Source organism: Lytechinus pictus, chromosome 4 (genome assembly GCF_037042905.1).
Source record: "Lytechinus pictus isolate F3 Inbred chromosome 4, Lp3.0, whole genome shotgun sequence".
NCBI lineage: Eukaryota > Metazoa > Echinodermata > Echinoidea > Temnopleuroida > Toxopneustidae > Lytechinus > Lytechinus pictus.
Window position 1 is genome coordinate 11376501 of NC_087248.1, and position 61788 is coordinate 11438288.

The 61788-nt window shown below is 36.7% G+C and overlaps 1 protein-coding gene across 1 annotated transcript; it reads left to right on the plus strand.

Annotated features, from left to right (window-relative positions):
• Nucleotides 1-3945: 3945 nt before the first annotated feature.
• LOC129259020 (aminopeptidase Ey-like) lies at nt 3946-49203 on the plus strand. The gene is made up of 19 exons (XM_054897287.2): nt 3946-4628; nt 6314-6835; nt 9974-10262; nt 15804-15924; nt 16458-16612; nt 18544-18657; nt 19220-19354; nt 27336-27401; nt 28059-28124; nt 29068-29249; nt 31057-31151; nt 31718-31851; nt 32770-32973; nt 39964-40040; nt 40429-40539; nt 41125-41292; nt 42115-42252; nt 44696-44777; nt 45719-49203. Exons 1-19 carry the CDS (start codon nt 4453-4455, stop codon nt 45866-45868), a joined length of 2985 nt encoding a protein of 994 aa, XP_054753262.2. The 5' UTR covers nt 3946-4452; the 3' UTR covers nt 45869-49203.
• Nucleotides 49204-61788: the final 12585 nt, after the last annotated feature.

The following is a 61788-nucleotide window of genomic DNA, read 5'->3' on the forward strand; positions in this document are numbered from 1 at the left end:
CATGCCCAATCTATCAAGAGTTTGCTTTATCTTCGTTAACCAACTTTTCTGATATATACCTTGATTAGATAGTATCTGTACAATCTCGTAAATCATACCACACAATTTTGTTTTACTATGGTGAACTAATCCACACCAGAAGTTTATCATTCTATTCTCAATATATTTTTCTTATTTGAATCTTCCAAGTTCGCCTAAAACCATCCAGTTTGCCGTTGATTTAACTTTAAGAAGCTGCTTGCAAATTTTCATGTGAAACACTTCTAGATCTCTAATCACATCAAAACCCCATATTTCTGACCCATAGAGGAGTATCGGTATATAAAACAAGTTGATCAAATAACTCAATTTGGATATCCACTGGTAAATCAAGACTCTCTTATTCAACATGCTATACAGTACATTGCTCTTCTTGCTTGATTCAGTTAGTTTAGCTTGAGCTTTCTGAAATGAATTATTATAATTAAAGGTAATTCCAAGATACACATAGTCATCTACTATACTTCAAGAGCCTGGTTATTAAATGTAAAAGAACCCGTTTTTCTCACTTTGCCAAGGGAGAATATAACAATTTTCGTCTTGTCTATATTCATATTTAAGTATACCATCTTTTACAATAATCTGATACTGCATTGAGCGCACATTGAAGTTCTTGTTCAGATTTGGCAAGGACAATGGTATCATCTGCATAAAGTAATGTAAACTACTTAATGTACACATCAATTACATGATCTAGTAATAATGACTGAATCTTCTCAGGTAAAACATCAAGACCATCATATCGTTCACTGATAAATTCTTTGAAATCGTTTATGAACATATAGCAAACAGTAAAGGTGATAAATTTTCTCCTTGGCGCACTCCTATTATTACAGTCAAATAGGCTTGATTTTTTCACCATCTTTGAGATAACACACGATTAAGCTTGTGTGTACATATTCTTAACCACTTTGAAAAGTTTCCATTTATATCACTTAAAAGTAATTTGTTCCAAAGTGATGAACTATCAACAATATCAAATGCCTTACGATAATCGATGAACGCACAATGTACCCTTTCTCTGCCAAACAGGTATAATTCAAGTAACGAATGTCAAGTAAAAATGTGATCTAGCGTTGAATGATTATTCTTAAATCCAGCTTGTTCATTTCCAATCTTTTCACAGTCTTATAGATATAAATTCAGCCGATGATTTAAAACAGCTGTGAATAGTTTACCCAGACAACTCAATAAACATGATAAAGTGATACCTCTATAACTGTTTGGATCTTCAGGTTTCCCTTTTTTCTTGTAAATTGGCCGCGTTAAAACTAATACTTAGTCCAATCTGTTGGTACAATTCCACTTTCAAACACAGTATTAAATAATTCAAGCATAAAATGAAGCAGAGAATTAGTTGAGTTCTTCAAAAATTCATACGGTAACAAATCTTCGAATGCGCCTTACCGGGTTTTAATTTTTTTCAACGAGTGATTACCTCATCTCTATCAATTGGTCTGTTTAAAACTGCATTAGTTGTTGGCGATTCAATGTCTTTCTTTGTGATCTTGATTCAAGTTTCTGAAATGTTCACAAAATGCTTCAATCTCAATATTTCCAAGCGTTGCCTTTTGACGAACAAGATGAATGGATAAGTTTCCAATATTTACGAGGTTGTTTCTTTTTCAAACCTCTTAATTCTAGGTGCAGATTATAATACAATTCTGATTTTGCATTTTTTATCGCTTTCTTATACATGCGTTTCTTTTCTTCAAGTTTTTCAGTTAGGTTAACAACTTTGTTTTTATTTTAAAGTTTTTTTCATACCGAAGTATTATTTTCTTCAGTTCTTATTTTATAACAGTTATCAGTGAACCAATGTTTAGATCTCCTCTCTAATTTTCCGTTGATTTTTTTATAATTTGATTTGCAACCATTTTTCATCATACCACTCTTTTCTGCTGCGTCATAATACAAATTTTTTAAGACGATTAACAATTTCATCAATTGAATGTTGCGTAAAATCCAAATTTTCTTTATCTTTACCATCATGCAATAACATACCAACGCACTCATCATCTATGATTTTTGTAAAGTCTGTGGCTGATTCAGGATCCCATTTAATCGCTACCGTTTGTGTTGGCGGTGCATTATGTTTAGATAAGCTTTTCATTCGGTACGCATTTTCTTAAATAGACACGGTAAGAATAATGGCTTTGGCCCGTATTCTGAAGTCGGGTTTAACTTAAACTCAGGTTTAAAGTCGTGGTTTAAGTATGGATAGCCAATTGTTACATAAATCACTAACAGTAGAGATGTAATATTTCACCTCATTTGGCTCTCAAATCATTCCATATTGTGTAGGAAGTATAAATAGATTATTGTCTTCACCATCGATGAATCAGGAAAAAGCACAGTAAACATAAGAAACATACAACTTGATAAAAATTTTGACACTTTTGGCTTCCCATAATTTTAGCACAGAGTTAGTCCATGGTCTAAGTTAAACCTGACTTCAGAATACGGGCCATTATGTTTATCTGACAAAAGAATCAAACGTATCCACCATAAATAATTACGGAATAAGGAAGGTGATGAAATGCAGTAATCATGGTAATCGATGGTGCTTGCATTAGCACACGTGAAATCTCCATCCTTATCTATGCCTATTCTTCCATTAACAATAATCAAGCGGAAACTTTTACAGAGCTCCACAAGACGAGTTCAGTGATTGTTAATTGTTTTATCTTTGTTTTTTCTTTCTTGATCTATGTTTAACATTTCTAAATCACTAGTATGTAATATTTCATCACTATCGTCTATCAAATGATGGAAATTAGATTAATGAATTCCAGTTTCAATTACTTCACGCACATTACCTGTTCTTGCATTAAAATCTCATAACAAACAGATCGGTTAGTCATAGGTGTTGTTGAACATAACAAGATCAGATGATGTCATCAAACGTTGACTCTTGAAAATATTTTGAGTTTTCTGGTGGAATGTACACTGCTCCAAGTATAAAAGAATATCCAAATGCTCTTTTGTCTATTTTAGCCACAGTACTGTTTCTGATAAAGGATTTTTTTTTTACCACAGTCACAAAGTAGAAAAGACTCTTCCTGATTAGAATTCCTATTCCATGTGCTTTACGTGGTGTGTTATTTTGATATTCTTTACTAATTATATTTAAATCCGATAGGAACAAGTGATTCAGAAATATCATCTGCCCTAGTTTGGTACTGTCACGCACCATGGACCTAGTAGGTCCATGCACGCACGAAGGAATAAAATAATCAAGTTCACACCCTAAAGATAAAGTTGCAAACAGTTCTATCCTCTGCACCATTTTTTGTTCATGTTTGAACAATACTATATAGGGTATTTATGTTTGCAGTAATGAGGTCACATGGAAGTTCAGATTTTTCAATGCCTTACACATCGATTCCCTGAGAGAATGCACACTCCTGAGTAGAATAATGTAGATCGTCGTTTTTTTTTGTTTACAAGTAAATTCCTTTAAATCATTTCGAAAAAATAAGCAAAGAGCAAAAGCGAATAAGTTAAAGCAAATGGTGTGTAAAATATTATGAATATAATTATGCTGTTCTTACTGAGTCCAAACAATCGAATGCAAGTTCCTATTGTATAAATTTGATTCAATATTTTGTCCCACCATTGTGTTTTTTTAAACTAAGCTTTCCTTGAGTTCGTAGACTTTGCTTCTTCACAACAAAATTTTCTTGAAAGGATTCATGTTCCCGGAATAACTCAACTTCATCAGTGTGTCTGCATCATCATGCTTTAATATGTGTACAGGGGGTGAGCGGAGCAGCAAACTTACGGATAAGTCGAAAGGATGATGAGAAATGAGAATGGATTCGTAATAGGTCCATAATATCACTCAGGCACTTGGCAGACGACGGGTCTGACTATCATACGTCATACTGTGACGTTGATGCCGACACGCACATACGTATACACACACACACAGCGTTTGTGGTAAATGGGAAATGCGGACACACTTACTTATAAAACGCGGGAATTCAGGGAAGGAATCCGTAGAGTGGAAAAAGAGGGAAAGATGCGAACACTATCATCGTGCTTGAGCGAAGTGAATCTCATTACGAAAACGAAAGCGAGAAAATCTGCGATATTTCATATCTAATTCCCGCGAGGTATAAACGGTCAACTGTTAGCTGTTGTTATACACCGGTGGTATGGATGTAGGTGAATCTATAATAAACCGGCCGCACTGGATGGGCATCCATGCAGTGAGAATCCTCAGCTTCCATCATCAGCCTTTTATTAGATCAATTCGAAAGGGACCTTGATCAATTTAATCCTATTGTATTAACCAACTCTTGATCCATCGGCGTGCACGCCCCCTCACATGCTTACGCACACCTTCTTTAAATCATATAAACTTAGGCCTATATTCACCTGTGAGAGCGACCGACGATTGAACGAAAAATGCTTAAATTTGACTTCCTAGAAAACGAGCGTTTACCAGACGAGCAGATTCGTTCGGGGAAGCGATATTTGTCGAAGTCGAAGGCGATCGTGGTCGTGGTTCTCTTCGTTCTCGCCATCGTCATTGTGGGATTGCTGTGTGGATTGCTCGCGGAAAAGAAGGCATGTCATACGAGGTAGGCCAAACACTTGTGATTATATAGGTATATTTGTTTGAAAAAAATAATATAATCATGTTAACATTCAGAAAATAGTTTCACATTTTACACTTCACACTTTCATTGCCTTTCTTTCCCAAATTTTCCCTTTTCCATCTTTGTTTATTTATTTATTCATCTATTTATTTATCTATTCATTAACGTACTTACTTATTTTAGCGCGGAGTGTACAACTCTGAGTGCCCCCAGTCGCATCTGTACGAAAATGGTTTATCATTGTTAAAAGGATATTCATATTGATTTTTTCTAAGTCGACCCCAGGGATTTCCATGCAGCCCCTAGATCCGAGTTTTCCAGTAAGTAAAATAATAATAACTACTGCAAAAAAGTCATTAATTTCTAATCATACACCGCCATTCCCTCCATTTACGAGGCCTTTTCATTATTACCTTAAATCCCGATGTTGCTTCAAAATTACCATGATTGCCAACGTAATCAAGCGTCTGCAGAGGGGAGGAAGCGGTCGTCTAAAATCGATTTACACCAGTATGCATGGTAGTTCATAATTTCTTGCTTTGTTTGGTTTATTTCCGTCATAAAAATAAAAATGCAATCATGTAAAGAAACACACAGAGAAACATGCACAAGAATGGTCCTTGTGACTTTATGACTAGTGGCCCACTTTCCCTGTTATGACCAGCGAACCTTCGGGTATAGCATGGACCTATATAGGAACTTAGAAAACGCGGCCCTTTCCGCAGATGTTATGACTAAAGCGGTCCTTATGACTACCCAGCTTACCCCGTAACATAATGTTAGTTGGTAGACCTTCTTCATATCAAGACTTATGCTTATGTTGATCGGATATCCGATTAAAACAAAATATCTACGTATTTTTGTATTGTGTAAAAACCCCTTCTCTAGCATAAATTATGCAATGGACTGAAAATTCGGGGTATATTGTACCTTTCTAATATCAAATGACTAAAGTTGTAATGTATATGCTCAAATGGCTATTTTTCAAAAATAAATAAGAACACTTAAAAATAAAAAAGAACATTACCTATTTTTTTATACAGAAATGAAAACATTATCGGATGCTAAATTTGAATTTTAACGAGAGCTAGCTGAAAAAAAAATCCAATGAGCACTATTCTTTACCAAGGTTTCGGAGGACTTTAAAAACACCAGTCTCGAAAAAGATCTCTGAATTAATTGCGAAAACAAGTCAATAATATTATGAACATTGAGCACGTAATTCAGAGTTACAGAGGTTCGTATGCTTAAAATAAATTTAATTTCGGCTTTGGTAAATCGTTTATCCCACATACTCATTCGTCCCATTTAATTACCGTTAAAAAGGTACATCATTTGAAATGTGTAAGGGACTATATGGCAGGCCCCTGTCCACGGAGGATTATTCTATTGTTACTGGGGGTGCTGAGCAATTGTCACAGCACTCCAGTAACAATAGATAATTCTCCATGGCCAGGTCCATGCTGTTTGGATATTCTTTCAAGAAAACATTTAATGATATTAATAATAATAATAATTATATTAATAATGATAATAATAAAAACGGTAAATTTATCCAGGGTAGCCACTTCAGTTCCGAAAACTGTTCTCCCAGCGGGCCCTGCTATTATTATAATCATTGACATATTGTATTCTATTGACATATTTAACCTAACTTGGTATTATAGGTACACTGGAGTGACATACCCTACTCAGGAATCAACCACTCATAAATATGAAAGGACAACCTATCTCACGCCAACGGGTAGACCCCCACCTATCTCCACGAGCCAGGCACCGTTGGCGCCGTGGGAGGAACCGCGCCTCCCCGGCGACCTCAAACCGATTCACTACGAACTCGACATCCAAATCGACATCGACCACCGGCGGTGGTTTAATGGGACAGTGACGGTGTTGATGCGGTGTTTGAGGAACACCAACATCATTCTCATGCATTCGAAGCAGCTGGACCTGATCCCGGGTTCTGCATTGCTTGAAATGTTGTCGAGGAACGAAGGTAGAGTTCCTCCGAGATTATCAAACGAACCCTGGACATACCCAGGGAATCAGTACCTCGTGGTGGAGTTGGATGGTTGGTTGGTCCAAGGGGAGGAGTATCTCTTCAAGATTCGTTTCGGTGCTGAGCTGGTAGACCAGGGGCTTGTCGGACTCTTCAGGAGTTCCTACAAGACGGCAACGGGAGAAACCAGGTAATAAATAATCCTATATCATTCAGATCGAGTTGACTGATACACAGCAACTGAGGTAATACAAAAGCAAAAGTCTCCTTTCTCATTTACCTCCCAAATTAAGAAGTTTAGCCATTTTCAAAACATTGTGTCGGTTTTTTTTACCTCTGCAAATATTCAGGTAAAATATTTTGCAAGAACTTTCTCTTTAATACTCCATTGGTAACATAAGAATTTTATCTGCCCATACATGTACTTATCTTTTTCGAATTGACTTTTCGCAATAAAAGCAGAGGAAAGCACCGATCATGCGCTTACACACTTGTGTTGTCTTGCATGAATGGGATACCCAAAAATATATATATATATAAAATAAACAAATAATGTATATTGTATCTAGTATTAAGTAATATTTAAAATGTGATTTATGTAGCGCATTTTCCAGAAGATATAAAGGGCCGTTAGAGGCATAAAAAAGTAACATTCATAATTGTATAAGTTAGTGTATTTCAGGTGATTTTTGAACATGTCAAGTGAGATGATGTTTTTTCGATCTACATCTACCGGAGATCGGGTGTTCCGTAAAGCTGTTCGGAAGTTACGAATGACTTTCTATAGGTACGACTGTTAACATTACCAGGGGCGGATCCAGCCTTCGCCAATAGGGGGGGGGGGGCCCGGATTTTTTTCCAGCCATATTTTCCCCGATCGGCCGCTCGAAGATGATTTTTGGTTTCTTTGAAGGGGTAGTCCTATAATAGTCACTTCTTAGCTTTATTGTTATGAATAAACATAAATATATAATATCATAATCCTTATTTATATAATGCGAGCGCGAAGCGCGAGCTAAATTTTTAAAGAAATATTATGTATTTTTTCCTAAAATTTTGAACATTCTGGGCAATGTTTGCTATCCTGAAAAAGATGTGTATGTAAATGAATAATTACTACGAACGTGAAGCGCGAGCAGAAATGAATTGATGGAAAAGGTACCGGTTAAAGACTGCTTGCAGTTAGCCATGAAGACGTTACATATTTTTAAAATCAAATAATGCAAGCGCGAGCTGATTTTTTTTTTGACATTTTTACCTAAGGAATGAAAATTCTACGCACTTTTTGTAATTTAAACCGATAGGTATAAAACTAAACAATTGATGCGAGCGCGAAGCGCGAGCGGAAATTTCGTGATTTAGACCTACTGAAGTTTTGTAAATCATGAAAAGGATGATTAATTGGGGATCTTACTTACATTAATGCGAGTGCAGAGCGCGAGCAGAAATTATGAACTGATCGAAAAGGTACCTGTTAAGGACTGCTTGCACTTAGCCATGAAGACGTTACATATAATAGCAATGAAACAATGCGAGCGCGCTGAAATATTTTGGCATTTCTACATAAAGAATGTAAAATTGTAATTAATTTTTGTAATCGTGAACAGGATAGGTATAACTAAACAATTATTGATGCGAGCGCGAGCGGAAAAAAAAATCGAGATTTAGACCTAAAACGGAACACTGTATTCATGTTTTGTAAATCATGAAAAGAATGAGTAATAGGGGATCTTCCTACATTAATAATGCGAGCACAAAGCGCGAGCAGAAAATTTTTGATATTGTGATCTGAAACTGGATAATGATTTAAATATATTTAAATATAGAACAAGTTGAGTTTCTGAATAAACATACGCGCGCGTGTTTCATATTTAGACCTAGAATCTAGGCATTATAAATACATCTTTTATCACCAAAATCAAAGCGAGCGCGAAGCGCGAGCTTAAACTATTTGATATTCCGATCTGAAAAAAAGAGTCAATTGCAGCTCTATATATTAAGCACTTTGTAGAAAAATTGTGAGGTGGATATGGATCGCACTTAATAAAGAGCTGATAATTTTCATTAATATTACTTTGAGTTTTAACATAGGACCGGGACATCCTAAGGACATGCATTTGAAAATGATGACTATCTTTCTATTCCTCTTGCTAAGCGAGAGATGAAACAAAAGGGACAAACTAATTATTAAATTAATATCTTATTCATTAATGCCTATATGAGGATGCAAAATCTGATGATATTATGGCCTGAAAACTGGAAATTTCAAGCACTTTGTAATTATAAATAGGATACATCAGTTAATATATTTTAACCATTAATGCGAGCCCAAATCGCGAGCCAAAATTTTTGATAAACTGTCATGAAAAGGGGATTTTAAGTAGTTTTTTGTATAATCAATATTGAGACATACATAACACACCAATCAAAATGCGAGCGTGCAGCGCTAGCTAATATGTTTTGACAATCAGACCTGAAAAGGGTATTTTGAAAACTTCATGGAATACACGAAAATAACCAGTACCTGATAATCAAAATTTGCGAGCGCGCAGAAATGTTAATATTCAGACCATAAAACTGACATTTTTACAGAGCACTTTTTAAAAATAAATTAGTAAATCACACAAAATAATGAAAGTTCGATTTCCGAGGTGAAATATGTTTTGTGTATTGACTTCCAAACTTGATATTTAAACTCCATATTGAACAAGATATGAAAATCATCTAACAGGCAATGCGAGCGCGAAGCGCGAGCGAAAATTTTATAGAGCTATAGTGACATGAAAGATTCTTTTTATTTTCCAAGCCTTCCCCTCATCTTATTTTATTCACTCGTTTTCCTCCTCTTCTTTTTTCTCCTCTCTTTTCCCTCTTTTTTCTCCTTTTTTTTCTGTCTTTCCTCCCCCCTTTTTTTGCTCCGCCAATAGGGGGGGGGGGGGGGGGGGGCCGGGCCCCCCTGGATCCGCCTATGATTACAAAGAGCTTTATTAAAAACCCAGTGGAACTTACGCCATGATTGATAGGCCTTGGGGACTGTTGCATAAAATCTTTGGCATAAAGAGACACTGACAATTGAATAAACAAAATCTCTGGCCAAACAATTATGTCGTTGACAATAACAAATGGCAGAAAAAAAAATGCCAGAGTTTTTCTGTTATGCAGCAGGGTCCTGGTAAGTGTTTCATAAAGCCGTTCGTAAGTTAATTGTGAGCGACTTTAAAAACGAATGGTGAACTTAGGCGCTAAATCAACATCAATGGAAATTTCACACCTTCATGAAACACCCATCTGATAATATTCAAATGTATCTGATATCGTCCATTGCTAGATACCTTGCCACAACATTTTTCGCGCCCACCAACGCCCGCATGGCCTTCCCTTGCTTCGACGAACCGGCAATGAAGGCAACATACGACATCGCCATCGTTCACCAACCCGACTACGTGGCCATAAGCAACATGCCTGTGATGGAAGTGGAGAATGTGACGGTCGGAGATGGTGAGAGACCTTGGCTGATGTCCACTTTCCAGAGAACGAAACCGATGTCCAGCTACACCATTTGTTACGTCGTCTGCGACTTCGAAAAAGAAACTGGTGTGACAGCCGGCAACATAGAGGTTACCTCAAAATTTTAATCTTAATTAAAAATGTTCACTCCCTCTTCCATTCCATGGCAAATTACTTTCATTTTTTAATATTTGTTTTACCTCAACCAGCACTATATGTTGGTTATGGGGGGTTTGCGTGGGGAGGGAGGGGGGGGGGGGGTATGGGGGCGAGAAGCCAAAAGGTGAAGTAATGTGTTCTCAATTGAATTATAAGGGGTATCATAGATTGACACGACCCAGATCACTCTTATACTGTTCTTCCTTATTTGTTCCCTTCTCTCCCTCCTTTCCCCACTTTTCCCCTTGTTTTTTTTTTTTTTTTATTTCAAACTCAAAGGGGGCCACGCGATCACCCATTCTGCCCACCGCCGACGGCAACACATTCCATTTTTAATGTAACTTGATCGATGCTCTGTATCGAATCACAAGTAAGGCCTTTAATCTAATTATATCAAATAATGTGTACCTCTTTTAAAACCATATTCATGCCTAGAAAGTAAATTACGATCTTAAAGGAAGAGGTAGAAAAAAAATCATGAAATTTGCTTCATGAATGATTGTAAAATGCATATGCTAATCATCCTCTCCATTTTGCACGAAAATGCAACCGCTGTGTGATAAACGACTGTCGAGAAATAAAATATCATCTAGACAGCCAGGCCCTGGGGGATTCGAACCCTAGCCTCGACCTTAGGAATATCACAGCGTTTGGCCTGGAGAATATGATGTCTCCGATTAAACTCCTGGAGGTTGATATATATATATCTCTCTCTCTCTCTACATATATATATATTTTTTTTTTTTTTTGGGGGGGGGGAGGTCGAAGAGACGTCTTTTTGTCCTATTGCCCACAGAAATTGAAGACTCTCCGTTGGTACGATATCACCTTAAGCTTGTCAATGAAATTATTCCAAAATCTTGTGTTTGTGTTATATCGCCAATTTTGCATGTGTTGTTACGCATTCGTTTCAAGAAAATTACAAGGATGTATGCATGATGATGTGCTTATCCGAATTCCCATTCTGTCAATAGCGATTTGTTTGACATTTTCCTCTTATTGCCCGGGGAGTAAGTCAGAGGTACGAAGGCAATTATTTCACCACGTTTAGATAATAAAGAGAACTGGTACCATGAAGGGTCATACGCAGCGGAGAGGGGGGGGGGGGGGGTGGACCGCAATAATCAATAGCCTACCTATCTTTTACTGTAAATTTTGACAAAAGCCCTCCCAGCAAAAATGTGCACCTCATCCTTAATCCCATTAAAATGCCTTTGTAATCCGCTCGTGCGCCTCGCTCCCTTGATTATATATATATATATATATATATATATATATATATATATATTGGACTATTCATGCCATGAACTAAAATACGTGCGTACGTCGAGGCCATGTCATCGTTACGCCTTTCATCCAATATCCAATACGGCGTGGTTCTGCTTTACAACTAAATTTCACTCCCTTTAGAAATGTGTGTGTGCGCGCTTGGATGAGGGTTGGGTTTGGGGGTGTGTGTGTGTGTGTGCATGTAAAATGACACCACTCTGTAATCATCTGGAATAACTCTGCACCGTTTATCAAGAAATTCTTATAGAAATCTCACACTATATAATCCTTGGTCAGCTACGAATATATATCTCATTATGTTTCAGTAATAATATTCGCATGTGAACACACGAATATACCCACAGTCCCACACAGTCGAGGTGTCCGCATTGTGAGTTTATTTACACAAGCGAGAATTACATCTTTACATTCTACACTATTATTATCGACGTTTACGGTTTATGATTGATTTATTTGTCAGTACATGAAGTAATATAAATGAAGTTGATAAAAAGTCAAGAATGAAAAGAGCTAAGTGAAAAAAGGGGGAAAATGATATCACACAGTTAAAAAGGGCTAAATAGTTTGGATTCGAAGTAGTAATTGTTGCTTACATTCAACACATATGAAATTTGTGGAAAATGTATATGTTTTGACACTGAGGTATTTTTTTTATAGGAATGAAATTGTGTACCATAGTCTCCAAAGATCAATTTTTAGATGGTTGGAGGAAAAAAAGATAGCCGAAATTACAATCACAGATGGTGTGGCAGAATCCTTCTGACCTTTGAATGTCTGAACTCTCTGAGAAACTATATGATGGGCTTTATAATGAGAGCGATTGTGAAAAGAGCGAGGGAGGAAAAGTAAGAGAGCGAGAGAAAGAGAGAGAGATAGAGAGAGAGAGATAGAGAGAGGGGGGGAGCGAGATGTTGGAAATCGCTGGTAGATCATTCCGTACTTAAAAGGTCAAGTCCACCCCAGACAAAATGTTGATTTGAATAAATAGAGAAAAATCAAACGAGCACAACTCTGGGAATTTCATCAAAATCGGATGATGAATAAGAAAGTTATGACGTTTCAAAGTTTCGCTTATTTCTCACAAAACAGTTATTATGCACAACTCAGTGATATGCAAATGGAGAGTCAATGATGTCCCTCACTCACTATTTCTTTTGTTTTATATTGTTTGAATTATACAATATTTCATTTTTAGCGATGTCACAATAAGGACCAACTTGTCTGAAACATAGGGTGTTAAACAACTGTAATTCGTCATGTTCAGGGAGGAACAAAACTTTGTTTCCCAGGAAAATGAGGAGAAAATCAGAATATTTCATATTTCATATAAAAAATACAAAGAAATAGTGAGTGGGTGACGTCATCAGTAACCTCATTTGCATACCAACCAGGATGTGCATAACTGTTTTGTGAAATAAAGCAACATTTCAAAATATCATAACTTTCTTATTTTACATCCGATTTTGATGAAGTTTTTGATGTTAGGCTTGTTGGAATTTTCTCTTTTTATTCAAATCAACGTTATGTTGGTATATACTTGTCATTTAACAAAGGTACCTGGAGGGTGGCAAAGTGTCCCTGACCGAATTTAAAGTCTCTTTTTTTTGCTTGTCAGAATTATCTTTCAGAAATGGTTGAAGATTTTATCTTAGTTTGCATTTCATTTTATATATATATACACTGTTGGTCATAAAGGTGGAATAAAATATTTTTTGAATAAAAATCGACAGTTTTGTAGGTATTTGAAAGGCTACGCGTAGACAAAATGGTATTTGTGTGATTACATAATGTCTCCCCATTACACAGGTGACATTATAACATGAGAAATTTGTATTACGTAATAAATTATTTTGTTGTAGACTATAAAAGCCTATGCATATGATGTTCTGTCACTTTCCCTGATTTAGCACTGTGTATAAGAAGGTTGCATTTTTTTCGAGTTCCTTGTACCGTTTGAAATAAAAATCGGTAGAGACGTTCCCTGGACTATGCCTGGTCCAACGGCAACAGCAACACGCGAGAGAGTGGTAGCCCTGCGACAGGAGGGCTACAAGCAGACTGATATCGCAGAAGTCCTAGGGATATCACAGAGTGCAGTCTCTAAGATCCTGAAACGTCAACGTGAGGCGGGGAATGTGCGGCCACGGAAATCTCCAGGACGTCCCAGATTGACCACAAGAAGAGATGATCGCCAACTGTTGAAGTTCAGCCGCAGAAACCGGAAATTGCCCTAGAGCCGTCTTCGTCGCTTGTGGAGGAGATATCATGGGATCAACGTTTCCCGGTCAACCGTTGATCGCAGATTGCTTCAACATGGTTACCGAGCACGACGGTTGACCAAATGTCCACGCCTGTCTGTTCGCCACTGAGTAGCTCGTCTTCTTTGGGCTAGGGAGCACAAAAGGCTTCATCCAGGACATTGGCAACATGTGGTCTTCACGGACGAGAGCCGGTTCATCCTTGACCGAAAGGTTGGGAGATAACGAGTTCGTCGATTAGCCGGGGAAAACCTTCGCGATGAATGTATCCACGAGACGACTAAAGGCGGAGGTGGCTCAGTGATGATATGGGCCGGCATCCATTATGGAGGGAAAACACCACTGGTGGTTCCGGATGGAAACGTCAACGCCGCCGCCTACAGGGATATCTTGGAGTTCCACTGTCTTCCATATGCAAGACGAGTGTATGGGCACAATTTCTGACTGCAGGATGACAACGCTAGACCGCACAGGGCCGCTGCAGTAACGGAATTCCAGGAGGCAGAGGGCGTCGTACAGTTGCCATGGCCAGCTTGTTCGCCGGATATGAACCCCATAGAGAATGCATGGGATGCCCAGGTCGAGCCATCAACGACAGAGAGGTAATTTCTCAAAATCTGCAGGAGTTGGCAGATGCTCTGAGGGAAGAATGGGACGCTATGCCTGTTGACGTCATCAACAAGCTAGTGGACAGCATGCCAAGACGTCTGCATGCGCTGGTTCGTGCCAGGGGTGGACATACCCGATACTAGTGACTGAGTAAGAACAATGACTCAAGTTTGATGCAAATTTGTCCATGAAATCACAAAAAGAAGTCATCTGGAAAACTGAGAGAGATTGAAAATAAATATCTCATGATCCTTTGATTTACTGTATATTGTCGTCATTGTTGTTCTATGCTCATGACATCCATCGCTTAGGACATAAACTTGTAAAATATCACCGTCAAACGTGTGTAAAAGGCAGAATAAGAAAGTAAAGTTGTCATCATGCACCATAAATGCCATATTCAAGTCATTTTATAATAATTACGCTGTGAAAATTTGGTGGAAAAAAAATATTCCACCTTTATGACCAACAGTGTATATATATATATATATATTTATTATAATGATTATTTCTCATAACCTACCATTGAGTATTGCCGTGAATGGATTCTGTGTCATCATGGTCATAGCTATATGAATATATGAAAGCAACCAAGCAAGGTAATTTGCAATTTTCAATGGTAAATGTCATCATTATTGCGCACTAAAACAATGTGTACTGCTTCTAAAAAAAATAGGTAGAATATGCGCCTGCCGATTATAGTTGTTGGGCTTCTTGCTATTCTGCAACGGATAGAAGAAATCCAGGAATGACCAAAACATATTTTGGAGATCAAGTAAAGCCATAGAAGATTATATTAAAAGAACAAATATGACGAGAAGTAGTATACCTAGAAAAACAAAACATGCTCTCAAATTAACGACACCATGCACCCAAACGTCTCTTTCTTCTGTGTTCCCTTGTTTTTCGAATGTCTGTCTCCGTTTTCTGTTTCTTTTAGTTTATTATCTAGATTTGTTTTATCCATAATTTTCTCTCTCTCACTTTTTCTTTCTCCCCCATTTCCATTTCTTTGAATTATCATGTTTTTATTTTTGTTATTCAGAAAAATACGGTGAAAGTTTCCGACAGTTGTCCTAACTTTGGAAGGATCCTTTTCAAAGAAAGGGATGATAGCTGTAGGGAACTTGATTTAAGCTTCGCCTACCATTATTCTCTATCCCCATCTCTTCCACTATATTATATACATATATATATATATATATATGTATATATATATATGTGTGTGTGTGAGAGAGAGGGTGTGTAGGTGTGTGGGGTGGGTGTGTGTGTATACATATATAATCAATAATAACCTGATAAATAAAATCCTGTTAATTCTCTTCCCTTATACAGTTTACTATCTGGGCAAGAAAAGAAGCGATGTCTTCCGTGCACTATGCTTTAGATAAAGGAGCCAATATATTGGATTACTATAATTTCTACTTCAGTAGCGAATTTCCGCTTCCAAAAATGGGTATGAATATTTCGAGTTAAAAAAAATTAATATTCTAAAAATTATATCATATTTCATTCATTTTTCCGTCATTTTCTGCCCCCTTTTTATCTTAGTCGGGAAAGTTTTTGTGGTTCCAAGCCCCCCCCCCAAACCTCTGTACGCCAGTGCGCATGACGATGATGACCACCGTAAATAGTGGTAAAATAATTCCTTGCTATACTAGTCTCGAACGTTAAATATTCATAGCATCAGATTTCAGTTGTTTCGAAATCATTGAGAGCTTGTCTGTTCCCGAAATGCTTAATATTATACAACTCGATTATTTCAAATTGTCATTCATTGAAGAACAGTGAAATGTAAAAATTCTAGTGTGAAGACAAATATTCTTACGGAAAATGAGGAGCGAATAGGAATTGTATTAAAGGAATTTTCCTAAAATGATCATTGTATATGTAACATTTTGATTTGTCCGTATGATTTTCATTTTGTCATTACCATGGATCCAGCAAAATGATATCTGATTTAATTAATATTCTATTTGTCTATCGAAGATACCGTTGCCATCCCCGACTATGGTGTCGGTGCCATGGAAAATTGGGGCCTGCTGACGTTTCGTGAATATTATCTTCTATACACACCTGGTGCGTCATCTCGATCCGACCTTCAGCATATCACCTACGTCATGGCTCATGAGCTAGCTCATCAGGTTAGTCAGAATTTTGTGCGATAAAATTCCCTATATATTTTCCACAAAGAGTCACAATAAAATGATAATAAAACTTCAAAGTCACAATTTCGGATAATATTGCCATATAGGCAACTCAGGCTAGATCCTTTCTCCTCTACACATATTCTTAATTTTACCTGGGGTAGAAGATAATACTTAACGACTTGTTTAATGTTCAAGGCCTACATTACCTGTAATTCAAGTGATTGAGCAAAGCAGACGAGCTTACTATTTATCTTTGCATTGAAATTAAAGGATCTGGTGCATTTTATATATATATATATGTTTATATAATTATAAATCAATGAATGAATGATTCTAAACACACCCACACACACCCTGATATATATATGTATGTATATATTTATATTTATATATAATTGTATACACACACACACACACACACACATATATATATATATATACATATATATATATATGTATATATATATATATATATATATATATGTATGTATATATTTATATATATATATAATTGTATACACACACACACACATATATATATATATATATATATACATATATATATATATATATATATATGATATACATATATGTATATGTATATATATATATATATATATATATATATATATATATATTCCACATACGATTAGTGCAAAACACCATGATTGTAAGAGTGCTCGACTATACATATAGACATGTATAGGAGCAGTAAACAAACTGGTATAAATGAACTTGTATAACCAATACAAAATCATTTCACTTTGTACCTGAAGAGTTGGAGCATCTTTTTTTGCTGTCCCTCTGATATAGAACTGTAGTGCTTGAAGTCATACTAATTCCTATTTGTTCATATACATTATATATATATATGTATATATAGTAAAGAAATGAATGAAGAGAACAATGGTAGGCGTAGCTTAAATCAAGGTTCCCCAGAGCTATCTACCCTTTGGAAAAATTGGTGGTGCCGAAAAAATGTCTCTGCCGGGAATCGAACCCGGGCCCCCAGCTTTGAACGCCGGTGCCTTAACCACTAGACCACAGAGACGGGTTAGTGGCTAGGGCGACCCCGATCCGATTGACCGTCAGATAGACAGATTTTCGACACTATACCAATTATAATTTCCTTTGTCGGGTGAAGGTGGGTTTTGAACAATGACAAGCCGCCATGCCTCAGCTGGATCAAAGCTATTGCTTTGATACAGTACACGTATGGGAGAAAGTATACAAATGTGTGAAGTTACACATGTACAACAGCTTTGGCAACTCTTTTTATTTTAAATATTGTAAAGAAATGAATGAAGAGAACAATGGTAGGCGTAGCTTAAATCAAGGTTCCCCAGAGCTATCTACCCTTTGGAAAAATTGGTGATGCCGAAAAAATGTCTCTGCCGGGAATCGAACCCGGGCCTCCAGCTTTGAACGCCGGTGCCTTAACCACTAGACCACAGAGACGGGTTAGTGGCTAGGGCGACCCCGATCCGATTGACCGTCAGATAGACAGATTTTCGACACTATACCAATTATAATTTACTTTGTCGGGTGAAGGTGGGTTTTGAACAATGACAAGCCGCCATGCCTCAGCTGGATCAAAGCTATTGCTTTGATACAGTACACGTATGGGAGAAAGTATACAAATGTGTGAAGTTATACATGTACAACAGCTTTGGCAACTCTTTTTATTTTTTTAAATAAAAAGAGTTGCCAAAGCTGTTGTACATGTATAACTTCACACATTTATATATGTATATATATATATATAGATATATATATTGTGTGAGTGGGTGTGTGTATATGTGTGCGTCTAATCAATATCATATGAATGTTGAAGTTAGTAATATGATTGTGTACTGGGGATTCCCGAGACCAAGTTGAGCTTTTGACTTGACAACAATTATTAGTGTTGTGCTTTGATTTTACAGTGGTTTGGTAACTTGGTTTCATTCGAGTGGTGGAATGACCTGTGGTTGAAAGAAGGCTTTGCAACCTACGCCGGGAATATCGGCTGCGACGTAGTTCAGCCAGACTGGGGTATGGTAAGTTACAGTCTTTTTTAAATTTGTAAGTTACACTTTTAAATATGTGTAATAAATAAATAAATGAATAAATAACAGGGACTTACCGCGACTTGGTGGATTTAAAAAAGGCTAAAAAAAATGTACATCGATATGTACATCATTTATTGGTTGTGTTATTTTTTTGTTTGCATTTTGTTTTTGCTGATTACCCTGAAATATGTATGTGAACATGGTGGAGAGAGAGAGAGAGAGAGAAAGTGAGAGAGAGAGAGAAAGTGCTCCCTGTGCCATACCAACAGCCCTTGATGAAAATTCGATGATCGGTGAAACTCCATGTAGACACACACACCCACACCCACACACAAGTAACTGAGGTTAAGCTTTCACATAGCAAAATCATAATCAAATCGTTAAATTCAAATAAAATTTAATTCCACATCTCTTTAAAAAAAAAGGCGGATTTAAAGTGGGATATCTAAACTACGCACCTGTCTTGGACAAATTTCTTTGTTCGAATGTCGTCAGAGTTGGTTCGTTTAATTTTCCATTTATATCACTGGAAATATAATTCTTGGTACAGACAGATCAGTTCACTGCGACAGAGATGTTCAAATCCCTTCAGGAAGACGCCTCTCCTTCTTCCCGCCCGATTATCGTGGACGTCTTCACTGCAGACGACATTAACGAACAATACGATGTGATCGTCTATGATAAGGTAATAGCGAGTTTTCACTCAGCGACGCAGAATGAACCCTACAACGCAGCAAATGCAATGAAAATGCAAGTCCAATCACAAATGAAGTCTTTGTCGAAGGTCTGTGAATCGGAACAGCAGTTTCGTCCGACGTTTGAGAGCTGACGAAAAATCCCAAATTTTTTTGTTTACAGTCCAGAGTCACCGACGAAACTGCTTTTTTCGATTCACCATCCTTGGACAAAGACTTCATTGTTACAAAGGGCATTTGACAATGGATTCTCTTCGTTCAAGAAAGCGTCTTTGTAGCTGTTGCGAAAACTCTTTAATCTTTATGCTCTCGCTTTACACGCTATAAAAATTATCGGGGGGGGGGGCAGGCATTGTAATTATAAAGTTGAGACTATGCTCGTAAATAAAAGCAAGTAAAATTGTTTCCACGCCGGGCAATATACACGCGTACAGTGAACATGGTAGAAAGGGTATCAGCATTGCACGAATAAAAAGGTGGACTCAGGGGGTGGACTTATCAGCCCTGAAAAGGGTAGGCCTAAAATTTGCACCCTATCAATTAGTAACATTTTGAGGAATTATTTAGAGAGGTAGGCCTACGTGAAAACAAATTTGTTTGGGGTACTTTGAGTTTGAGATGATGGAAAGGTGATTACGCATTTATTTCAAAGTGATCCACGTTCGATCGGGGTGTCCACCTACTAATGACAGAGCCCTTAGCTTGCCATGGACAAAAAGATATGAATTGCATACCAGTATCGACCGCACAGAAACGCTGTTAGCGTAACATTTCACTAACACTGCGCTAACGAATGGCCCTGTTACAACCGGTAACCTCGCCGCGATGGCTATAATGCATTATTTACATCTGAGATCAACGCTTGACAAATCAGCTCCTAACAACATGGGTAGAATTACCGCACAGAAGGCACAGAAAGCTGTTGTTAGGGGATTAGAGTTAGGCAAAATCTATAATTCGTGCGTCGTGATCTAGATTTAACTTAGATTTAGTTATGATTATTTGCACATCCTACAAGTTTAAAATCTTGTCTAGGAAAGGGTAAAGGAATGTAATTCATTATCATATAGGCCTACAAAATTGAACTATTATCACATTTTAAACATGAATTGGCAGCAGTTATTAAATATATATTTACTAATTTAATTAAAAGCTTCAAAAAGATTAAAAAAATTAGCCTATCATGATATTACGATGGAGATTCTGTAAAAAAAAAATGCAATCCCACTTTTCATCAGTTTCTTTTGTTTGAAAATGCTCTTCACAGACTTCACTGATCATGCTCATGATAGAGTATTTGCCAATGATGGTTATCATGCGATAAATTTCATCAGCTAATGTTCTTCTTTCTAATGTAGGGTCTATTCATAATAATGTCTTCAAACACCTAAATAAATGATATATCTTGGAAGAAAAAAAATATTTGAAAAGGATCATATATCTTGGCACTAATCAACATCCCCCGCTATATACCTATTCCTAAAGGGGTACTCCAGGCTGAAGAAAATAATACGGTATGAACAGTAAAGTGAGATAAACAAAACACTGACAAATTGATAAAAATTGAAAATGAATACAAAAAATTATGGTATCTTAAAATTTTGCATTAGGCCCTATTTCTGTGAAATTTATATTCATGTCTTCAGGAATATGCAATGAGGGTCTGTTGTATCATACAAAATTAGGTTTATTTAAATTTTGTCCATAGAGAATATTGCTTCAAAGATCATCATTTTGTTACTCGGGCGACGTACACACATTTGTGACAATTACGAGTTCATTTCAATAAAATCAGAAAAAGGGGAAAGAGCTATAGAATATGGCATTATCGTTCCATTTATTGCATATTCATGGCCACATGCTGCACAGAAATATCAGTTGCAAAATACAGTGTTTAATTTTTGATATTCAAGAATTTTGTTATTTTTTATAAAATTTTGATGAAATTTTTAGCAATTTGCTAATCTAATTTTACTCAATTTATTCATATATTGTTGGGCCCAGAATACCCCTTTAATTCGGTCGAGGTATATTCTAAATTACTTGGTATAAGAAAGGGAGACAAGTTTTAAAGATAGAAATTATTCACTAACATCGTCACTATTGGTGCCCTTGTAGTAGACTTGTTAACTGCATAAAAAGGGGTGAACGCTGCATTTTTTAGTACAAATGTCCCACTTGGCACAAATGTTCCTTGAGTCAAAAGAAAAGGATTCATCCAAAGAGACACGCTGTATCTATGCAAATAAGCAAGTAATTTGCATAAATTTGCATATTATGTCGATATAGTAAAACAAGTATTTCAGAGTATATTTTTTTACCAGAACTGCCCTAAAATTGAAAATAAAGACTCAGGGTAAGAAAGGGAGGAAAATTGTCATAAAATAATTGGGATATCCTTGTTTATTATTACCTAATTTACATAAATTATGCAAATTATCATTTAAAACAAAGTATTTTTTCATGAATCCTGAACTGTTTTATAAATAACAGCAATTAATACACAATGTCAACATTCTACATGAAAGAGAATATATTAGCGAAAACATCGATATGCTTCATGACAGTATTAGTGTCTTAATTTGCTTAGAAAGAGGGCAAATGTGTCAAAATGTATGACGTGATATTGCGCTAAAACGAGACCAAAACAACCTCTATGTCACAGTCACACTCACGAATCGGACAATAAAGCGATCAATGGTATGTCATTCGAGATAACACAATCTCAACACAATAGCTTCCATCGGCTTCTCGTATCGCTTTTGTTGGTGTGTCTGCCACACCGTAATCTATGGTATATACGGGCAAAATGCATTTCGGTATCGGTAAAACACTATTAATTTTGTTTTATTTGTTTCTAATTTGTTTCTCTTGGAAAATTTACAGGAGACATTGCTTTGCAGGTTACTGCTTTAATGAAGCTCTGGCACATGAATCATGACGAATGTACCCCACCTCAATCCATATTTTAACTTTGTTAAAATATATATCTTTTGGAGACCCCGAAGTGGCAAAACTGCATTCCCCGCGGCATTCCCGCTACTTTACAAAACCAGTTTGACTTGTATTATCGACTTGGAAAAGACAGATGTATGAGACATCAGTTAACATGTTTCCAGAAGATAGTTTTTTTTATTTTTTTTTATTTAAGCCTACGTCCATGGGAGCCCTCCGAATTTACCCCATCCCCTCTCTGTATTTCGACACTAAATAAAAAAAAATATCGTGTTTTAAAGCCACCGGCAAGGCAAATTGCGTTTTTGGTATTATAAAGCAACTTTTATATCTATATTTCATATTTATCTATATTAATATTATTATTATTATTATTATTATTATTGTTATTATTATTATTATTGTTGTTGTTTTGCAGTTTGTAATAATGCTCTAGCACAGTAAAGGCTATAACCCAACAGGAGCATGCCTAGGATACCCTTTCCCCTTTTGGTTTTATGTATTCAAAAATAGTTTATTGTCTTTAGAACTCATATCTTAGAATAGATTGAGGTGAAAATACTCTACAATTGACATGTAGAAGAGCTGTGGTACATTGAAGAAAAGCCACACGTAAGCTCTAAAATACCCCTTTATTGATTCCACTCTATGTTAAATTTAAATATTTTTAGAGTCCATTCGGAAGAAAGATACATTTCTACTACACACAGTAAAGCCTCTTTACTTTCTCCTCTTGAAAAAAAAACATAGAAGGCATTGTTTTATATCGCATAAAATAAGTTCGTGTACATGACGGTGGCCTGTCGAAGTTGCCCAACCCTTTATTTTGTTTTGACAATATATATTTAGAATATCGTCTTAATGAAGCCCTCATCTGGAAAAGGGCACTTATTAAAGGCAGCATCTACATTATACAGAGGAGGCCCTGGTACTTGGAAGCGGGGGCTGAAGCACCCGCAATATTTTTCTGAAAAGGGGGGGGGGGGCTGTGCTGCGTGTGTTATTCTCCATAGACAGCACCCCCTGGAATTCCGGCAGATGTGACAAAACGAAAAAAAGAAACGTTACCAAAAAAAACCCTTCATTTTGTAGTGCAATCCATTTTGTTTATTTGCTTGTTAAATTTCTTGATGCAAATTTGAAAAGCAAAAAAGTTACAATGTAAAATTTTGGTCCGAAAAAATTTAACAAGCTTCAGCCCCCTCTTCCCTTTGCCAGGGCCTCCTCTATATAATGTAGATGCTACCTTTAATAAGTGCCCTTTTCCAGATGAGGGTTTCATTTAGACGATATTCTAAATACATTATTGTCGAAACAAAATAAACGGTTGGGCCACTTCGACAGGCCGCCGTCACGTACACGAACTTATTTTATGAGATATAAAACAATGCCTTCTATGTTTTTTTTTTTTTCAAGAGGAGAATGCAAAGAGGCTTTACTTTGTGTAGTAGAAATGCATCTTTTCCGATTGGGCTCTAAAAATATTTAAATTTAACATAGAGTGGAATCAATAAAGGGCTGTGTGGCTGTTCTTCAATGTACCACAGCTCCTCTACATGTCAGTTGTAGAGTATTTTCCCCTCAATCTATTCCAAGATATCAATACAAACAAAAGTAATTTTTTTAAGAGTTCTAAAGACAATAAACTATTTTTGAATACATAAAACCAAAAAGGGAGAGGGTATCCTAGGCATGCTCCTGTTGGGTTATAGCCTTTACTGTGCTAGAGCACTATTACAAATGGCAGAACAATAATAATGATAATAATAATAATAATAACAGTAATAATAATAATAATAATAATGTTAATAATAATTATAATAATATCAATAATGATGAATGTAAATATAAAAATATAGATATAAAAGTTGCTTTATTATACCAAAAAACGCAATTTGCCTTGCCGATGGTTTTAAAACACGATATTTTTTTATTTAAAGTCGAAATACGGAGAAGGGATGGGGTAAATTCGGAGGGCTCCCGTGGGCGTAGGCTTAAATAAACAAAAAAAACTTTCTTCAGGAAACATGTTGACTGATGTCTCATACATCTGTCTTTTCCAAGTCGATTATACAAGTCAAACTGGTTTTGTAAAGTGGCGGGAATGCAGGGGGATGCAGTTTTGCCACCTCGGGGTCTCCAAAAAGATATATATTTTAATAAAGTTAAAATATGGATTGAGGTAGGATACATTCGTCATGATTCATGTGCCAGAGTTTCATTAAAGCAGTAACCTGCAAAGCAATGTCTCCTGTAAATTTTCCAAGAGAAACAAATTAGAAACAAATAAAACAAAATTAATAGTGTTTTACCGATACCGAAATGCATTTTGTCCGTATGTATCATAGATTACGGTGTGGCAGACACACCAACAAAAGCGATACGAGAAGCCGATGGAAGCTATTGTGTTGAGATTGTGTTATCTCGAATGACATACCATTGATCGCTTTATTGTCCGATTCGTGAGTGTGACTGTGACATAGAGGTTGTTTTGGTCTCGTTTTAGCGCAATATCACGTCATACATTTTGACATATTTGCCCTCTTTCTAAGCAAATTAAGACACTAATACTGTCATGAAGCATATCGATGTTTTCGCTAATATATTATATTTCATGTAGAATGTTGACATTGTGTATTAGTTGCTGTTTTTTAAAAGCAGTTCAGGATTCATGAAAAAATACTCTGTTTTAAATTATAATTTGCATAATTTATGTAAATTAGGTAATAATAAACAAGGATATCCCAATTATTTTATGACAATTTTCTTCCCTTTCTTACCCTGAGTCTTTATTTCCAATTTTAGGGCAGTTCTGGTTAAATATATATTCTGAAATACTTGTTTTTACTATATCGACATAATATGCAAATTTATGCAAATTACTTGCTTATTTGCATAGATACAGCGTGTCTCTTTGGATGAATCTTTTTCTTTTGACTCAAGGAACATTTGTGCCAAGTGGGACATTTGTACTAAAAAATGCAGCGTTCAACCTCTTAACAAGTCCACTATTGGCACTGTTAGTGATTTGTATTAACATTAGCGCCACTGTTAGCTTCTGCTAAGCCTTTTATTGTTAGATTTTTAGGAATTCGGCTAAGCTTCTGTAAGTTTATCGATACCGGTAGGCCTACTTTTAGTGCTCTGTTAGTGAAAACAATGCGTCAAGGCGGTGGTCACCCGTGAAAGGTGTGACTGGCCCTAATGTTAGCGTTTTGTTGCGTTAACTGGGACCTTTCGCAGTCCTCACGGACGCTAATATTAGGGTCCCCTAACACAAAAGTTAACGCTTAATCATACCCTTGATTTTTAAGATTGATTGTGCATTATAGTCAATAGAATCAAACGTAGAAAACTGCTCTACAATCAATGCTAAGCTTTGTGTTACAGGGGGGTTACAGGCCCTACAGATCTGCTTTTCGTGTGCAAAATCCTTTTCCGCGACACCCACCATACATGCATGTATATTACGACTGATGGCTGGAGATATTCGAAATGCAGGACCTAAAATAGATTATGACATGGATAAGAAAGTGGTTTTTCAAACAAATTGAGTACATATTGAGTGAGGAAAAACTTACTGAATGAAGGCTTAGATATAGATCATTACAGTCCATCGAATCGATATTACATTTAATGTGGATTATTGGTGGATCACTGGCAATTGATTTCATGGGTCAGATCAACCTCTCCAGCCGAAAATTTCGCACGCGTTGATATGTGCACAGCATATGCAATACGTCTGAACTCGTTTCTTTTGTTTCGTTGTTTCTTTTGTTTCTTTTGTTTACTCCTTCTAAACAAACGATATGCCTCTCGCACACGATGTAATGGGCATTATGTTTTACTTTCCCCAGAAATGTGGGATTAGATACAAATTCCGGGGGACCACTTCCATTGATGAGTGGATACCAGGCACGACCATGAGGTTTCGAAAAGTACCCTAAACAAGGGAAGCAATTCTTTTCCAGATTATGAACATGCATCTCTTAATAAGTATTTGGCTTGTGAAACCCTACAAGTATTGGATATGTATCCCCTTTTTTCAGCATTTCAAACATCGTTTTGACACCCTTATTATGTTACATAGGCCTATAAGTAACGTACCTGCCCACTCTGTCCCCTTTAACGCGTGTTCGCTCCTGCATGGTATCCACTAATCAATGGAAGTGGGCCCCCCGGGCGGCCTCTCGAGCTCTAGGAGGAGTCAAATGTGGCTTTGGAAAGTCGTCCTCAATCGGATATCTCGCTGTTACCATAGTAGCAACCAGAATTTTGCACACGAAACGCATATTGAATGTTTCCGTCGCAGATGCGAAACGAAAAAAATAATCTCATGTCACACAATTTGCATTGCAGGACAGAGTTTTACGACCATGATGACGGGCCCAAAAAGTCTCTTCCAAAATAAACTACCGTCGTAAATAAGCGTGCGCGTCCTCAAACGAAAGGTCGGGAACAACGCTTCTGTGCGGTTGCCACAGGTTGTGTATCCTTCGTGTTGGTGTTTCTCCAGGGTCTATAGCGGAATGAGTTCTGTTAAAATGCAACTTTAAAAATATATCGCAAATCCCCCGTACGCGCATTTCTTTGATTTAAAAGCGAATTGTGCGTGTTTTTTTTTTACTTGCGTTTGATTGCACCTCTATATGCGTTGACCAATGAGACGTTGCGTGAGACTTACGTTCAATTTAAGTGTAGCTAGGTCAAACGCAATAAGAGTGGAATAATAGTATAACATATTGGGGTTTACTCCATTAGCCCATCTGATAAGTAATTCAAATGCTAGAGACTTGTGATTGTCTAAAAAGCATTTTATACAGATAATTTTGAATCAATAAATCAAGAAGTCTATCGGATCTTTATATAATCATGTATATTCCCTCTTTTTCAAAGAGCCATGATATCAACAATACATGATACTAGAATAGTAACCAACGTCATCCTCCTTCATTCGGTTTTGCTGTGATGTCTAATATGGGTTGTAGTAACCAATTGGTTTGTTTAATCCAACAGGCAGCTTCTATCATCAGGATGATACACGATTTCCTTGGCGAAGAAACATATAGGAGAGGGTTGCAGGTGTGTATATAAAGAATTTATCAGCTTTTGATTTAAAAGGCAGAACACCACAGTCAATATCAAGAGCATCATTTAGAGCCACGAACCTCTATAGGCTAAGCTTGATTTTCTATATGGAACAGATCATTAAGAAAAAATTGTCTTATTAGATATACCCAATAGGATGATGAAAATCGTCAGCTTAAAAAAAAAATCAATATTTTACAAAAGTTGATGCCCATAGACTAAGGTGCACTTTTGATATCTGAAATTCTATCTTCAATTTTTAACGAAATTCATTGTAATTCACGCCAAAATGAGAAATAGAGACTATCAATTGTTTTATATATAACAAAAAAAATACCGGTATATATGATCACCAAGACTAACGCTTCTGTACAATAATGCAATTATAGTGTATGTGACTTACCTGGGGAAATTACACCCTTTTAATAACCTTTTATTATTAATATACCTTTACTATCTAAACATATAGAACTATCGGTTATAGTATGAAGGCCATAATGAAGATATTAACCGATAATTTCTTTGTAATAAGAAATATAATGTAATAATGGTTTCCAATAAGTCCAAAGGGATATACGTTTTATAGATATGTATGCTTTTTTTTAATCGTCTTTGATGGCGTTTCAAAAATTCATATGATTTTTTTTGCAGCTCTATGTTGAGAGATATCAGTACAGTAATGCAGTTAACACTGATCTGTGGGATTGTTTTACGGATGTAAGTATACCCTATATTTCCAACCACTTGACTACATGTAGATGGCTTGGTGGAAGTACCGCCCCACCAGAAAAAAGGTTCCTTGACCGAGAAAAGAGACAATAATATGCAAGGAAACGAAAGGAAAATGGTAAAATATGAACTGGTTATTAAGTTAAAATAAGTTCTAAAAATTCGATTTTCATGTTTAGAAGATGCTTTTTTGCTCCCTCGCCAGCGACTGTTGTTGGGATTTTCCCCCTCTCACACATAATTATGTCCCTTCAAAATGCTTTATTGTAAGTCTTTACCATGTTGCGGATTCAAACTGCTGATTTTCAATGACACAAAAAGGGTAACACAGGAAAATACAATTCGCAAGTAAATGAATAATGAATTTAGAGAACTTTAATATAATAATGATAATATTAACTAAGTCTTATATAAAGCTTTTCATGAAATCCATATCAAAGTGCTTTACAATGTAGAACATAAGAAATATACAAACAAAAGTGAATTCGAAAAAAAAAATCAAAATATCAAGGACTGTAAATGGGGCGATGTTGAATACGCTTTCTTCATGAGATGCGTCTTTAAATCTGATCTAAACGATGTGATATTTGGGATACAATGAATGAAAGCTGGACGAGTATTCCAAAGACGTGGCCGTGGGCAGAGCTTGAAAATGACCTATCATCAGTATGATTAATTTTTGCTTTTCTTGACCGTTAAGAAATTTTGATTTGAAGAACGAAGGGACCTACTTGGAGTGTATGCCTAGATTAATTCAGAGACATTTAGAGCATGTCCATGAAGAGAATTGAATGTTAGGAGTAGAAATTTGAATTGTATACAAAATGTAATGGGGAGCCAGTAAGATGTATTTGACATTTTATGGGATTGTACTACACCGTCATAAATAATCGCAACCTTTTAATGATATATATATATTTTTCTCATTTAGGCCTTAAATGGGTCCATGGTTGATGTCAAGGAGGTCATGGATACTTGGACATTACAGATGGGGTATCCTACTGTCTACGTCACTCGTGATTATTCATTAGTTAACCCGGTCTTCTCAGCCAATCAGAGTCGTTTCCTCATTGACCCGGAAGCGAATACTACGACACGATACGATGATCTTGGGTATAACATCTCCTTCTTATCTTAAAAAAAAAATCGTGTTGATTTGTTGCACGTTTATTAAATCATAGTAGGTCCATGATTAAATGCATCCTTTATGTCAAGGCATCTTATCTGAAGTCCGAGCAGCAACCTTTCATCCCAAATCCTCACATTTCATCATAGATAAAACCATGGGGAATACAAGATAGCCGCTGTAGCGGGATTCCTTAAGCTTCAAAGACGCGGCGCAGACTATCGGTAAGGTGCCAAAAATATGCAACGGTGTAATACACCGGCATACAACAACCGGGTATAGGCCTACATATACTATAGGCCTATACCCGGTTGATGTATACCCGGACGGGTTGTTTGTCCGGACAAGATAGCTTTTTCAGTAACTTTTGCGATCTATATATTTCATTATTCAATTGGAAGCAATCTGAGGCAATATAGTACAAAGCACAAATATTCACAACTATTTTTGCTATTTATACACAATTTTCGAGAAAATCCAGAGCAATCCATGATTTTGTTAAAATCTACTTAAATGTCGGCCCCCATCCAAGATAACCTCTTATGTGCGTTCTAAATGAATTTCTATCCTACTTGCATTTTATTCAAATCAGTGCAGTCAAGCGACCTATTAATAAGGTTAATGTCAAGTTACGTGGCAGTCATGGGCCACTTTTCATCATTTTATGATGGCAACATCAGGCCCAAAGAACAATCTAAAAAGGGACCCACTTTCTGTCTTCGTTCAAGAATTTCCTTGGTCCTTGGTTTTGGTACTCTCACCAAAATATGAATTCTTGCTAAAGATTTCACCAAAATTTTCAAGATATCGAGCATGTTTTTCTCCTCCCATTTCCCGAAGAACTTGCTAATCTCTGTAAGACAATGGTTGGCGTCGCGGAGACTTAATTGGGACACTGCGATCCATAATATAGGCATAATTATATAGTATCAGGACCAGTTGTGCGTTCGGAAAATCAGTTTTAAACAGCCATTTGGAAATATTAACAAGCGTTTCATCAATTTTTACTACAAAATGTTAGACTATATTATAGAGAACAATATAGAGGATGATTACAACTATTGAAGGCTCAAAAATTTAAAGTGTCCGGACACCCGCCTTCATCCTACATACGAGAAGCGTCTGGTCCAGGGTTATAGGCATTGGTTGTCAAAGATTGATCTCTTCCTGCATGTTTTATGTTATGTTATCAAACAAAATGGCTGGCCGTTTGTATGAAAAGTGTTTTCAACCAGGGCCGTTGCAGAAAGAGTTGTAATCAATCGCAACTCTAAAAATCATACGCAACTTGATTTTCAACCAATCAACAGCGCGCATTTGGGACTTGCGATTGAATTTTTGGCTTGCATTTTTACGCAAACCTATCTGCATCGGGCCCCAGCTGGTGACGTAACTTTAACTTCTGCTTCATATTGAATTCAACGTTTTGGCCTCTGTTTGTGTTGACTCAACAGTAGTTGGGGTCTTGAAATGACCCGATGAGTCTTCAGAGATGTCATAATTTATGTCATATATTTTCAGACAGACCGTTTATCATTCTGGGTGTAGGTGTTTCGTAAAGCTGTACGAAAAGAACGTGTTCATATAAGGAGGCATATATATTATAGCTCAATAAATGATTACAAATCTTGTGTAAACAGCTTTATGAAACACCCGCGTACCGAAAATGAGACACGAAGTAACATACGAAATCTTACCTTAGAATCTAATTGGTAGACATGCAATGTTATTATCCATCGATGTATCAATACCCGTTTTCAGTTCATCCTTTCACAAACTGACCATTTCTTCCAGCTATACATGGTACATACCAATGAGGTATACGACTAAGGGAGAGGCGAACTTCGACAGTCCTCCTCTTCAGTGGCTATCCCCAAACTCATCTGGTGGTAAGATCATAATCATAGATTGAAAAAAAAATAATAATCTGTGTCTCATCTCATCATCATCATCATCATCATCATCTTCATCTTCATCACAAATCCAGTTTTGTTTTTGTCCCCGTGATGGGGGGCGGCCGGATTCCCCCTCACACTCGCAGCAAAACCCCCTCGCTCCACTTTGCCAGATTCACGTCATCCTCAATCCTCATACAAATCCTCCTACTCGACCTTCTCCTTTACCTGCCTCTTCTTTGCTTGTCGTTTGTCCTCGAACCACACACCTCGGCACAAGAACCTCCCTGAAACTGTTAAAGCATGCTCAGGTTCGTGATAATGATTGGGCATTATCACGAAGCGTCCATGCCGCTACAGTTAACCACATAGGCCTACTGCCATACTTGATTCTAACTGGCCAGCAAATTCGACGGTAATAATTAGAGAAAAAAGGTGACAATGTGCTCATTGAAAATGCTCACTGGGTCACTATCGTCATTAGTATTGTAGCTCTTCATCCTGCCCTTTTATTCCTGGTAATGTCCCTATTCTTCATAATTTTCTTGGTTTTTCTTCAGTTACAACGCCTATCTTGGGATCCTCGGCAGATGAGTGGCTTTTAGTGAATATCAACGCCTATGGATATTACCGGGTTAACTATGATGAGCATAACTGGCAGTTGCTGATATCACAGCTTCTCTCGAATCGTGAGGTAGGGATGCATGCTTCATATTTCTCATGCTAAGACATTTCATATCGCCATCAATGCTCTTGACAGGAAGCTTTCAGCAGAGCTCAATATAATGTGATTTGTGAACATGGCACTATAGGGAAGCAGGGTGTGGGTTGCTCTTTTTCGATTGTCAATTTTTCTTGACAGAACACATCTTCATTCGGGAATGAAGGATACCAGCCAGCCCCTCGGTGAAAACATCGTTCCCGGGGCACTGGTTGTGAACGTCAAGTGTGCGTTTGATTCGGACAGGTCATCATTATCGCTGTGAATATGCACTGCACTGCATGAACGTAATCCCGATGAAGAAAGAATTATGGCACATTGGCACGTGCGCGACGTACAGGCGAGATCTGCTAAACATGCTAAAAGTGATTCACCAAAATTGGCCGCAAAAATTGTCAATTTTCTCAGGTTCGCGACAGTAATTCACAGCGATAAATATGACTTATTACCAAGCATTCTCCATACCCATGAGGGTGACATTTACCTGATGATTATATCCACCTCAAATGAAAATTCATCAACTTTTCGATAAAGTCGTCAACGAAGTATTCTCCAAAACCATCTTAAACTATTATACCAATCGAGGTTGACATAGATCTAATATGAAATGATAATTTTGGGTCAGTGGATAAGTCTCCGGACTTTGAACCACAAGGTCTATGGTTCAAAGCTCACCACAGCACTCGCGTCCTTTGGTAAAGGCGATTATCTACATTTGCCACTCTCCTACCAGGTGTAGTAAACGGGTACCAACTAGGAAGGAATTCCTTGAATGCTCGAGCGTCATATCAGGGTAGCATGCTCAAGCCATGATAATACCATCATGAGCATTATAATGCATATTATTATTAATACCTGATTTGAATGAATTCTGCTCCGATTGACATACAGGCGATACCCATATCAAATCGTGCAGCACTACTCGGCGACGCCCTGAATCTAGCGAGGGCTGGTGACTTGGATTATACCATAGCCCTCAACCTGACCCGCTATCTATCCGATGAGAGGGAGTATGTCCCCTGGTTGACCGCATCCAAGGTCCTCGGGTACATCAATCTCATGCTGTCTAGAGCCTCAGCCTTTGGGGCTTTCCAGGTGAGTCGCTTCTCTGCTTTTGTTCCATATAGACCCGACTTCAAATAAATTCATAAGAGGATCCAGGGAGATGAGGACACTTACTTGCGCCCCCTCCAAAAAAATTGAAAAAAGAGCTAATGAAGAACAACAACAACGGCAATGAAAACAGGAAAATAGAAGAAATGAACGAGAGGAGAAAGAAATGAAGAAGAACAAGAAACATATATAGCTTTTCTTGTATTGAATTTATTAGCTTATTTTATTTCAATATCCATTTTCATCATGCAAATAGTAAAATTCCTTTACTGTTTTTGTGTAGAAAATTGTGAACTGGGTCCCGATTCACAAAGACACAATTTCTGTAGCAAATTTACTCTCAGCCGATCGGATTGAAGGATTTCAGTAGCTTTTAACTTTTATTGCAAATTTGTTGTCATACAAAGTTTTATGAGACGGGCCCCACGTTCGATTTCAAATGAAGTTTTCGCTCATTTAAAAAATTATGGAGAACAAATACATTCCTCGTTTTACCAGTTCTTTCTTTTCAATTATGAAATGAAAACAAAAAATGGAATCGAATGCATAATCGGGTCAACGTGTTCAACTTTTTTCGAGTTTCGAGTTTTTATTTCCCAGTCGCATAAACGCCACTCCTATTCGAAAATGGCAAAAAGTCTCGTCGCATATATGCCACTTGCCTTTTGCAACTTTATATATGCGACTCATTTTTTTTTCGAGTGGCATATATGTGACTCGACTTTTTGGCGGATAAGCAGAGGATATTGGAATGTCGAATCACCTATAATATTCTGATGGGTGTAATCATCGAATGAGTTTTGTTTATTCTGTTGCTTTTATAGTCGAGGATTCTCGGTGTAAAACTGCTATAGATTATGGAAGAGTTATTTCACTAAAGGGCAGTCGAGAGACTGTTTTTCTAAGCTCTGAAATTCGCGAATGCTGAGTTAAATCAGATTATATATATATATATATATATATATATATATATATATATATATATAAATCAAGGTTCCCCAGAGCTATCTACCCTTTGGAAAAATTGGTGATGCCGAAAAAATGTCTCTGCCGGGAATCGAACCCGGGCCCCCAGCTTTGAACGCCGGTGCCTTAACCACTAGACCACAGAGACGGGTTAGTGGCTAGGGCGACCCCGATCCAATTGACCGTCAGATAGACAGATTTTCGACATCATACCAATTATAATTTCCTTTGTCGGGTGAAGGTGGGTTTTGAACAATGACAAGCCGCCATGCCTCAGCTGGATCAAAGCTATTGCTTTGATACAGTACACGTATGGGAGAAAGTATACAAATGTGTGAAGTTATACATGTACTACAGCTTTGGCAACTCTTTTATATTTAAATATTGTGTGAAAGAAATGGATGAAGAGAACAATGGTAGGCGTAGCGGCTTGTCATTGTTCAAAACCCACCTTCACCCGACAAAGGAAATTATAATTGGTATGGTGTCGAAAATCTGTCTATCTGACGGTCAATTGGATCGGGGTCGCCCTAGCCACTAACCCGTCTCTGTGGTCTAGTGGTTAAGGCACCGGCGTTCAAAGCTGGGGGCCCGGGTTCGATTCCCGGCAGAGACATTTTTTCGGCATCACCAATTTTTCCAAAAAGGGTAGATAGCTCTGGGGAACTTTGATTTCAGCTACGCCTACCATTGTTCTCTTCATCCATTTCTTTCACACAATATTTAAATATAAAAGAGTTGCCAAAGCTGTAGTACATGTATAACTTCACACATTTGTATACTTTCTCCCATACGTGTACTGTATCAAAGCAATAGCTTTGATCCAGCTGAGGCATGGCGGCTTGTCATTGTTCAAAACCCACCTTCACCCGACAAAGGAAATTATAATTGGTATGGTGTCGAAAATCTGTCTATCTGACGGTCAATTGGATCGGGGTCGCCCTAGCCACTAACCCGTCTCTGTGGTCTAGTGGTTAAAGCACCGGCGTTCAAAGCTGGGGGCCCGGGTCAGGGACCTGGGAACGATTTTTTCAGTGGGGGTGCTGAAATCTCTCCTCAATGGTAGGGGTGGACAGAATTGAGTTTTCCATAATTACACACACATACACAATAGGGCACCACACACACCCACACCCACACATACATCCTAACACACACACCCACACAAACACTCACACATATATACACATATATATGACAGTCACCTCTTAGTTTTCTTCTTATAAAAGAACATAGATATATAATTAGATAACTCGAGTGCAAAGCGTGAGCTATTTTTTTTTTGGGGGGGGGGAATTTTATGTATTTTGTCCTGAAAATTGAACATTTTGAGCAATGTTTGTGGTTCTGAACAAGATGCGTATGTAACAATTAATAACTGCGAACGTGATCAGCGCGAGCAGATAGTTTTATATACGCTCTGGCCTGATCGAAAGGGACGTGTTATACGGACTGTTTGCAGTTACCCATTAAGACGATACATATATCAACAATCAAATAATGCGAGCGCGAAGCGCGAGCTGAAAAATTCCGACATTCCGACCAAAATACTGGACATTCTAAGCACTTTTTGTAATTATGAACATGATATGTATATAAATATACAATTGATGCGAGCGCGAAGCGCGAGCGGAAACAAAATTGAGATTTCAGACCCAAAAACGAGTCATTCTAAGCACATTCCTAATCATGAAGAGGATAGGTATATAATTATACAATGATGCGAGCGCGAAGCTCGAGCAGAAATAAAAATGAGATTTCAGACCTTAAAACAGTACACTTTTCTAATCATGAACAGGATAGGTATATAACTATACAATTGATGCGAGCGCAAAGCGCGAGCGGAAACAAAATTGAGATTTCAGACCTATAAACGGGACATTCTATTCATGTTTTGTAAATCAAGATAATGATGGGTAATTGGATATATTTTTACATTAATAATGTGAGCGCGAAGCGCGAGCAGAATTTTTTTGATATTATGATCTGAAATTCCGCACTGAATGTAATATGGTTTGATAAGATAAAGAAAAATCAGACGAACATAAGAATAAAGATTTGATAAAAATCCGACAAGGAATATCAAAGTTATTGTATTTTAAATATTAGCATTATTCCGGTGAAACAGTTTTAAGCATGTCTTCATTAATATTCAATGAGCAAACTGATTATGTCATATCCCCACTTGTTCTTTTGAATTTTATTATATAGAATTAGGTTTATTCATTATTTTCCCTTGAAGAACCAAAAACAGTTGAATTGACAACTGATTTAGTCCATTAGATATTCTTTGCTGCATCTTATTTCATTATAAGGGAGACATATCATTCACACTAGTATGAAAAAAATGAAACAATTTTGATTCCATGTAATAACACAAGAAACAGGATAGTGGGGAGGTGACATTTTCAACCCACATGGGCGGAAATCCCAGAGGAGACAGGGGGACGTGTCCCCCTTCCAAAAATAGGGGGACACAATATCAAATTTTGGTCTTTCATGATGGAGAAAAATACATCACTTTACAATCGAAATAATACATATATTTTAGACTAAATGACCTTACATTTTGGGTGAAAACCTTTTTTTTTATGGGGGGGGGGGGTTGTCAAATTTTGTTAGGGTTAAAATGATCTTACATTTAGGGTGATAACAATATACCATTAACACAAAAGAAATTTACAAATTTACCAATTTTACTCACCGACCAAATCCTAATTCTCTTTTTCTATTACCAGTACATAGGAATGAAATAATAGATACAGTGAATAACTTAAAAAACAAAAAGAGTTGTTGTCATGATGGTATTGATAATATTTTATTAAAGAACGTCATAGAATATATTGTTGATCCATTAGTACACATATTTAATCTTTCCTTAATTAATGGCGTCGTGCCTGACAATATGAAAATATCTAAGGTAATACCAGTGTATAAAAAAGGAGATAAGAATAATGTATGTAACTATAGACCGATATCTTTATTGCCTACTCTATCAAAGGTTCTAGAAAGAGTGATGTATATAAGACTATTAGATTTTTTGAATAAATATAATATAATTTCTTACTTTCAATTTGGATTCCGCCAAAAGCATAGTACATCTCATGCTACTCTTTCATTTGTTGAAAAAATCACAAAAGCTATTGATAACTTTGAATATACAGTAGGTGTTTTTCTGGACCTCTCCAAGGCCTTTGACACTATAAATCATGAAATACTACTATACAAACTTGAAAATTACGGAATCCGTGGAAAGGCCTTGGAGTTTTTCAGGAATTACCTAATAAACCGTAAACAGTTTGTTAACATAAATGAACGAAATTCTTCTCTACTAAAGGTCAATTGGGGTGTTCCTCAAAGTAGCATACTGGGCCCACTTTTATTTACGATCTGTATAAATGACATCCACAATTCTTCGACAATATTATCTTATATTCTTTTTGCAGATGATTCAAATGTACTTTATTCTCATCCTAATCCCGATATTTTAGTCAATATATTGAATATTGAACTGGAGAAGCTAGTACAATGGATAAGATCTAATAAATTGTCAATCAATGTACAAAAAACGAAATGTATGCTTTTCAGCAATTCTTTAGATAAATTACCATACGATATTAATTTGGACAACGCTGACATTGAAGTGGTCGCTTCAACAAAATTTTTAGGCCTGATAGTAGACAACAATTTATCTTGGAAAACACACATTGATTCTATATGCCGTACAATTTCACGTAATATTGGTGTTATAAATAAAGTCAAGTTTTTTCTTCCAACTTCCTCCCTAAAAATGCTTTATTCAACATTGATTTTACCTTATCTAAACTATGTGATAATTGCCTGGGGAAATACACATACATCATATCTAGAAAGAATATTACTTTTACAGAAAAAGGCATTGCGCGTTATTTTTAATATGTCCTGGAGATCCCATACAGACCAATTGTTTATTGACAATAAAATCTTAAAAGTAAAAACATTATATCAATATAACTTGGGTCAATTTATGTATCAATTAAATAATAATATGCTACCATCAATCTTCGATTCTTCATTTAACAAAAACAAAACTATCCATAAATACCCTACACGTCAATCCGACGAATTTCATTTTCCTTTACCCCGGACAATTCTTGCCAAATCTATTTTTACTTTCGAAGGCCCTCGACTTTGGGGCACTCTTAATAATACTATCAAAGATTCCCCAAGTCTAAATTCTTTTAAATTTAAGTTCAAAAAGTTTCTCCAAGATACTCGTTAGTTTGTTTAACTCTTCATCACTCATACATTATATTTTTCATATATACTTAGCACTACTAAGTGTGAAATATGATAATTTTCGTTTTCCTGTTGATCCGTAATATTCGCTGTGAGTGCCGGGGCAAGAATCTGGAGACCATTGATCTCGTTTTTTCTCTCACTTTCTATTTCTTTCTTTTTTTCTTTTATAAACTATTCATTTAAATAGATTTAAGCTCAACTTCTACATGTTGTATTTGTGTTTTGTTTACATTGTTCATACAAATATGTAATAGGAGGCTGCATTCTACAAGCTTCGCTTTTTTAGCAGCCTCCTCCGTTTCCGACCTGTTATCTTAATTATTACATATAATAAGTTTCTTTGTTTTATTGATTATATTAAGATGTATGTAACAAAACTTATTGTAAATGATTGTAAATGATTGTTGGAAATGGAAAAATAAATGAAATGAAATAACCTTTTTTTTTTGCTTGCTAAATTTTACAGGCCTTCGTCCCCCTACCTTTGGGGACAGATTTCCGCCCATGTCAACCCACCTATAAAATATTCATGATGACATGCATATCACCATTTTCATAAAATATAGCTAAACTTTACAATTAAATAACTTAACTATTTGTTATCAGATTTTCATAAAATCTATTTATTTTTTTATAAAATGTATTTGATATAAATATTTTCAGCCCGGAGTACCCCCAAAACAAGCTGCGTATCTGAATAAACATGCGTGCGCGTGTTTAGAGTTAAAACTAGTATCTGGGCATTCTAAATACATTTGTTATTATAAAAATCAATAATGCGAGCGCGAAGCGCGAGCAGAAAATATTTGATATTCCGATCTGAAAAAGGTGAATTTAAACACTATTTTATGTTAAGTACTGTGTCGGAAAATTCTGAAGGGCAGGGGGGGTTCTACAAAACGTCGTTCATTTTGATTACATTTCTGTCATTTATCATATACCACTAGCTTTCCAGGAAGTGCTGCCTATGGAAAATAACACATGCATCACCCCTGGGCAGCACCCCCAAATTTTGGGGGTGCTTCACCACCAGCACCCCCGCTTCCCAAGGCCATGGGGCAGGGCGAAAAAGACTGTGAAATTTGATTTATATTGTCTGACTTCTAATAGTTTATACAAAACACGGGCGGTGGGGCGCGCGCACACTTGATTCGACATAAAACCTGGAAGTTTTAAGTCCAACCCTGGTCCAACCACACCCATATGTCCCTCCCTGCTATCGAGTAGGGTGTAAACTACTATGGTTATCACGTGTCGCGTGCGACCACGTCTGTATCGGAGTGCCGGAGCTTGATTGAGTCGCGTTACAGGAGGGATGTTATTGGAATATGTGAAAGACTATGTAAATGATTTGCGATTGTCGGATGTAATAATTATGTACATTATAACATATTTAAAAAAATACAGGGGGGATTTCGTGGGGGTGCTGCCTATGGAAAATAATACACGCAGCACCCGCAGGGAAATTTCTGGGGGTGCTTCAGCACCCCCAGCACCCCCGCTTCCCAGGTCCCTGGCCCGGGTTCGATTCCCGGCAGAGACATTTTTTCGGCATCACCAATTTTTCCAAAAAGGGTAGATAGCTCTGGGGAACTTTGATTTAAGCTACGACTACCATTGTTCTCTTCATCCATTTCTTTCACACTATATATATATATATATATATATATATTAAAGATTTTAATGGTGTCATTATTGTCTTCCCTGTCTATCTTTTCATTTTAGAGATACATGTCAAGGCTTGTTGAACCTTTCTACAGGGCTGTTGGATCATATAACTCGGAAAGCAATCATCTTCAACAGTAAGAAAGCCATCAGTAATGTTTTTCATTGCCGAATAACACGATTCCATTCGGACCTCTATAAGCCACAACATAAATTGCATTACCACAATTAAAAGTTGGAAATTGATTCTTGATATAATCATGCTATTGCTCAAAATGGGGCTGTTTTCCATATTAAATCCCCAATAAAATCAGTTGTTTGTATCAACTAACATTCACGGAATCTTATTATAACTGGCCTTCTAATTGGCCTTGAAATTACCTTTCACCATGTTTATCTGGCTGCCCAGATACTATATTTTTATATATAGTTGTTATTTTGATTGATGCTATTTTTAGGTCTTAATGTTGAAATGGTGCTTAATCTATTTAGAGCTCAATGAAAATCATATGTAATCATTTATAGATTAGCTCGTGTTGTCGCTGAACAGGAAGCTTGTAACCATGGCAGCCATGATTGCATCACGAGAGCAACATCAATGTTTGCAAGTTGGATGGGAAATGACTCGTATAATACGTAAGTTGAACATTTCATTATTTCATGAGTATCTTTTAAGGAATGGACAAAATATGACATCGTAAACGTGTCCTGTCTTTAAACTTATGACGAAATGAAATTCAGATAAATATGATTTATAAGGATCCCCTCATTCCCGAGAAGGGGGGGGGGGGGGGGGTAAGGGGGTACTACTGATCATGTACTATTTTTTCAAAGTTTGAACCATGAAGGGGGGAAGGGTAATACTATATGCCTGGTGACTACAATCCGATATTTTTTTAACATTATTATTTTTGGGGTAATTCAGTCTTCAGTCACAACGAGGAAATGCATTTGCATGTACTCCTGATCCAAACTATTATGAATGATGTATGACAAGTTGTGTCAAATGTTTTAATTTCTTTAAACAGTTTTGATGATTTCAAAACAATTTAAACAATTTCTAAGGGAAGTTCAACAACTTGTTTAAGTGACAACGTGTTAAATTTGATTTTTACTCTGTAGTGATTTAAGTCTGCGATTTATGACTTTATTTCTTGATTTATTGATGGAAATTAGAATTTAAGAATACGAAATTCATTTCCACTCTATTTAAAATCACAGTATTCCACCCGATCAGAAGAAGCACGTGTACTGTACTGCAATCGCAATGGGTGGGGAGACAGAGTGGTCCTTTGCCTTCGACAAGTATGAATCAACCCTCGTTGCCAGTGAACGAGCCTTACTGCTGCAATCCCTGGCGTGTGCCAAACAGCCCTGGATACTCAGCAAGTACGTTCTTTACCACTTCATCACGTGATCGTGCGTCAACTCCTTGGTGGCAGAAAGACGGATATGTCGACGATTAATACATTCTGTGATTCCCTATGTGAAATTTCAAATGTATTATGTCGATATATATTTTTTTTCTGCTATATGTTTCAATGATATAAAAAAAAGAAATTTATCAGGTAAAATCATATTTCAATTAGAATGTTAGAATGTAGGTGTGCATATGTTATTCATAATGTCATTTCCTTATCATGTTATGCTGAGAAAAGAATGATTACACTTGTATATACTTTTTTTCAATTGGAAATGAATAAATCAAATCTTATCAAATCAAATGTCACTGCTAAATTGCCAGAGATATGTGTGAAGTTTATGAGAAAGAAAACCAGGCATGCCGACTTGATAATTGACACAGAGACGAAAAAAAATCACAATATGAAGATAATATATTTTGTATAGGCCCATTATTCTTACAATTGTGTCATATTGTATTAAACTTCCTTTGCTATCTATTACATTTCTATTGCTCTCTATTTCTGTATGACGATGTTTGAGTTTGCATTTCTCCATTGCTTTTATGATTTTCGGCAAGGAGCGTGTTTCATAAAGCTCCTTGTAAGTTACAAATGTGTTTTTCGCAGGGATTATTACCATTTCCTGTGCTAAAAGATATATCCCTACGTACTTAACTAAGATCACGTTCCAGTCGAGCGTGAAGTCGTTCATAACTTTTACGAACTGCCCTTTGAAACACCCTCCATGAATCTAGTGCATTTTAACATATTGATTCATACAAACCCGTTTGCACTCATTTATTTACAGATACCTAGGTATGATAAGTGATGGGGTGATTAGATCGCAGGATGCCGACTCTGTTTTAGAGTATGTAGCGAAAAACCCGATAGGATACGATCTAGCTTGGCGCTTTTTCCAGAATAATTGGGATTTCTTTAGAAAAACGTAAGTATTTTCATCATCATCACCATCACCTTGTGATTTCTATCCTGCCATGGTCATCAACATCATCATCATCATTATAATCAATATCATCATCGTCACCATCACCATTACATAATCATCATCATCATCATCTTCATCATCACCATCATCATCATCATTATAATCAATATCATCATCGTCATCATCATCATCATCATCAATTCATCGTAATTATTACCATCATCATTAGCATCAGCAGCATCATGGTCATTATTGTCATCAACAATATCATGATAGCATCAACATGAAATCATCATCATCATCATCGTAGCCGTCTTTGCCATCACATCCGTCGTCTTCCTCTTAATTCCTTATAATCATCACCTACAACATAAATTTGTCATCATCATTCACAACTTTGTCATCATGATTACCACCATCAACAATAATAGCATCAGGCTCTGTCTGTTTTCCTTTATCGGCTGGATATTAGCTTCCATTTCCTTCAACTTTACAGAGTCTGTTCGGCCGAAAGTATTTGCCCGTTTTAATTATACCTGGCCATGATCCATGAAACGACATGCGCATCACGAAAGTGTGGGTGGGTGGGTTTGCGTGTGTGTGGGATGTTCTTTTGGAAAGGGCGAAATGTTTTTATTATCTTGATTTATTCATATCTACCTTAGATTACATCAGGTGCGGCGAAATGTATTTTTGTGTGTGGGGGGCAAGAAAGGGCACTTAGCAAAAATAGGTTAAGGTGCAAACATATACTTTCACCATCAGATTACGATCCTGCCTGAAGCATAGATCATAGATTTATAGATATGTCGTGATAGAGTTATCCCCCTGCTAATTTTGGTACCATGCTCATACGGAATTTTGCATGCACGACTGACTACAAGGCAATCTCTAGAAGGTCGTAGAATCTCAGTTGCGCCAAGTTGCTGGGAGAAGATGGAAACAAAGTGTGAAAAAAGTAATTGTGTGCACACAAAAAGACACCAACAGACTCGCATTCACACCTCCACACCCACACATTATAAACACATCACCTTTCTCGCACACACATATCCACTAAAAACACCCACCTCCACCCACACACACGCTTCTTAAAAAGACTTCATAATCCCTCATAAAGTAGTGTGTACATTTCCTCATCTCCTTATCTCATTGGTTATGTCTTTCGTTGATTACCAGTGGCCAACTGTCTCATTAATTAACTTCTAAATTTGCTTGCCTGATTTGGGAAGCAGTTACTTATTTTGGACCCTTCACAAATGTGTGAATATGTGTGGTGGTAGGGGTGGGTGTGTCTGTGTGACGAATGATGGTTAGGTTTCATTCCATGGGCACAAGTTACCCTTTTCCACACTTTATTTGATTCTTCACCCAGTGAATCGGCGCAACTGAGATTTTACGACCTTCTGGAGATTGCCTCGTAGTCAGTAATGCTTGCAATGGTCCGTATGAGCATGGTACCAAAATGAGATGGGGGAATAAATATATCAGGGCATATCTATAAATCTATGCTTCAGGCAGGAACGTAATCCGATGGTGAAAGTATCTGTTTTGCACATTGACCTATTTTTACTAAGTGCCCGTTCCCCCCCACAAAAATACATTCCGCCGCACCTGATGTAATCTAAGGTAGATATGAATATATCAAGATACTGACAAACATTTCGCCCTCCACACACACGCACACCCATTAAATGTTCATACTTTATAAAAGACATTTTCGAATTGATGGACATGTTTTTTTACTCACTCTGTATATGTAGGGTATATATATTCTATTTTTTGCAAATAACCTAAAAAAAGACTTGTTGATGACTTTTTGCAGTGAATAAAGGATACGATACATATCTTACAAAATGCAAGCACAAGATGGGAGCCGAAAATTTTTGATTTTCTGAAATATAATAAAATGTATGAAATACAGATAATAATGATATTTTACTGGTACCCAGACTGAGTGAATTGAAACCTTATTTGAAATATCTGCACATTCGTCACTGATGGTGATTTTTCTTTTGTGTATTATTTTGTTTATTCTATGTGTTTTTTGCCTCTTGAACGTCTTAAAAATATAAAGAGAACACTTTGCACAACGAAGAGGCAAATTGCGTGGCTAAAAGGGCCACCTTTCAGTGCCCTTGGGAAGGCACAAATAGCTCATCTGCACCTTTTTCGTAACAACATGGTCATATGCTGGAGATCCAGGGGAGCCGAAACGACTGCGGTACCCTTATTGACGGCGCATGACAAGAATAAAAGAGTGAAAAGAGAATATAAAAGAAGAAAAAAGGAGAGGAGAAAAAAAATAAGAAGGTGAATTAAAAAAGGGATGTGAATAATTGGGAAAAGTATAACTGTCAAGTCAATATATGAAAAAAATATTTCTCTCGCGTTTTGCGCTCGAGGGTGAAAAATAATGGTTTATTTCTTTTATTATTTACAGCTACGGCAGTACTTTATTTCATTTTGCCGATCTCATAAAAAAGGTCACTGCCTATTTCAACACGGAGTTACAACTCAGAGAGGTAATTTTTTTTCTTACTTCCTTCTCTATCTTAGAACAATTTCATTTTCAGAGTTGACTTCACTTCAGGGATTGGCCTCTTTAAAAGCAAACCATTTATTTAAAAGGAGAAAATCTAAAAGCAATTAGGTTTTTAAAAACTTAATTTTTTTAAAGTGCTGATTAATTTTCAGTCTGCAGTACAAAAAACACACCCTTTTGACTTTAAGGAAGAAATAAAAATTAGGAAACAATGCTAAACGATAAAAAATAATGACTGCCACACATGCGTATATGTGTTACATGTGACCCAACCCATGAATCTCGAGAACCGTAAACATCGTAAGATTTGCGATGAACAATTTTTCTTCCGCTACTATAGCATTATTGATCAATTATATGTTGGAAATTAATGTTAAATTTGATGGTCTTTGCAGCCTAGTGCTCTAGAAATGGGCAATGATACATATTTTAATCACATTGAGATTTCGCCTGACTGAAAATACTGCGTGATAAATTCCACCTGATTTTACCAATGTATTACTCAGAGCCAACTGCAAAGCCAAATTCTGTTCATATCCCGAACGCATCTTTGAAAAATTATGTTTATTACTATAATGATTATTATTATCATTATTATTGTTATTTTCAATATTATTAGTATTATAACTATCATTGTTATGCCATATTGTTTTTTTGGTCATTTTTTCGGGGGGTAGGGGGTTGATAGTCCAATTAGCTCTTTGTTTTCAAATTTTGACTGAAATTCATGTGGAACGGAAAAAGAACCTGTGCAAAAGCTGACGATATATTCCCCTCTACATCTTGGAAACAGAATCCGAACGCAAGCAGATATAAATTTCACTGGAAACTAATACCTGGGAGTTTGTGTTGCTTGTCAATTATTGCCATCTTCTCATTACCTATGATTAAATTATCTGTAAACTTGATTTATTTTTACAGCTTGAGGACTTTATATCGCAACATCCTGATCAGGGAACGGGTGCCAGAGCGTTTGTCCAGGCCGCACAGCAGACCAAAGCTAACATCAGATGGGTACAGCGCTATCGGGAGAAAGTGCATGCATGGCTTCAACAGGAAAATGAAGGTTGAGTCTTGGGAGTTGTTTCACCAACAGCAATGTGCACTTGTTTTTTCGTTTCTTTGTGGCAGGCATTGGGTCAGGTCTTGTTACATACAATAAAATCAAGCATTTCAAATAAATCCAGATCGGCTGTGAATAGTGACCACCCGAATATTTGATTTAGTTTTAAACCTAGTAAATTTAAATATAAATCTAACAGATTTGAATTCAGATCTTTTGAGATTTGGAAGTCAATCCTAAATATTAAAATAAATCCAACATTCGGCTGGTCAATATCCACAGCCGATCTGGATTTATTTTAAATCCTTGATTTTTAGAGTGTAGATGTTGATCTGGCTTCAGTCTGTCACGGGAAGTTCCCGTAGTGATGTCATTCAAGGGATTAAACATCTCGAGATTTTTTGTGTCGTTTGGCGCGGGAATGAATCTGATGGAACGCTGTATCATAATAAATAGGATGGTAGAGAGTCAAAAGTCTTCCCCGAAATCGGAGAACTTGTGTGACATCTAATGTTTATCTTGCAATCCGATCCGAATTACCACTAAGCACTTGCCATTGTTTGTATAAATATAATGATCGAAAAGTATAGTATCATTCCAACCGTCCTCTATACTTGATGACATGAATGTTATCTTTTTTTTTTTATATACATGTCCATGTACGTCGTATCTTGAAGAATATGGATGTCATTAAAATAAATGTATGTTGTGTAATGCATCTCAATAAAGCGTGCGTTATTGTTTTGATGTAGACAAAGGGAGTTCTTTTTGTCTTGGTTGTACTGTTATTATTTATCCACGCAATCCAGACTTTTGATCAGAATCACTCTCCTTCAAATTACAAATTTTCTGTTTAGATTGTGTTTGTGTAACGTGACATTTTAAGATATACAGCTTCAGTTGAAAAATATGTCAGCATAGTTTTCTTGTGTAGTTTATTGATTTTAGTCTAAGTGTATAATCATCACAAGCATCACCAAAATATCATTATTTCCTAACCAGTCAGCTGTATAATACATTCATATTGGGTGATCCACTCCAATCGTATTGAAATCATCATGACATCATAGGCGCACTGCAGGCAAGTTTGCAGTCAAACACAACTCCAAAAATCATACGCTCAACCTATGGGAAACCCCCGACATTGCGTAATTGCTTGAAATTTTCAAGTTGAAGTTTCAAAGCAATGCTGAGAGAGTGTCGATCGTGGTCGAGTGGTTTAACTTACACCTTGAATCAGAGGGTTGTGGGTACAAATCTCAGCCATCAAACACAAATTCGGAGCATGTGCAGATAAAAGTCATCTGTATCAAAGTCTATTACCATCAAGCGATCTGCCACAAATCAATGTCGGCTCATATCAAAGGTATATTTGTATTGTTTTGTGTAAATATCTTCATCACTCCGTCCTTTGTTTCTGAATGAAATGTATAATTTCCTCACGACTAATAATCCTTTTCAAATGTATGAATATCAAAGCTTTGAAGAGAAGAGTTTGCTATATATACTTTCATGAAAAATTTATGTGAGTACTAAAAATTGACGAATGAATTATACATACTTTGCATGAGATCATAACGTAACTTTGTTGGTTATTGAAAGTTGTATGTTTGGATAGGCGAGGCTGTGAGTGTAGATGTGTGTGTTTAAAGGGGTTAGTAATGGTTTTGGGAGTGACATGCACTTTTTTTTACCAAGGGAGACGGGGGGGGGGGGTATGGTTTTTCATTTTTTTTAAAGTTTTCTTTTACCTCTGAATGATTTCGTATGAGGTGGTCTGTACCTGATTGGCATTGGAAACTACTGTTTTATCATTAAAAAAAGTATATGATTGTTTATCTTATAATAATGACAAAATGTATACATTTATTTAACAAACGCGCAATGGCTAATTTCTAAATTGTTGAAATCAGAATGAGTTTGTTTATATATAATTGTATATGGGCCTATCTGAACGGGGGAATTGCCAAGTTTCGTCTACTATACATCAGGGGAGTGTTTCATCAACATTTTCATCCGACAAGTTGTCAGATCTGACATCTTTCTCTGATGTTGATTGGCTAAGAAATACTGTTACTATGGTAACTGTCGGATAAAATGGGACTTGTCGGATAAAACGTCCGACAAGTCCTTTCATGAAACGCTCCCCAGGTCTCGTCCCACTTTCTCTAATCCTATACTCCATCTTCAACCACCTGGGGCCCGTTGCAGAAAGAGTTGTAATCAAACGCAACTCAAAAAATCCTGCGCAACTTGATTTTCAGCCAATGAAGCACCCGTATTCGTGACTTGCGCTTGATATTTTGACTTGCGTTTAAACGCAACTCTTTCTGTAACAGGCCCCTGGTCTGCATTGGTCTAATTTCTATTTACCCCATTTTAACATTTTGTCTGAAATACAATGAGACTATACACATTTTATCTAACATCCACTTGGTCTGACAGACTGACACCATGTATGCTGTGATCAGACCACACGGGTCGTGTGGTTCAATGGTTGTAGCATCGGACCCATAATCCCAAGGTTGTCAGTTCGAATCCCCATTCTGCCCTTGTCTCCACTTTGATAAAAAGACCCGAGAGTAATATCTGTCGTCTATAACGTCAGCCACTGTGCCTGATTAACCTAGACGTAAAATGTTTCCTTGGTAATTAGTTATATGCCAGCTTGGTTTTTACCAGCAGAGCGCTGTCCTGTCGAGTTCCTACGGGAGTTACCATAAACAGAAACAGAAGAAACAGATCAACCGTTCATGAACCTGGAGAGCGTTTCATGAAAGGACTTGTCAGACGTTTTATCCGACAAGTACTGTTTTATCCGATAGTTACTATGGTAACAGTGCCTCTCAGCCAATCATTATCAAGGAAAGTTGTCAGACCTGACAACTTTTCGGACAAAAATGTTGATGAAACGATCCCCAGGTTTTCATTTGACCAAATAAAAAATAAAACAATAAGGAAACATAGATGAAATTAGACCAAATGGGCAGTAACATAAATGAAAATTAGATGAAATGGGTATCAGACCAGCGCCCCGTAACACAAAACTTAGTGATCGATCGTTGAGCTGATTTTTACGATTGATCATACACAATAATCAATGTAATCAATCGTTAAAATCAGCATGATCAGCCTGAAATCAATCGCTATGCTTTGTGTAACGGGGCACAGGTGTAGTGTAGGCCAAACTTGATAGTAGACTAAAAGTGTGTAGCCCTTGTGGTTTATAAGACTATCTGAGAAGTAGAGTATGTAGACCAAGTGAATATCAAAGGGCAGGTCCATCCTATTGAACAAAAAGTTGGTTTAAATAAATGAAGAAATATCAAACAAGTATCAAACCATATCAACGTTACATGTATGTGAGAGTGAATGGCGTTTGTGTGTAGTAGATATCATGTAGATATAGAGAGGAACACGATCTTGAGAATGGGGAGGAAGGAGGGGCGGTGTCTTGATTTCATTTAAACTACACTGCAAAAACTCCGGTGTTGATATAACACCAGCCCGGAATCTATATATGTCCGCACCAGGGAAGTATGGAAACAACACCAGTTTGGAATCAAACAGATGCTGTTTTAATACCAATTGGTGTTGTATAAAACACCTGTCTGGTGTTAGACCAAAACGAAACTGGTGTTTAACACTTCTCTGGTGTCGACATAATAAGATTCCAGGCTGGTGTTAAATCAACACCAGAGTATTTGCAGTGTACTCGAATCCGACATCAATCCCAATGTAACCATTATTCAAGATTGTTCAAGCCGGGACAGCAGCATCGTCTGGTGACAATGGACGATGACATATTTGCAATTGTTTGTCTGGTGCAAATCTTTAGATGATCTGCAATCCCAGTCCACCAACTTTCGACAAAAGCCTCTCAGCTCTCCATTGTGATTTGACTTGCATTTTCAAAGGAATTGATGTGTTATAGAAAACGGTCGCGTCTTGAATACGAAAACTCTCGAACATGTACCTACAACATAGGAATTTAACCCACCTTATCTCTCTCGCTATTTTACTGTTTTTATGAGGTAAATGAAATGATTAATGAAGCAATCTCTTTGAATGATTAAAATAATGAAGAAAAGTTTATTCCAAATATTCCACATACTGTAATCCATGCTCACCACATAACTAATTGTAATATAACCCATACAACCAACAATGCAATAAAAGACATTAATAGTAATAATAACAATAACAACTCATATTTACCCAGGGTAGCCACTTCAGCTGTAAGCTGATCTTCCAGCAGGCCCTGTATATATGTTATTCAATATTGATCACGTTGAGAACCGTTCAGATAATACTAGTATACAGGGCTAATCAATAATCTACAATATTCGCAAATTGTGAGAAAAATGTATCTGAACAGGTAATATCCCAAGTTGCATAAACAAACTCATGATATGAAAATCATTTTGTCATACCATGGCCTCTGAATGCGATGTCTTGTATTTTGAGGTCATGATGCTGTATCTATGTCTGCCAATGCCAGCCAGAAAAAAACGTTGAGCTAATATTCAAAGATTTTAAAAGTCAATGAATCCGCAGCTATTGCCTCAACCGACACCTCTCACTAACTCGTTGCAGACTTTTTGCGAAATTTTGTTTCCCGGCCAGTCGCTCCATTTCTACACGGGTCTCGATTGCCTTACCCGTTATAGAGTAATGTCCCATCTAGCCATAGTATATTGACGTACGTATGCCAAGCCGTTTAATCACTCAATCCCATTTCTTATATTCAAGAATATATCATTCATATCATGAAATCAAATTCCATAAAATACCATTTAACAATGTCATACATAGTCAACATCAAGACTTGAAAAACCCTTAAACGTAAAAAACCCTTTATGTATAAAGATTTTGCGACGATTTGAATGATGAACATTGATTAACATACATTGTTACAAACTGAATATTATACTCAGTCCATTGTGTAATGATATTAACTTTTGAAAATGATAGACCAACTATTCTAGTTAAACGAATGCTTAACTTTACCACTACCACCAAAAGGATATACACTCCGAGGCCATTTTCATAGAGTTACAACTATGGTAAATGCCATGGCAGTCGTAAGTCTTTTCCAAACGGTCCCCAGACTATCATTTTTACCGTTTTTCCCACCTCAGTTAGGAACCCAAGTCTACATGATATGAATATTCATGACTTGCGTCTTCGGAATATAACTACTCATGCGCGTGGATTTGCATTATTGCGGCGAGGAAAAGAGGCTCCCAGATCCCAGCACAACATGGCATCAAAACAAGTGTGCAATTCTCTATTACCTCGCAACAAAATCGACATATAATGTCAGTTTAGCATATTGCATTTGAGTAATGAAAGGAATTTTCGGACGATCTGATTCCTTACCGATATCGCACAGGTTCGCGTATTCTGATCAATTCTTGCTTTTCCGATAAAATCAAAGTCCCATCGTTTTCTTCAGAGTTTACATAATCTATCGCAGTGTGTACAAGTCAATGAAGTACAGGGTTGTTGAGAGCGGCATGAAATTGCCGAATCACGATAATTTTTTTCTGTTAAAAGAAGTCCTCTTATTCCGAAGACACAGGTCATGAAAATTCATATCATGAAGACTTGGGGTCCGGAACTGCGGTAGGAAAAATAATTTCGCGCCCGGCTCGCGGGTAAATCCTGCGTCGCGTTTACACGCTGTCCCAGCTCGCGGATCAGACTCGGCTCGTTGGGGCAAAAACACAGATCAGTGGATAAAATTTACGACATGAAGCGCCCGCTAATTGCCGGGGCAGATTTGACTTTGTGTTTACACGGAGAAAAATTGCCGTGTCTGCACTGACTTGCGGTTCTGATCCTACTATTTTGGCGGAGCAATATTGCCGTGTCTGCATGCGCCGCGAGCCGGTGCAGCGTGTAAACAAGGTAAAAGCTGGCCTTGTATCAAGAATACAACATAGTGAATAGACCAGTTCGTAGTTACTTCATGGACAATTTTGGTCAAATGACCTTTCATTTCTTTCATTGTGATAGGCAGATTTCAAAGCAAGATATTACGTGAGCTTGCCTTACATAGCAGGATGAATAAATTGATTAGACCAGGTGACTAGAATAACCCACAAATGAACACTTTATGAAGGTATTTGTTGCATTCTACTTTGAATGCATATCAAAGCATGTTGCACAATGTACTTGGCAAACTGTGAAATACCAGTCGTTCGTGGACGCATTGTTGTTTTTTGTGGACGTACATGAAAACCACAATTCAAAAGAATATATGAATAATAAAGACATCAAAGTTGGTGCTTATCTCATTAGATTCTAAACCACCATGTCACTTTAGTACAAATGACCTTCCTCTGATCATGCGTAGAATATTTTGATCGTGCGCAGAAAGGAACTACGAACTGGCTTATTTTTAAAAGTGCTGATGAACACTTGTCTGCCACATGCTCATTTACTTCATTCAGTTCATAGTGTCATTAATCATATATCCAAGTTATTTACAATTATCACATCAAACAAGAAACGGTAAAAACATTCACAAAACATGTTCAAAACGTCTAAAATTTTCTGAATGTCCTCAAACCCCGACTATCCCACGACTTTCTCAAGACAGTTCTCACTGCGAAATTAATTGCCATGATACAACGGTAACTTCTGCAGCTTACAGCGCGCATGCGAGTCGTCATTGCGTGCATCATCATTGGAGACCCATTTTCTGCTGCATAGAAAAAGTCCAAGTAGAACTGTACTGTCTGAAAAGGATGTGTATAAATGACGCAGTAACCATAAATGACACGGACTTTCATTGGGCCTCATAACAGCTCCATCGACGTAACATAGATGAAACGAACATACGGGCACAGCAAGAACCCCATTCGTATTTACTACGCGGTCAATGCACATATTAAAGGAGAATGAAACCCTTGAAACCAGCTGAATCCATATCAAAGAGAAAAATCAAAAAAACATATTGTTGAAAGTTTGAGGAAGATTGAATGAATAATAAGAAAGTTATGAGCATTTGAATATTGAGATCACTAATGCCATGTAGATCCTCCCATTGGCAATGCGACCAAGATCTGTGATGTCACACACGTACAACTCCCTCATTGCTTTAGTACTTATTTCACTTATATTCTCACTTTTATAGAATCTATCACAAGGTGAGGTGTTCTCTTTATGAGAGGACAAGTACAGAGGTTTCACAACATTATATCATTGATGAATCTTTTGTCATATGATTAGAAAGAGCAAAAAGAGATGTTTTGGGGTATATTTTCAGTGTCCAAAAGGGGAGAGTTGTTCATCTGTGATATCATAGATCTTGGTTGCGTTGCCAATGGGAGGATCTCCATAGCATTAGTGATCTCGACATTCAAATGCTCATAACTCTTCTATTGCTAGTCCTATTTTACTCAAACTTTTGTTGATCTCATTCTTTGATTTTATTGCTTTCACAAAAGCTAACTTGCTCCAAGAGTTTCATTCTCCTTTAAGTTGTAACTACGTCCCCCGCTACGTCCAAACAGAGGTAGATATACCTCCTCACAAACTGCTCAGACGCAGCTAAATCGACGTAATGGGAACGGTTTCGACGCCGTATGACCGGCTCATGATGGGAAAAATACATACATTTCGATCGCCACGAATGGAAGATGAATTTTAGAGGGATGTTGCACAGAAGTGTTCTCATTTGTCGAAATATCAAGTTAGCGCTACGTTCAATTCAGCGAATTAGCGGTACCTCCCTCGGGGTAAAGGCCACATATTATTAAGACATAAGCAACTCCTGGGGAAAAATGAGATCGATCGGTTGAGTCATGCATGAGTAATTAAAGATTTAATTAAAAATGACAATTTTTAAAAGTCACAAGAATCGTTTTTCAGTTTATTCAAATACAAATTTGGGCAAAAGTTGTTTTTAGGCGAATTTTATGGTGTTATGCTGTTTTACTATCCGTCATTCAACCACTTCAGACCAGATTTTGATATCGTATATGTTCATGGTTGAGTGAGCACAATGTATTGCAGGGGCTGCGGAAGCGGGGGGGGGGTGGGCTTCAGCCCCCCACTTTTTTCCAAAAGCATGTACAAAAATGTAAAAATGACCATATGATTGTGATTTTTTGCATGGTCAGCCCCCATTCACTTTTGGCTCAGCCCCCCCCCCCCCCACTTTGAAAACCGTTCCGCGGCCCCTGTATTGTGACGTATCATCCCCGGGGGGGGGGGCACTCGACCAAAAAAGTAGTAGGTATGTGCCGCGGGTGAGACAAAAAACGGGGGCCTTGGAGCGGGCTTATTGTAAAAAGGAGGGTCCTTGGAACGGGTCTCTGCGTGTGAGTGCGTATGCACCCCTATGGAACGTGCCAAACGTGCATGCAGCTGCTTTGCAGCTAGCCCAGCGGCACGGGCGCCGGGTGCGCTAGCGCAGAGGCGATGGTCGGACAGCGCTCTGCGGCCGCTTTTCACCAAAATTGCGGCTGATTGTAGCAGAACAATGCGACCGGAACGGCGTAACGGAAAATATGCGAAGCCTTGGAGCGGATTTATTTCTTCTTTTTCTCGATAAGAAGAAAATGCTATGCTTTGGAGCGGCTTTCTTTGTTCTTTTTCTCAATAAGACAAAAAATGATATGCCTTGGAACGGAAATTTGAGTGTAAAAATGGGGGTCCCCTCCGCGGCACATACCCACTATGCATTATATACTGAGTGCCCCCCCCCCGGGGTATCATCATAGGGGTTTATGGTAGTATCCTCTACAACTTCTTAGATCGTTAAAATTTGAAAATGTTGGTGGCTCCCCCGATTATAGACCCCTTCCCCATTTTAAAATTCTGGATCCACCACTGATTTGTCCATACATTCAACTGATCTTGAGAAATTGTTAGAAAAAGAATCCATTTATGCAGTATAAAGAGTATTCATTCCTAAGTTTTCGAATGTGCTCGCTCAACCATGTAAATGTTTAAAGTTCTGAAAGTGTGTGGTGATAGAAATGATGGATGATAAAAACAACAGCAATTGAAGTCACATTAGAAACCGAATTTGCCCCCCCAATATTCACTTTATCACCCTTTAATATGAGTCTGTGACATTGAAAATACCAATTTTTCCACTTTGATGCGTGCTCACTCATCCAGAGATAAACAAATCGATTTCATTTTTGCACACAATTTTGCCCATAGGTTGATAAACATAACTGCCAAACGACATTGCTTAAGACAGCCTTAAAAAGTACTACCATATTGAATAAGGGGTTACTTATTCTTAAACATAATTATGCACCCAGTGGCGGACCGTGACCCGGAGGAGACAAAGCATTTGGGGGGGGGGGCACAGCATTGTTCACAAACAATACAGTGCCCCTCCAATGCTTTGTCTCCTCCGGGTCACGGTCCGCTACTGTTAATGCACCCATAATGTACACAAGTCTATGAGAGAGGAAGTCAAAATTTTAACAAATATGAAATGAGGGTTTGTTTCATGGACAGTTTTTGTTACTTCTGCCAACAGTTATTTCATGAAACTTCGCACATGGCTTCAGAGTAACACTATCCAAAAGGCACGCACCCCAAAATAACCATTCGATACGGCACAGAGTGGGGCCAAGGCCTTGAACTTTCTTCTCATTTCCATAATTTTCGAGTATTGTGTGCTCACTGATGCATTAAACATCCGGATTTTCATAAAAATCAAATCAAATGAACTATGCAAGGAGGTTTGTAACAGATATCCATAGTTACAAATTGCACTTTGTCCAATAACGTAAAAAAGAGCTAATCACATTCCACATGTTCATTCAAGCGTGAATGTTTAATTAAACGCCTTTGAATCATTGAAGCATGTTAATTGGTCATGAACACAACGAAAAAGTTGAGAAAAGATCATTTTCAGTTACCAAAATGAAACAATACTTGCCTATGATATTTGAAAATCGTATTTTTTGTTTTCTTTAAATGTTCATTGAACCGTGCAACGATGAATACTGTTGAAGAAACTCTTCCCAAAAATATTTGTCATCATATTCTATCATTTTTATTGATAGAAATGTGTAAAAAATCCAATTATAGCAAATTTTGACTTGTGTTTATTCAACCGTGAAATTTGAACAAAAGTTGTATCGTCTTTTGGAAAGTACCTTTTACAACCCTTCTGACTATTTTTCATGATGAGAATGTGGAATTAGTTCCAATAAAATGGAATCAAAGTCATGATATTTGGCTTGTGACTTTTGAAAAGTGACATTTTTGCCTTCTGACGGTGCTCACTGAAGCATGACGTAAAATATGTCCATAACATTTACTCAGAGGGTAGCTTATAACATTACCTACACGCTCATCTAAAAATATATTAAAAACTCGCATTGCTTCGGAAATTATTGATGTTTGTTTAAGGGGGACTTCCTTTTTTTGTTGTGTATATATAGTCGGATAAATTGGTTATGTCTTTATTTAGATGCTAAATGAAATTTGTATGAAAATTTAGGTTACATATAGGACCCTTTTCTTTTGTTTTTACTTTCACTATCTAACCCTTTTAGTATCCCTGAATTAGACCCCAAAAGTGCCAATCTGGAATAAAATTATTGGAAATTGTTTTTTTGACTGATTTGAGTAGGTATGGGTGTCAACATTTACCAAAAAAAAGTTAGGAGGAATACGGGTTGGGGAAAGTGTTTTTTTTTCAAGGTCAAAGGTCAATGACCTTTTCGTACATACTGTATAATGGTATCTCTGAGATGGTAAGGCGCAGGTTGGTGATCATGGTGTCAAAATGCACACATTCTTACCAGAATATCAAATAGAATAAAATTAATGACCTAGAATGCACATTCACCTATAAAATTCAAGGTCAAAGCCTTTCAAAAGGTCAATGACCTTTTTTACATTATATACCATACCGTATAATGGTATCTCTGAGATAATAAGGTACATGCTGGTGATCATGGTTTAAAAATGTACAGATTCTTACAAGAAGATCAAATGAAATAAACTGAAGTACCTAGAATGCACATTCACCGATTAAATTCAAGGTCAATGACCTATTTACATTATATACCATACTGTATAATGGTATCCCTGAGATGAAAAAGCACAGGTTGGTGATCATGGTGTCAAAATGCACAGATTCTTACCAGAAGATCAAAAGGAATAAAATTAAGTACCTAGAATGCACATTCACGCATAAAATTTAAGGCCAAATGTCAATGACCTTTTATACTACATATACCATATTATATAATTGTTGGTGTTCTTGGTGTCAAAACACGCATGTTCTTACAGGAAGATAAAATGAAATTAAGCATCGAGAATGCACATTCACCCATAAAATTCAAGGACAAAGGTCAATGTCGTTTTTAACATTAGATAATAATAATGGTATCTCTGAGATAAAACTACGCAGGTTGGTGATTGGTGCCAAAATCCAAAGACTTGTACAAGCAGATTAAACAACACTAAAATAAGTATAAAGAATAAACTTTCACCCTTGAAATCCTAGATCAGAGGAAATATATAATCTATATGATATAAAAATAACCAAAAACAATATATTTTGTGTTCATATTTTATATCTAAATAATGTAAATAACCATGGCTAATTTGTAATGAAAACATGGAGGTTTCATAATTTCGGTCTGAATTAATCAAGGCCATGGAGAATGTATTTAGGGGTCAGAGGTCAATGAGCCCTTTCCAAAATATCAGTGGAAATTAAGTTTAAAAAGTTGATAACCAAATAACACTTTTTTATATACTGCGATGCATTGCCAAAAGCACTGAAACATAAATGAAATCAAGTATATAATTTGAAATGATTTTTATCTTAAGTAGCAGCATTTAATGCATCATTATATCTAAATCAAGGTTGTCGTGTCTTTTCTCTCCAGCGATAGGCCACTCACCTCAATGCTATAATAAATACTATAAACTATTAGCTTAATCTTCTGAAAATGGATAGGACAGGTCTAACTCTCATGTCACAGCTAGCATCATCTGAGAGCATTTCCAAACAGCAGAGGGATGATGATGATGATGAAATGAAGGCCATCATTAGAGCTGCAGCTTCTGTCATATACATGTAGTAAATTATATATATATATCAACTTCAACAAAGGTGAATTCCCGTATTATTAGTACCTTTCATCAGTTCATTGCGAGCTGCCAGAATCTCTTGTGATGCTAATGCTGCAAGACAAAACTTCATATCTGCTCTCTGCCGTACGTCACCCATGATGCTATTTCTACTAGGTATCAGTTTGTACAAGGATCATGTTTTTGGTCCAGAACAACTGATTGTTATCATGCACAAATTAGGCATATAACAATGAAATTCAAAAGGAGATAATAGCTTACAAGTACGCATCCATCGACCTAACAAAACTCCTACAGCACCACTTCCAGTTCTTGAGAATCAAGCTGTGCAATTATCAGTAATAATATAGATCCTGGTCTGATATCCCTTGACAGAACGTTAGGCTTTCATTGAATGGGCCATATCAAAGGCTTGAAAATGTCAGAAGGTTTTCAAGAGTTCAATTACTCTTTGCTGAAGTTGAGACACTTAACTTCATCTACGACAAAAAAAGCTGCAGCTCTAATGATTGCCTTATTTTAATTCTTCGTCATTGTCCCTGGCTATATGAAAATGTTCTCGGATGATGCGTGCCATAAGACTTATATTAGGCCTATCCTTTCCATTTACAGATTAAGTTATAGTGTTATAGTATTGATTGTAGCATTTGAGGTTAGTGACCTATTGCTACAGAGAAATTAGTACCTTGATTTAGATTTATAAAATGCATATCTAAATGCTGCTACTTTAGGTAACTTCACCATTGTCACCATTTCAAATTATATCACACATGATTTTTTTTTACACTTTTGTCAATGCATTACAGTATATTATAAGAAAAAGTGCTATTTGATCCAATTTTACCTCGAACTTGTACTTTGACATCATCATTGGTCAAGGATTCAACTATCAAATTTGAGTTCTTTTTCCACGCAGGTCAGTCTTTTCCCCATCAACTTTTGACCTTTGACTTTGGATATTGGATTATGCTGTATGATTATTTTGAGTCTTTTTTAACCTTCTTGCAAAAATTGCTTTTTGACATCAAAATCACCAACATGCAGCGTTTTATCTCAGAGATACTTTTATACGATATATAGCCTTTGTAAAGAGGTTACTGACCTTTGACCTTGAACTTTATGGGTTAGTATGCATTCTAGGTGATTAACTTTATCTTATTTGACCTTCCTGTAAGAATCTGGGAATTTTGATACAACGATCACCAACCTGTGCCGTTTCATCTCAGAGATAATATTATACAGTATGATACATAATGTAAAAAAGGTCATTGACCTTTGAAAGGCTTTTACCTTGAATTTTATACTTTAATGTGCATTCTGGGTACTTAATTCTATTTTATTTGATCTTCCTGTAAGAACCTCTGCATTTTTACACCAAGATCACCAACCTGCACCTTTTCATCTCAGAGATACCATTATACCGTATATGGTATACAATGTAAAAAAAGTCATTGAGCTTTGAAAGCTTTGACCTTGAATTTCATTCATTTGGTGAATGAGCATTGTAGGTACTTGATTTGGTTTCATTTGATCTTCTTGTAAGAATCTGTGCATTTTGACACCAAGATCACCAACCTGCGCCTTTTCATCTGAGAGATAGCATTATAACGTATATGGTATATAAAGTAGAAAAAAGGTCATTGACCTTTGAAAGGCTTTGACCTTGAATTTTATTGTTTAATGTGCATTCCGGGTTATTAATTTGATTTTATTTGATCTTCCTGTAAGAACCTCTGCATTTTGACACCTAGATCACCAACCTGCAACTTTTCATCTCTGAGATACCATTATACCGTATATGGTATATAATGTAATAAAGGACATTGAACTTTGAAAGGCTTTGACCTTGTATTTCATGGGTGAATGAGCATTGTAGGTACTTGATTTGATCTTCTTGTAAGAATCTGTGCATTTTGACACCATGATCACCAACCTGTAATATTTTATCTGGGAGATACCATGATACAGTATATTTAAAAAGGTCATTGACCTTTGACCTTGAAAAAAAAAGCACTTTCCCCAACCCGTATTCCTCCTAACTTTTTTTTGGTAAATGTTGACACCCATACCTACTCAAATCAGTCAAAAAACCATTTCCAATAATTTTATTCCAGTTGGTTACTAATTACGGGATACTATTTACCTTTTTATTTTTGTTATTTTTCTGTTACCCTTCTTCCTTTATCCCACCTTTTGCCCCCTCTTCTTCCGTTTACTCAACTTCCTTCACCATCCTTGGTATTGCCATTGTTATCTTCCACATTTATATCATTGTTAATACAATTTTTATTGTATGATTCATGTTCATTTTGATCATCATCCTCCTTGTCCTATTTGCCTTCATGGATATACACTGTAATGTACATTTTGCAGGTATTTTGAAAGCACTATCATTTTCTCTTGAGTGACTTTGTTCTAAGTTAAAAAGCAAAAAGTGTCTGAAACACAATTTTGTATTCCACTTTACCCGATCTCATCCATTAATGAATATCGTATTATAATTCAAACGGGTGAAATATACGTGTAAAAAAGAAGAGGAAGAAAAAGAGAAAGAAGTAGTAGTAGTAGAAGAAGAGAAAGAAGAATGAAAAGAGAAAGAAGAAGAGGAAGAAGAGAAAGAAGCAGAAGAAGAAGAGGAAGAAGAAAGTAAGCAGTAGAAGCAGAAGAAGAATAAAAAGAAGCAGAAGTAGAAGCAGAAGAAGAAAAGAAGGAGGAGGAGGAGAAGCAGAAGGAGAAAAAGCAGAAGAAGAAATAGAAGAGGCACAAGAAGAAGAAGAAGAAGAAATAGAAGAGGCACAAGCAGAACAACAATCACAAGAATATAAGCTGGAGTAAAAGGGACAGACAGTTGGGGAGTATGAATCTGAAAATACAAATTTCAACTAATGTTTTTTTCCTTAAAAAAATGCCAGCAAATTTAACTTTTCAATGTAACCTCATGAGGGCAAGGATATGAGAAAATTACCATTATATTAAACAAACATATATACTTTTCTTGTAAAACACAAGATAATTATATATTTGTTGAAATGATTTATTATAATTTTATATCAAATCATTTGTCGAGTGCCTGTGGAAAATGGAGGGGTAAAATTATTTATTGGTTGCCTCAAGCAAAATGAACAAATAAAAAGAAATGTATAACAATTAAAAAAGAGAGAGATAGGCAGACTATTAACGCGAGCATACCAGCAGGACTGTCATCAAAAGTACTTGAATCACTCATAAATTAGGAAAGTAGACAAAACTGCATAATTTATTAATTTTGTCAAGAGAATATTTTACTCTGCTGGTTAAATTTTGTTTTCTCTGTCAAACACTGTTTACAGAACGAATCCAACTTTGAATAAAGGGGAGAAAGGGAGGGGTGTAATGTGTAATTTACGAAAGACCATTAGTGCCACGGAGAAAAAAAACCCACACTTTCTACTAATCTGTTATAACAGATTACGGTATTTCTACTAATCTGTTTAAACAGATTATAATCTGTAATAACAGATTACAGTATTTCTACTAATCTGTTTAAACAGATTATAATCTGTAATAACAGATTACGGTATTTCTACTAATCTGTAATAACAGATTACGGTACTTCAACTAATCTGTTTAAACAGATTATAATCTGTAATAACAGATTACGGTATTTCTACTAATCTGTAATAACAGATTACGGTATTTCTTCTAATCTGTAATAACATTTCTACTAATCTGTTATAACAGATTAGTAGAAATTCTGTAATCTGTTATTACAGATTATAATCTGTTTAAACAGATTAGTTGAAGTACCGTAATCTGTTATAACAGATTAGTCTGTTATAACAGATTAGTAGAAATACCG

Coding starts and splice junctions, on each gene's coding strand:
- LOC129259020 (XM_054897287.2), top strand. CDS start 4,453: ATGCTTAAATTTGACTTCCTAGAAAACGAGCGTTTACCAGACGAGCAG. Junction 4,629..6,313: donor AAGAAGGCATGTCATACGAG/GTAGGCCAAACA, acceptor TTGGTATTATAG/GTACACTGGAGTGACATACC. Junction 40,540..41,124: donor GGAAATGACTCGTATAATAC/GTAAGTTGAACA, acceptor TTAAAATCACAG/TATTCCACCCGATCAGAAGA.